This window comes from Homarus americanus, unplaced genomic scaffold (assembly GCF_018991925.1).
Source record: "Homarus americanus isolate GMGI-L3 unplaced genomic scaffold, GMGI_Hamer_2.0 scaffold45562, whole genome shotgun sequence".
NCBI classification, from domain to species: Eukaryota; Metazoa; Arthropoda; class Malacostraca; order Decapoda; family Nephropidae; genus Homarus; species Homarus americanus.
The window spans coordinates 2248971-2309412 of NW_024744839.1; the positions used below are offsets into that span (position 1 = coordinate 2248971).

The following is a 60442-nucleotide window of genomic DNA, read 5'->3' on the forward strand; positions in this document are numbered from 1 at the left end:
AAGAGAATAATAATTGTTACATATTAACAGATAAATTATGATATAGGTTTTTCTCTATAATGTCGACACAGACCACAGCCAGGTCACTGAGATAAAAACGCCGGAATTTCCAGAGAGAACGAAAAGCCTCAAGACGTGTTGTCACACACTACACACGTCACTAACGTTTGAGAAACCCGGCAACTGAGTGCCATTTACGAACAAACATTGCTTATCCACACACTTCCGGTGAAACAAACGGAGAAACAAATGAGTGTTAGGACGAGAGGAGAAGCAGAGTGTGGGAGAATAGCTAGGATGTGACGTACGCGGAGGAGAGGCTGTGAGATGGGGATCCTGAGGGAGTTCACCACAATCTGAGGCGTCCGTCCTGCTGTTTGTTTCACCTGCCGTCTTCCTCTAATTAATTGTATGGTTAATATCTTTTCTTTATTATTATCAGTAGCAGTAGTAGTATCATCATCATTTTCGTGACCATAACTTTCAACACCATAATAAAAATCACCGTTATGACCTACAACCACTGTATGTAATTATGTTTCTCCAAATATACATTCAGTGCCACAGAAAGGGCAAGGAAGTGAATGAAAATACGTTTGGCAACAGAAACGTATTGCAGTACGATCATTTGTACGGCAACGTAGTGCAGTAGCCGCACGAGCAACACATACCTGAGGGGATTACCCGAGTAAATTTGATAGCTGTGCCCCCATCAGTACTATAGATAGATAGATAGATAGATGTTCAGCAAAGACGCCATACTGGTACGAGTTAGCGTTTAATGGCCTGTTTACCATTGTTTATATGCTGGCAATGTTGTTGTAAATATTGAAGTTACGTGAGCTTGTACGACGACTTGCTAAATATATGCCTTGTTGGCCTGCTTACACCGCAGTCTCTCTCTAACCAACCATGCAGTGGTGTATTCAACGTTATCTACAAGGATGTAAAATTTCAGAATCTCTTCCAAACTTTCAACACTTGACATAACATACTGTACAGTATGTAGCAGTGGCGTCACCTACAGGGTTTGGGAGACTTAACGTATGAATGACTCATCAGAGGATGCCACCTACAGCACAAGGCCACACTGATATAAAGCCAGGAGGCGAAGTGATTCTCATTCAGTCTCAACTGAGCAGGAGATAAGTGCAGTGCATCTCACCAATACCACACAGTGTTGTGACGCTACACCACACAGTGTTGTGACGCTACACCACACAGTGTTGTGACGCTACACCACACAGTGTTGTGACGCTACACCACACAGTGTTGTGACGCTACACCATCCAGTGTTGTGACGCTACACCACACAGTGTTGTGACGCTACACCACACAGTATTGTGACGCTACACCACACAGTGTTGTGACGCTCCACTACCCAGTGCTGTGACGCTCCACTACCCAGTGTTGTGACGCTACACCACACAGTGTTGTGACGCTACACCACACAGTGTTGTGACGCTACACCACCCAGTGTTGTGACGCTACACCACACAGTGTTGTGACGCTACACCACACAGTGTTGTGACGCTACACCACACAGTGTTGTGACGCTACACCAAACAGCGTTGTGACGCTCCACCACATAGTGTTGTGACGCTCCACCACTTGTTCCTCTACACCTACGCCATATCTCCGTGAGTACTATTGAATCAAATTTATTGGGGGTGAATCTTGCATTTTTCGTAAGATATAGATTTAGATGAGAAGGATTTATTATTTGCAGTGTACAGGTGACACCTTATAGAGAGGTGTGTGTGTGTGTGTGTGTGTGTGTGTGACTTAATATAAATAACAGTAAGAAAATTTGATCAAAACGACAAACTGAAGAACATGTAACAACGAAGTGATGAACAGCCTTAAGGAAAACTAATATGGAAACTTCTTAAGGTGTTGAAAGTGGTGAGTGGTGGCAGGTATTTGGTGGTTGACACGTGGCTGTGTAATGTAACCGGGAAGGTGTGTAGTCAGGAAGTGTATGGATAGTTGATAGTTTAACATAAATGGTGCTGTTAGTGCCTTCATGGATCCCTGTTAGTGTGGACTGTTCAACCTTGCCTGTGCTCTCCACCTCTGGTCTGTGTCATTGTAGCCTTGAGTTATTGTTTTATACGTTAAAGAATATTCATAAATGTTGAATGTTTGGTCGAGGAGTGAAGGTGTACATAATTTTTGCTAAACATCACTCTGTAAACTCTTCACAGTGTGTCGTTTGTGACGCCCGACGTAGTATTACTTAGAAATTTTACAATGTTTTTTGTTGTTTTTTATTATCTACAGGAATCTACGAAGACTACACAGTTGGCGCCACTGTTCACAAACACACGTGTCCTCCAGAAGAAAGTCATTAAAGTCGCTAGCTATGGAACACAAGCGGTAAGTTGTGATGGCGTTGGTCTGGGTGGTATTCTGAACCGTCTTTTACTGCCATCATTTACTAAGCACCGGCGTCTTACTGACGGACACACAAACACTCACTCAAGAGTTCACAGGACTTCACTCTAACACTTCCCATTTCATAAATACCAACAGACACCATATTTAACCTAAATAAACCGTAAATTTTATGACAAAGCTACATTATACTCAGTACAGTGACTAGATGCAGACAGACATATAGTGCAGTATAGGATTTATATAGACAGACATATAGTGCAGTATAAGGATGGGGGACTTTGGTAAGTGTTATGTTGTACAGTGATTAAGGGTTTGTTTATTGTTAAAGAGGAAAGAACAACACCAACCATCCTTCACATGACTTTGTTCTTGTAGTGTTCACAAGTTATTCGTTAAGACATTTTTTTTTTTACATTTCGAAAGACATGAATGAAGGAAAGTCGAACCTTCTTTCACTTCAAATTCTACGCGAACTTTTTCCTACTTTTTTCTATCTCTATTGACTTTATTTTTAATGAACGTTCTTGAATACAAACTACGTGCCTATATTTTCATTAAACAAGTTGGCTCAAACGAAATTAAGAAACTAAAAACCGTAGGTAACGCTTTAGTCATTTAGTAGAACTCCAAAATATATAACAAAATATAGTCATGGTCTTGTATTGATAATTATCAGTAATTAAGAAGACCCATTTAACCGGAGCTGTTGTAAGCAAGGTGACAAACCACACACGCGGCCAGGAAGCGCTGTGTGTGTTGAACAAATGAGCTCCTCGGTGCCCGCAGCTTTAATCGTGTGAAAAAAACTTCGGGTATGACGTGACAAATGTTGTAAAAGTCAGTAATTGGGAAGAGTTTACCTGGTGAGACAAGAGTCAGTGGATGTCACCTGGACTTGTGTACTCTGCCCATACAATCGTGTATTACCTGTTCTAACCGGCTAGTATGACTCGAATAATTCAGACTTGGTGAACGAATGTCGGAAATAAATGTCAATCAGTTTGGAACTACAGTAACACACTTAACCCGTTGAGTGGCTGTTCATCTCACGTTAACCAGAATGAACGACCTGCAGTAAGTGCGAAACACCTCTTTAAAGGGTTAACTGTTTGGGTTAGTCTGTGCTAGCCTCGAAACAGGTCTCTTCGTCCATTTTACATACGGCGAGAGATTAATTACTGTATTTGTATGCCTAATTACTTTATTTTACTATTCGCTTGTACGGTCATATAATAGTAGTGTGTGGGTGGCAGCGAGCTTACCACTCACTGTCACCAGTTTGTTCCGAGTTGGATGTGAGAATACGTCGTGTTGTACTGAACCCATGGTGGATGGCCCTCACTTCACCTCAGTAAGTCATAACTAATAAAGCTGCCTTGCATATAAGAAAACAAAGTTATGCACTATGCCTTTGGGTGATTTACTTGTGTGCCGAGTTCATCACAGCATCTCTCTGTGTGGTATTTTGGCAACTCGATTACCTTCTGATGGATCCCATTGTAATTTTTCGGTCCCCTCTCTAACGAGGCGTTGGTCCCTGTGCCATAGGTGTTGATTTATTTACTAGAAATCAAATATTAGATACTCTATTTTTATTTCAGACGTCGTTGTTTGTCCTTGATGGCGCAGATGCTAATAAGATGGCAAAATGTGGCGTTGTCTTCGCGGCCAAGCAACCTCCTATATACCCTGGGAGTATGCACACTAATCTTTTCCGTGTAAGTGTATCACAAAGTATCATGCCATTCAAAAAATAAAATACTGGAAGCTGTAGAAATTATTGCTCGCGAGCTAGATGTCCTAGATAGGTGTTGCTTGAGATTCACTCCGTCAGGCACATGAACCAAGTTAAAAATGTCAGTAAGTGAAATTTCTTCTCCACTGCCAAAAAGCTGAATTGTTCGTCTTTGAAAATGAAGCTAACTTAGTTACGGATGCTGTAACACACTTCAGAACAATCTTAGCTGAAGTTATATAATCGTCATGAGAAAACCAAGGAGATTGCTGATGCCTTTGTGATTCTGAATAATTTAACACTTTCACTACGGGATATAATTTTTAATATTTTGTTTGGCTAACCTGAGACGATTTTATTCAGCACAGAGAGACCATCGTATACAATGGGTTAACAGAACTAATTCTATAGTACAGGGAACCATTTTGGTGTTTTGGGGAAACAGAAAGTCAATTGTGTTAATGTTAACAATGCCAAAGGCAGCTATCATGACATTTTGGGAAATAATCCGTGGAGTCAGTTGACCTCACATCACCACCTGGAGGAATAACAGGATATTGGACTTACCTTGCAACACCTCAGTGCGTGTCGCACTAAGATGCTGAGGTGTCGTTCAAATTACAGGTGCGGGTGTCTCTACTCACGAGCGGTCAGGCGAGTTTTCGGAAAGTCGGAAAGTTATGAACGACTTTCTGACCGGTGAAGCCTCGCGTTCACTGATGACAGATTCCAGCATCGCTACTTCTGCAGCTTTTAAGAATCCGGATACCGAGGACAAATGCGTGAATGACGTGGTTACTACACGCACTCACTTCAGTTTGACTTAACTGAAAATTACTGGTTGTGTTCAGTGTTCAGTCATCTTTTGTTCCAAACACTTCCATTCCAACATCCGCCAAACTTTCACGGGGTGGCTGTTATGCTCACAGTGGCGTAGTGAGCAAACCTTTTCATTCAGTCAGCAGGATAATCACTATTTTTTTTACGACCTACGCTGCCTAATGTTAGTACAGAAGGGAACAGGAGTACCGGAAGAAACTGAGCTGTTTGATGGAGTTGCACAGAAAAATATCCTAAAATTTGACTTGGTCCCGGGATCAAACCCGGAACACGGTTTTGAGAGCCATGTGTGTTACCGCTGCACTCATGGCTGACTGGTCAGCTATAAACTTATCACTGACCAAAGTCCAGGAAGTGAACCTCACCATCATGAACGTGCCATTGACAGAGGAAGGTCATAATACCTTTCAAAGAATTGCCATGACTAGATTTTGTTTGGGACGTGGGAGAAGAAAGCGTTTTTGTCCTTGAAGCTTTGCTTTACCTCAAATAATGTGCAGTGTTCCATAGCCATAAGCTGAGGAACAAATGGTGTACTTACTGTACCAAGCATAAGGTACTTACTATGCCTGTGGTTGTTTTTGTCTGTTGTCTTTAATCCGTGTCTGTGTTGGGTGTCAGCGGGTGTTATGTCAACATGATCCATCACTTATTAAGACTAAATCCAATTGATTGCTGAACATCAATTTACGCCTTTCAATGTTGTACTGTAATACCAAATGTAAAATGGGGGAAAACATTTAAGATATACGTGAGATAAAATTTAAATAATTTTAATATAAATTTTAGCAATAAGTTGAGTACCTTTGGTAATCATTATGGATACCTGGTGAAAGGTGCCCACCTGACCAGACTCTCCAGGTACCTGTGCTCGTGAACCAACAGGTCATTGTCATTCTATATAATTAGGTAGTTCAGCTGCACCCAATAGTAGCTTTATTACAAAACTCATGCATAAAGTAATTTTGTCCTGCAATTGACTAATATGATATTGTTTTATTTTCAGTGAAGCGAGTCCGCTCTCCTGGGATGAGCTCTCATCCGTCAGCCGGGAGGCGACAGGGGCGTACAAACGTGATTTCGGTAAGATTTTTTTCTAAATTTTTAAGTCATTCTGAAGCCGTACTTTATTTTCTTTGAGGAATTAATTAAAACATCTCCTTAATGAAAAAATAATAATTCAAGTAATGTAATAAAATATATCTGACAATGATTTAGAAAACTGTTTAAATAAAATGTTTTCGTAAGAAGAGAAGAATGTGTAATGTTTCTTTTAGAATATTCCATAAGTAGTCATATAGAACAAATTAAAATCATAATTATAGTATTTCACGCTAATATCTATTTTATTGAAAACAAATCGAGGATTAGGCGTTTGAAGATATTATTTTAGGAAAGCGAAACTTGACACGATACTGTGTGTTTGTGTGAACCCAAGGCCATAAGAATTAGTGTCATGCCACTGAATTTACGTGTACAGAATTTTTTTGGGAGATGCACATGTCTCAACAAACCTGAACTAACTGTGAACTAACAGGTTACCATCAACAGGTGGAGACTGTTCAAGACTATCGCTTGTGTCACGTGAAGAATGGGAAGCCCGCGAGCCTGTGCTCATCACCCCGTTAAACCTACCAATGAGAGGGGTGTTTGTCCACCACTCGGCCATGGCCTTCTGTGAGACGACAGAGGAATGTGTGGCCGAGTTGAAGATAATACAAGCTCTACATATGGACACTAATTGTAACTTTACTTAACTTATGTTGTTTCTAAATTTAATAATGAAATCTTTCAGTTAACACTATTGACAGTTCCAGCTCTTCTGGGAGTCGCTGTGTTAGCCTCAGTCTCCTTATATAGTATGTAAAAAAAAAGTAAAACAAATTCATTCATACAATTATTTTGTGTGTTGGTCATATAGATGGCAGCCTGATAGACAAATAAATTTTATTGGGAATGCTTTAATTTTTCTAAAAAAGAAGTGGTGGGGGGGTGTATTGGTCGTCAATGGTCAACCCACACCAGCTAAAATAAGTTTCCTTGCTGAGGAAATCCAGAGAAACAAAAAAAAAGTAAAAAGTAGACTTAAGGGTACCAGAGACCGCAACTATTGGATCATAAGGCTATGGGATTCAAGCTGTCCCTTCACAATTAGTATTTGGGGAGGAAGTAAACGAGTTTATAGTATTCCAAGATATAACTAATTAATCTTAGGAGTTTACTTCAGGGTTTCATAGGTGACCCCATAAATTTAGGGCGCATGCTGGCAAGCATGTGTGTAAAGAACTCGTTTGTAATGTTACTTTTACAAAAATGAGTATCATTACAACTTTAAATCTATGAACTAACCCTTAGAAATTTTCAAAAAAATATTGAGTTGAGGGGTTCAAAGTTGGCATGACTTAATTTTGCGTCCATATATAATATTAGTCTATAAACGTCTGCTTTACACACACACACACACACACAGTAACATTCCATTTGGGAACACCTAAAGTGACTCCTTAAAACTGCATTCAAATATAAAATTCAAATTTGGGTTGTCGACATAGGATGACAACAATCAGTCAATTGAGTTTGTAAAAGTTTCCAAAACAAGTGTGATATAATGGACGGAATCTCGTGAAGCAGAGTCAACACAGCACAACAACCTCACCAGTCTCATTGTTTTTCCAGGTTGGGATGATATCGGCTACAGCTTTCTGGTTGGTGAAAATGGTAAAGTGTACGAAGGCCGAGGCTGGGACAGACAAGGTGCTCACACCAAGTATTATAACCGAGCAAACTACGGCATCTGTGTGATGGGCAACTTCGAAGAAAGACTACCCAACGAAAAGGCACTCACGGCTCTGAAGGATATCATGGACTGCGGAGTGAAGGAGGTCAGTGTACGGTAGCTACGACCGCTATGCACCCCAGCTAACTTCGTCTCACCTAAACCACCTTAACCTAAACCTTAACTTGAATTAAAGTGGTTTATCTTTAGGTGAAATAACCTGGGGTGATCCCTGTACAGTCAATTAAAAAGTATCAACCACCCTGCCATGCATAACAATATGAAACATCAAGCGAAAACTGTAAATGCTTACCCGTGTTGGTTGTTACCGTTCATTTCTATTCCACCGACCATGGGGTGGTCGATACTTATTTTACTGACCTTACATATTTACAACTTTTCCTATACAGTGTACTGTACTGTATATCATTTGTTTTAGTATATTATGATTTTCTCCACATATTTACACTGTCAGCCACACTAGGTTGTACCCTGTTCTCTCCCCTCTATTTTACTTTCTCACATCTTTATCAATACAGTATGTACTCAAAATTATTTTACCTTTACTCACAGGGGAAACTAATAGAGGACTTTAAGATGTTCGGCCACAGAGATGCGAGAAATACCACTGCGTGTCCTGGACAGAAGCTGTATGAAAACCTACAGACATGGAGTATTTACGGGCATGACAAGAACATGCCCAAGTAAAGCCCAAGGTCTGAAGAATCTTGGTAAAGCTGAGCAACACCAGGCCTAATAATGTACATGCGGCCAAACATAAACCTTAAAAGTTTAAGAATGAAATCAATAGAAGTTGAAGCATGATACGTTTAAGTAAGACGTTTATTATGTTGGGAACCACGTGGTGACTTTTGTGTTGGCAGCCTTGTAATGACTTGTTGGTGGTCCTGTAATGACTTGTGTTAGTAGCCCTGTAATGTCTTGTGATGGCAGCCCTGTAATGACTTGTGTTGGCAGCCATGTGATGACTTGTATTGGCAGTCCTGTAATGACTTGTGTTGGCAGTCCTGTAATGACTTGTGTTGGCAGCCATGTGATGACTTGTGTTGGCAGCCATGTGATGACTTGTATTGGCAGTCCTGTAATGACTTGTGTTGGCAGCCCTGTATGACTCCACTCTGAGAATTTGTGACGGTTTTTTGACCAATCACACAATCATATAATGTGTGTGTGTGTGTGTTACACCACCGATAAATTCCATGTATGGATACAGTACAATACAGTATAAAGAAATAAACCTTGTTCAGGAGAACTTGTACAAGACTGTTGGAACATACTTATTTGATACAGGGTTGTATTGTATTACATTCCATTTTAAACTACATACAGTACCATTAAATGATACAGTATTATAATATAGATGGCTATACAGTATTATGATTAATATAAACAGTTGTTATGTGTTAATGTAACATATCAATCAAAAAAATATTTATTTATTTATTTATTCTTAGTGTAGTAAGTACAGCAATATAACTAAAAATGTGTTTGTCTTGTGTACATAGCGAGATTATGTTGTAAACTGCAAGAACTTTTTTTTTCTACTATTTATTGTAAATTTTGCAAGATTTTTTAGAAAATTTTTGTCATATTTTCTCTACTTCAAACATAACTCACTACATATTTTTCTTTTTTGTAAACCTCATGACAAACTAAACATAAGGGAAAATTTTTACATGCTAACATACTGTAAAACCTTAACAACAAATTGCCTCTCAGTTCACTATACAGTACTTGTTCGATGTTTACTGTTTATAAGCATGTTAGGATTATGTACAGTACAGTAGATCCTTTGCCATTTGCGAAGGATAGGTTCCAAGAAGTGGCGCAAATTGGCAAAATCGCGAATGACAACTTATACTACCTCTTTTAACTTATCTAATAATAAAACTTTCTTTGTCAAGGTCATCACTGATTTCTGCCTTTTACATTCCATTCCACTAGCATCACTAGCACTGGCACTAGGCAGTCTTTTAGGGGCCATTTCACACAGAAACACTAAAGTTTGGAGAGTGCAACAAGAGATGCTGTGCGGGGTGACTCGTTGTGCTGCGGGAAAAGGCTTGCAAACTAGCCACCATCTGCATAAACCGAATCGTTGAAATCACACACTCGTGAATGGCAAGGGTCTACTGTACTGTATTCAAATTGATGATAACTATGATATGTAGTTAAACATAAATTATCAATAAAAGTGATGTTTACAATCCTACTACAATGGTTTTATTAATTAATGAATGTATAAATGTACAGATACAGCCATAAATTGTACACGTCTACTATACAATACAGTAGTTTGTGAACTACAGCTACAGTGCATGGAGTTGTGACAGTTTCAGTTCAGAAGTTCAACAGATTACCATCACTGACTCACTGTAATAATATACATAATCTCTCTCTCCCTTTGCCTTTTTGTTTTCTAATTTTAGTTCAATAAGTTTTCCTTCTTTTGTCATCATAGTCACATTATCTTGATACCCACACCTGTGTTTGGCTCTGACCTTCTCTTAATCAACATGTCATTAGCTGATCTGGAATGATGTAACTGAGAAGGAACATTTTGATTTCATCCCTGGAGATTACCAGCTCATGAGGGACAAACTACAGAAAATTAATTGGGGCGCACACCATTAAAGAGGAATCAGACATAGATGAATCATTGCAAGACTTTATGGAAATCTTTGATATAACATTAGAGGAATGTATACCCCAGAAAACAAGGAGGTGGATGAATCACAAACCCAGGAAAGCCACAACAAAAACCTGTGTTAGAAATGCCAGACACAAAACATTATACAGATTATGTAGTACAGTACTTTACCTGTTTACAAAAGAGCCCTAAATGTGGCCAACCAGGAAATAAGATCAGCAAAATGGAAACACAGTGTGGTCATAAATGGATTACATTTAGGATGGAAAAAGGTCCTCAGTGAAGTACCACAAGGACTCACCCATCCTTGGACCCACCCTGCTTATGATCCAACATAAATGACATACAGTAGATGAAATTACAGTACAGTACTGTATACTGTATTGAGCTACATTGCCAAGTTTGCAGTTGAGAGAGATATTAGGAAGGTAACAAATCAAGACGATGTCACAGTCATGCAAAACGATCTGCACAAATTATTCAAATGGTTGTGATACTGGCAAATGCTTTTTAACATTACAATGCATAAGACTGCAGACAGACAGGCAAATTTGGCATACTGTACATGTAAGTTACAACAACCCTAATCAGAACTATTCTGTTAATAAACTTCCCTGGATACTGTTGATAAAAGGAAAGCTCTAGACATTGTGATAGAGTGGCCACTGATAGCAGCTCAACAAATGGAAGCATCAGTGAGAAGAAACAAAACAATCAAGATTTGGAAATTATAAAGTGTACCTTTGAATACATTAATGGGATAATACTCCTTCAGATTTATAAGTCTCTAGTACATTCCAGTCTGGATTACAGTCTACAGCCATGGAAACACTACCTCTAGAAAGACTTATATTCCTAGAAAAGGTGCAACACAATGAAAAAGATGATTCCAGACCTCTTATCTTGATCATCCAAGTAGACTGAAGGCCTTAGGAATAACAATTCTTTAGACATGACACAATAGGACAAATTTCATAGAGACAATCAAATTCTTGAAAGGGGTGGAATACTTGAACCCAGACCATTTTTCATGACGTCACGTACCACCAACACGAAGGAACATAACTTCAAGCTCGCCAAGATATCATTGGATGAATACTGTATTAGGAAATACTTCATACACAGAGTGGTAGACCTGTGGAACAGTCTACCAGCCCAAACTGTGGAATCACAAAGATTACAGGGATTCAAAATAGCCCTAGACAAGACTATCAAGAAAACTGGAGATATCTTGCACAAGCTACTGGCATTTTTCCCTTGACATGGCCACCTCTAGTCAAATTATATACAGTATGTAATACTCACATTATAAAGGCAATTAATTCCTTCAAGAAACACACAAGATTAAATGCATTTTTGAAATTTGATGTGAGAATCTTGTGGCAGTCCTGTTTGTCAATTCATTAATACAGTACTGTACAGTGTATAGTTTTTCACTATTTAAGCAAATATACAAAAACATTTGGAAACTTCTAATGATGTTAAATAATGATGAGCAGTTTATTATTATAAAAATGCTACCTTTGGATTGTTTAATATTTATCCTGAGTGATACAGTACAGCCAAAAATAGATACAAAAATCACACTACCATTACATACAGTCTTACTTCACCATGTACAGTACAGGGGGCCCCCAGATTTGCAGATATTTATTTCACAATCCTTTAATATTAGTGGATGACGCCCTGGATGTACCCAAGAATGTCTGCGGGTAGTTTTAAAGTTGCCGGCATTTTCACGGCTGAGACAGGGAGCCATTCGTTCTAGAGACAGGGCAAACACATAAAGGGAATATACATTTCTTTGTACACAAGTAAAAATTAAAAATATACCACTCCCTCCCCTCCCCCCCAAGTCCGCAAATGTTATTCACAGATTTGGCGATTCGTGGCCATTTTGAGAACCTTACCCCCACAAATTTGGAGGCCCTCTGTATTGCCAGGTAAAATTGGGTGTATGAGAGCCAGGGTGGGGTTGATGCATCTTTGGCTGACTGTACCCGAGTCACCCACTGATTCAAATGGAATCCAAGTTGACTTGAACCATCTGGGTGAGAAGTGTCAAAATAGAATACAGGATATATTATCAGGCATTTCACTAGTAGAGTGTATCCTGCTGTTAAACAATAGGCCCCTGGCTTATGGGCAGAATCACCAAGGGTGGTGTGGAACTCAGAGGCCAACTCAATGACCACTAAGTCACAAATGCTATAAAAAGCTAACTTTAACTGGAAGAGGTTAAATAAATAAAATATTAAAATACATTAAAAAATCTATTCAACTTCAACTTGTGCTATTACATAATAAAAGGCAGTGAGACAATTTATATGTTAGGTGGAACAAGTTTTCATTATAAACTCATGTTTCTGCAGATGATTGGTCTGAAATTTGGAAGTCCAAATGGTTTCCATTTGTTATCTACTAATACTTTCTCACAAAGCCACTTAAACACTACTGAGAAAAATAAGGTCTAGAAAAATATTATACCCACAGTTTTCTGAATAACATAACATGGGTACTGTACTGTACTCATCTTGGTGAAAACAGTCAACTACATTTTGTACGACTGATAGAAATATTAAAAAAGAACTTCCATCTGTTTACAGGCCCACAGTACAGTACAGTACTGTACAATACATAAAGCTCTAAATACAAAATAGATGCTGAAAATACAAAATATAAATGGTTTATACAGTACTACAGAGCACTCATAAAGTTATATCTTATTTCAAACCAGCACAGTACTACAATGTTGTTATCTTTGACTCCTAAATTATATTACATTTACTGCACTGTACTGTACTCACTTAGTACCTTATCTTATCTAGTAAGGCCCACTCATGTGTGGGCGTGTTCATGTGTGTCAGTAATATATATATATATATATATATATATATATACAGTATATATATATATATATATATATATATATATATATATATATATATATATATATATATATATATATATATATATATATATATATATATATATATATATATATATATATATATATATATTTCATGTAAATCACAATGAAAACGTGGATGTCATCATTATGACCTGACCTCATGTTTTTAGGTCACCCTGTATATTTAAGCTCTCTCTGTCCATGTAATCTAGTTGCCTCTGAAGATGTCTTGAATAAAGACAGCTAAGGTACTCCGTTGTTTCCATTTTCCGTGTGATTTTATCAAGTGATATATATATATATATATATATATATCCTATATATATATATATATATATATATATATATACATATATATATATATATATATATATATATATATATATATATATATATATATATATATATATATATATATATATATATATATATATATATATATATATATATACACACACACTGTTCATAGTGTTGTTTATATAACATGTACATAATCATGCTAAATAGTAATACAGTACAGTAGAGTACAGCTCCTCCCCGACTTACGACCTACTCGACTTACAACCTGCTTCAGGCGTACCAAAATTTGGTAAAATTACGTATTTTCAAGTCCCAAAGTCAGTACACAGACAACATTTTCATTTGTAATTCACTTTAAAATGGCTGGCAAGCTTAAGTGAGTGTTTTGTGGTGCTGAGAAGAAAAAGAGACACCCATTTTAGATTTTCTATGTATTATTTAAGCATTTCCGACTTACGACCATTTCGACTTACGACCTGGATTTGGGTCCCTAACCCCGTCGTAAGTCTGGGAGGAGCTGTACTTTACATGCAATATACAGTAACAGTAATTCCTCTACATTTCTTTATTCTTCCTTAAAAATTTTAACTTAGTTTCATGAGAAAATAAAAGAGATAATCATAATATAAACTACAGGTATAAGTGAATATACAGGTTCAGTGGGTAAAATTCAGGAACCCTCAGGACCCAAAACCAAACCAATTAAATTTTTTCTGGCCTTTGCACACCTAAATACTGTACTACTTATCTTGGACTTACACTCACAATAATGAAAGTATTGTACAATATTAAAAAGAGACAGGAAAAAAATTAATCAAATAATGTTTGAATTTTTCTTACAGTTCTTTATTTATGCAGTAAAGTATGATACATAAAATAAATTTACATAGCATACCTAGATGTTATCATCAAGTCTATAACTCACCTAAATAGCTGAGAAAACTAGTGAAAAAATCAATATGCATCTGATTTTCTTACTACATAGGATGCCTGGGTTGGTGTCAGCAGTGGAATGGCAAACATTGTTTATGCCACAGGCTTGACTGACACTGGGAGATGGCAGCACCTACTGGTTGCATGCAGTTATTTTTTGATGATTGCAGACTCAGGTTAAGCTTTGCAGTGAGCAGGAATGATGTTTTCCTCAACCTGAGCTGAGCACTACAGTCAAAAGTAAAAACTGGCAGAATTGGGCACTGATTGGAAATCAGCATCCATCATTCTCAATGGTTGAGTGTGCAGCTTAAAGTAAACAAGAGAGTGTTATGTCTTATATAATCTCCAGAACTCTTGTACTATTTTATAAATTTTATTTATTTTTTCTTATATTTAAAATTTCCAAGAAATATGAGCATTATGAAGAAATAGCTTTCTAAGAGGTATGTCTGGCCTTTGGATGACAGGAAAAGTTAAATACTGGCCATACAGTATATCCCTAGATTGTGGCAATGAGTTCTGCTACCTGGATGACGAGATAAGTGCAGGGGGTGGTGCCAAAGCTAACTCAATTGCAAGAATCAGAAGTGCCTGGAAGAAGTTTAGGGAGTTATTGCCTTTATTAATGGCGAGAGGACCTCTTCACTTGAATGGAAAGTTGTATGTAGTTGGCATAAAGTATGGTGTGGGTAAAGGAGCAAAACTTGGGCAGCAGACCTGAGAGAAATGAAATGAGTATGATGTGATGTTCTGTAATAGTAAATAATTTGAAATCCTGCTCAGAAAACAAAAGTATGATGAAGTTTTATGTAGAAGTAGGTCAATATGGTTTGGGTATGTGGAGAGAATGGAAGAGACTAACTGGGTCAAGAGATTCATGAGTTTGAATATGGAGGCCCAAAAATGACATGGGGACAGATTTTGAGAAATGACCTCAAAGATAAGCACCTCACAAGAGACTGCAAGAGACCTGGAGAGCTGCCATTAGGTAATCATGGCTAACCCACACAAAGATTGGAAAATGGCCATAAAACAATCATGATGATGATGATATGCTATACTGTACCTCTTAAGAATGTTTATATATTGTGGTGAAAATGTATGGTTTTCTCACATTCTCAGTTTCCTGACAATTGGATTTTAAACACTGAACCCATAGCATCCCTACTAAATCTTACCTCACATAACTTCACCTTAACTAACCTAATTTAGGTATACAGTACAGTAATTTGGTTAGGTTATGATAGTAAATGACATCTCTTATGAAAAAGAGCAAAAATGACCTCATATGAAATGATTTATATTCCTCACAGCAATAACAACAAAAAGTTAACTCAATTTAGCAACAATTCAGCTGTACATTATGGCTGAATCAAATGATTTTTCTTATTGAGACACACACACACACAGGTATGGGACTGTTTATCCGGCATCCTGATATCCGGAATGCTCCAAAAACCAGCTACGTTTTGGAACGAATTATTTATATGAGTACCTGTAGTATACCATATACCAAGTATACCAGTAATTCGCAGGCCAAGCAAGGATATTTCCAACAATTCTCCACCTGTGGATGTTTTTAACTCATATTTTCAGGTAGATATCCTGTACGTAATTTTTTTACTCACATGTACAGTACAGGTACCGGTACACAGAATCCTACAAAAGGAAAGTGCAAAAAGGAACAAAAGTTATAATTACCATAAGGTATAAAGTTTTAAGTACTGTATCTACCATGAAGCTGTGTGGCAAGTGTGAAGATATTGGAGGGTCCGTGGCACGGAGTATCACTGCTGGGGATGCTGCTGCATTGCGAAGATGACCGTCAGTGACATCTGGCATGCAGTTTGTACACTACCTTGTATAATTTTTGCTCTTTTTATGCTTTCAATATTGCTATTCTTTTGTTATTGATGTTTATACACCTACAATCATAAATTTTATTGTTTCAGTGTACAGTTGAAGCTACTTTTAAGAGCAAGCCTAGTGATTTGGACAGAGGCTTCACTGCCAGTTACAGAGGGTTTACTGTACATTTTAGACCAGGCACTCCAAATTATGGAATAAAGCCCTATCCAGCCCCCTAGGTCCCGAGCACGCTGGATAAATGGTCCCATACCTGTACATACCGAAAGTTGTAAGACCCCGAGAAAAAAATATGTACATATGGATGGGTTAGGTTTTCATTAAAAAAAATAAATAAATAAAAAAAAAAAGGATTTTTGTCAACTCTAGACAGGTTAACCGAAGAAATTTCACACACAGTATATAATCAAGCTTGCATCACCCTGGCATAACAATGACACACCCTCACCTCTTTGAACCTTCCCAGGTCACATCTCATACAAAAATCTACAGAATCAAGTATTTTACCTTTAGACAACAGAAAATTTTCTAATAAGTCAACATTTGTTAGAAGCCAACACACATGTGATGTTTAATCATACGCTGTGAGACTGAATCTAGAGGGTGTTCACACTGGACATGGAATGTCTTATATATCTTCCTAAAGTACAGTTTTAAAGGGTCTTCAAGACACTCTGAACACTAAAATGGTTTCTCTCCTATATTAACTCAAACGTATTCACAAGTAATGTTCTACAGACATACAGCTGATTAGTCTCCTGTATGACTTTTCATATGTCTTGCCAGAGAGGATTTATATGTGAATATTTTAAGACACAATGAACATTTGAATGGTTTCTCTCCTGTATGAACTTTCATATGATTTACCAGAACACATTTTTGAGAAAAGTCCTCAAGACACACTGAGCACTTGAATGGCTTTTCTCCTGTATGAACTCTAGTATGTTTTACAAGAGAGGACTTACGAGTAAAGTTTTTAAGACACACTGAGCAGTGGAATGGCTTCTCTCCTCTATGAACTTTCATATGTATTACCAGCGAGTATTTGTGTGTGAAGTTCTTAAAACACACTGAACATGTAAATGGCTTCTCTTTTGTGTGAGCTCTCATATGCTTAACCAAAGAGTATTTATGTATAAAGGTTTTGAAACACACTGTACACTCATATGGTTTCTCTCCTGTATGAACTCTCATATGTGTTACTAGAGAAGATTTATGGATAAAGTTCTTGAAACATTCTAAACATTTATATGGTTTCTCTCCTGTATGAACCCTCATATGAGTTACTAGTGAGGATTTGTGGATAAAGTTTTTAACACATACTGTACACTTATATGGCTTCTCTCTTGTATGAACTCTCATATTTGTCACAGAAGATGGCTTTTGCGTAAGATCTTTAGACATCCTAAACACTCTTATACTGTAATACCTTTCCAGTATGAACTCACATGTGTTTTGTTGATTATTTTGTTTAAAGCCTTTCAATCACCCTACATAATGTATAAACCTGCATCTTTTGTTTTATCAACTCATTGTTTAAACTCTTTGAACTATTTTAACCAAAGAAATTACTGTTGTTGTCAGTAAACATCTATCCTGACATTTCTGTGCACAAGTCTTAAGTGATGTTTAACAGAAAAACTGTTCTATCCGATGTAGCTATAGTCTCCTATCTCTTGTAATTTATTTGTTTCAAAATAGTAACTGAAAACAACAATTATGTTTCAGAATCTGTTAATAGTGAAATGTAAGCCCTACATAATTTAATACAAATGAACCCTGTACATATAGTAGCTCTGATGTCAGGGTGAACTTTATTGCAGTAGATGGTGATGGTGTCCACTCAGTAGTAATGGTGTGGTGTTGGGCCACTACTGCACTGCATATCACAGTGTATCATTAAAGGATTATCATCAATACAGTGGCTGCAGAAGGTGTATGTACAGTCTTTATATCTTGAATGTTTCATAAGATATGTTCACAATAAGATACTATATTTTTTTTTATTACAACTAGTGTTTACTTAACACATTCTCCTGCTGGTTACAAAATGTCAAGGTCCAAAACCTTGATAAATTATAAACACTTCAACAACCACACAAATTGCTTAAAAGCCTTATGATACATATACAAAAGCCACGAAAGTTTCATTTTCTACGTTAGATGCTCTTACATAATCCTGTACATAAACTTGGGTGGGACGAAAGATCTTGCGTATTGATGTACAGAGGTCCAGATTGATAGGTGGATGAACAAGTGCAGATCAATATGTTCCCCTGCATATACAATAGGAACACAAAAAACTTATATTGTTTGCAAAATTTGGTGTATGCAGACCATACTCTGTATGTCCAATCAACATACTGTTCTGGCTGTCTTCTGTTTGTGTATCAATGTGATGTTTGTCTCTCAACTTATATCTGTCAAGAGAAAAATCAATGCATTACTCAAACATTTCTGCATCTGATTACTTTAATATTTACTAAGAATAATGAAAACTTTTAGTAGTATTGGACCAATTACTACATTAAATTAATGATCCAGACCAGCAGAAATTCTGACACAACAACGACATTTGTTGCAAAATTTGAAAAATTCACCCTACTGCAAATCGCAGTTTTCATTTAAAACACAGCTTAATATAGAGATCATAAACATTCAGTGTTAACATCTGGACTGTACAGTGCAACCAGGTGGCTCATGTATTTCAGCAAACTAAAATATACAGTTGACACTAATAGAGTACTGTATACTGTATTGTATAGTCCTTTGGCAAGCTCATCTTCACCAGGTACGATTGGCTGGGTGATGGCCTGAGATTTAGAAGTGCCTATCAACAACCATCTTACATAGGAGATTGGTGACAGCGAGCTAATTAGAGACATGCTACGAGTCTGTGTGTAACTGCATGCGTTTGTAAGCCACCTGAGCTGCAATCTTAATACTACTGTATCAAAATAAGGTTTTAACATTTACAATACAACCTTGCAAATGCAGTATACAGGTGTATATCCCTTGAGTTACAGAAGCTCCAGTTAAAGAAATTTGCATTAGTAGAATCCAAAAGTATGGATTAAATTCTGAGACGTGAAGGAAAACTTTTAGTGAATGGAAAATCTTCGATTACAGTAGTTCCAGAGACATTTAAGATACCTAAACCTGAATACTCTTCAATACTGTACCCAGAAACCAAAGATTGTCTCTAAACTGATCATTGTTTAGACCAGTGGTTCATAAACTATGGATCGAATGGGTCACGAGAACATTATCAAAGCTGCAAACACTTCACTTCAATCCTCATTTTGCTACTGACCAGTACTGTACACCCACAGTGTTGCTTGTAACAACAGCGAGTGTGTTATAAATTTTGTTTAAAAACTATTGTGTAATTATGCACAGGGATCTGGGTTTTGTCACCTGTATTTCATCACCATATTTTCATGCTGTGCCAATTTTGTAATAATTTTCCTCTTTATTTCTTCTCCATTTTTCATTCCGTTTGTGTGCTTTTTGCGTCGAGAGCTGCTGAGTTACTCCTGGAATTTAATAGCTTATTGTATTTATTTGTTTGTTTTTCAGGATGGGGAAATGTACTTACAAAGATGCATTTTTTAAATCTTGGATTCAATCACATAACAAATTTTGACTTGAAAGATTCTCTGAGCCGAAATGGTTGCCCCTAGTGGCCACCTCACAGATTTATTTGGTGAAATTAACTGCCTGAATGCTTCCATGCAAGGCTAGAACCACACTCTCAGCACATTCACTGAGTAGCTTTCCTCACTTACCAAACTGAAGTTGTGGCAAAGCAAAATGGAGTAAGGAAAGATCGAGTCTTTCCCGTCCTGAAACAAACTGTTGGAAAACTGAGGAAAATGCCTCAGCATTGTTTGAAGACATTCATGGCAGTGTCCTGAAGCACTTGAACACTCTCAGAGAAGAATCGAACTCTATATTCATTCCTACTGATGATACCATGAAATACTGCTGGGTTTGAAATACTCTCGATATTAATGTATAAAATTTGTCAGATGACAGAGCACCCAGACAGCATGAACAAATGATAGAAATATAACATGATTTACCAACCCACAGCTTCAAGCAGTAGCCCCTCAGTACTTTATGGGTCACTCTCCTCAATGAAAAAACAATAGTTGCTGCCAAAGCTCCGAAAGGCCTCCTGCCATTCCTGCAAGGCAGGATTTTCAACATCCGTACCGTACTGACAAAGACAGATCTTCGAAACAGGTTCAGTGTGACCATGATCTGCGCTACAGCCTGTCTGCCACGACAACACACTTTAAGACCTGGCTAAGACAAAACAAGTCATCTCTCTTATTAGTTTAAGTTGTATTACATAAGCTTTAGTGTGAGTTCCATCACTGCATTATACAGTATTATATTGTTCTATCTGTGTATATACTAACAAACTTAGAGAAGAAACATTATATTTTGTATTATTGTGTTGATTTTATTATACCGTACTGTATATTGTAAGTCGCGTACATACCAATCTGGTTTTGGGTCACAAAGAATTTTTGTTAGAATTACTGGGTTAGACACAGTTACATATAACACCTTTTTTCTTCTTAATGTATATTGGTTTATGACATATGGAGACACATACAGTCACAAGTAATAGTCGCACAACACTCTCCTCCACCATACTTATCAAGCAATTTTAGGGGTAACTTCAAAGTTCTGCCCACTATGGAAGGATTCAATGTCGTTAATAGTGTTAAAGGGGTTGTATGTCATTAAATATACATGTCCTAAAATAATGGTCATATTCGTTAAAATGACAACAAAACACACAAGAAAACACTATTGTAGTAATAAAAAACGAGTCGGGCATAAAACAATCTTTACTGCAAAACCTGCCATAAAAGACATCCCTGTCAGGATTACCTACGTGTTTATATTTCCTTTTGTTGTATAAATGATCACACAACTATATCAACACCATATCTGATGTTTACACTGTACTTTATCTTTAGAATTATACCTAGAAAGAGAGATAATTGGAGCATTTTTTGCATAATGGTTACATACAGTAGATAAGTGTATGTAAAGTATTTTGATAAAAATTTTGCTTTATAATATAAAAGGGAAAATGCATATACACCACTACCTATCACTTTGAACAATAGCAAGGACATTTAGGTAAAATTTCACTCAAAACATAAAAAATCCTAGAAACTAACACAGTCCTTCCCCACCTTCAATATACAGCACTTAAGAGTGAATGGAGTATTGTAGGGATATACTTATTCTATTCTTGATGCATAAAGAATTACCCTCTAAGTACACCATTAAAGAGTACCTGCAATTGTGAGTCATAGGTATAAGACCAACAATCATAAAAATAACTCACTAGGATTCTGATGACCATTCCTACTGCTCTTCCTGGCTGACAGAATGTAAACAAACACGGTCGCCTACACTGGCAGTTCCTACTTCACGAGAACAAAAATATTCTAATGCTGTATTAAAAAAGAGTAATTTAAAAAACCTAATATCACACTGACAAATCAATAGAGCTGCCAAAGATAAGTATTTTCTCTTTAGCTTTATCAATCTATCCTACTGCACATATTTGAAGTGCGACGGTTTAACCTTGAGTAAACTTTTGCTGAACGAAGCCACCATAATGGAAACGACCGAGGAACAATCATTCACCCTCCAACAACATAATACAAGGCTAAATCAGGAATTAAACCCAGCACGGCAACCGAACAACAGAATGGAGGGGATGAAAAGGCGGTGCCAGATTTACCATGCATCAGGTAAAGCACAGTGCCTCCACAAAGTATCCTTTTAATTTATTGTTGTCATGAAACAAGTCATTGGCTTGCTTTCCCCGTCAGAGCGGTAAATAAATGTCTGCAACAAGATTATGATTCACATCCATGTCTGCCACTACAACGCATGAAGTAGTAAGTTGTCTATTATACAAATATTTCACACAATATGCATTTTGGGGTGAGATGATATTTTTATTAGATACGAAATATTTTTAAGAAATATATTTTATATCCATAGTGAACAAAACACGTATTAATTTGATAATTTAAACGGCCAATCTGACATTGAGCCTCTGGGCGGATTAACGAAGGTTCGTCCAATGAATATTCCTCTACTGAAGTTTGATAATTATACAGAATTTAGGTAAGCATAGTGTAAATCTTAATTAAGTGTATAAATATAACACCTGCTTTGAATTAAATAAAAGCAAACAATATTCTGGAATATACATTCAATATTAATTTCATCACTGAACGGTTGCAACGTTAAGGCAGAGGCTTGTAATTTCCGTCCTAGATAATGCAGTATATTTTTTGTTTTGTTTTATTGGTTTAGTGTAATTCAGAGGTTTAAGTTTATATTGACTTTCAGTTGCAAATAATATTAATCTTAGGACTCCGTAATCATTATCATGATAGTGTTGTGGTGTTCAGCTGTTGTAACCTGTGAGGACGATAAGTTGGCCCCGTGTGGGAGCATAATATTGCGTGATTATAATGCGTCACATTGTTTTCCTGGATTCCTGGTTATAACATGTGGTGATGGGAGCACAACACCGTCAGTAAGTACCGTTTATGATAGTGAAGGTGTGTCGACTACGAGACAAGTCACAACTAACCTAAGGCTTATCTTGGTGTAAGATATACAAGTGATTCATAAGTGCAGGAGAATGTACACTAGTATTTGGGAAATAGTTTACCTTTAAGTAAATTTATCAAGTAAACTTTGAGGAATGTTGGGTAAATTTATAGTAGTTCACACAACTCTGTTAGAAAGTCAAAACTGTTTTTCCAGTGTGTTTTGATTAGTTCTGACCTTGTTTTCTATCGGATATTTTTGTCGTTTTCCGACAAACATCATGGACAAGTGAATACAAAATACACCAAAAAACACTAGAGAAACATATAAACCTAACCTTTTTTGGGATGATCTGACCTAACCTGTCACCATATGATGGAATCACTTATTCCTTACCTTATTAGCCTGGTTCATGCCATCTATGTTGGTCTTGACGATATTTACACTCGTTCTTACACTTGGGACACTTTACTGAGGTCGGGAGAACGCCATGAGATCTAAAAAATGCTATAGCTTGGTCGTTTTTTTTTTTAAACGCGCAATCATCTCCATATAATTGAAGTGAAACCCATCGCAGACTTCCATGGTTGGAAATGAATTTGAATTTCGAAATATGAGACCCAAAATCACAATCGAATCTGATTGGGCAAAAAATACTGCAAATTAAACCACAATTTATTTTAATTGGTAGCAAAAAAAAAACACGCTTTTGATTGGCCACGTGACATGTACGGGAACGCATGCACATGACGATTTATGAAGGAAACACGCTGAGTGGGATGTGAGGGAGGCGATAATGGCTGAAGATTAATGGAATTAAATCAAGAAAGATTTGGCATACCTTATCTCTGTTATTATACGTTTCCGACGGTAATGTAATAGAAGAAAATTCTAGGAAAGTTGTGTGAACTACAGCAGTGCTAACCCTGTTGGTTGACACCAGCAATACTTGTATAACTAATGGCCACTCCAGTTTACTTACGAAGCAGCAAGTAGGCCATAGCCTATGTGATTCAGTACTTTTGATTAACTTGACAAAAGGCAATCACTGAACAATACCTGACATTAATTGGAACAGACCATTGAGTAGCTCTGTGGATGAACCACTGAGCAACCCAGTGGTTTCTTCCTGCTTATGGTAAATTGACAAACTTCAGTAACCGTTTTTTAACTCGCAGAAGCTCCAAAACTGGGGTCCAACTAATTTCCCAAATGTAGCCGCAATGAAGTCAAATAATGGTGCTACATGAATAAATCGGACCAATCACTTCTCGACTGGTATTTGGTGTCACAAAGTCACAAAAAATTGGTAAACTTAATTTAATCTGAGTTAATAGATCGAGTGCATGTACCTAACCTAACCTAACCTAACCTCAACTAGTATTTGGTGTCACGAAGTCACAAAAAATTGGTAAACTTAATTTAATCTGAGTTAATAGATCAAGTGCATTTACCTAACCTAACCTAACACAACACAACTCAGATTAAATTAAGTTTACCAATTTTTTGTGACTATGACACCAAATAATAATCGAGAAGTGATTCACAGCCCGATTTACGCTTGTACGACCATCATTTGACTTCATTGCTACATTTGGGTTGGACCAAAACTGTACTGTACTTGCATATATTTTTTTTTTTTTCCCCCACTTTATCTTGGACCCCACTTCTAAACTGGGCAGACAGGGGAGGGGGGCAGGGTTAAGGGGTTACAATGAACACTTATTTTCTCTGTGAAGAAAAATTTGTGTAAGTACAGTTTTTTTCCAAAATGTACCACTTATTTAAATGAATACATGTACACGTACTGTATACTGTACGGTATTTATATTTTATTTTAGCGTCGCAAGCTGGCAGGCTGCCTGGCAATGTCGTGAATGGGAGAGTTAAACTAGCAAGTGGCAAAGCCTGTACTCGGTGATCTTTGGTAGGAGTACAGGCAGGCAGTGTGGGTCAACACAATGGAAGCTCCAAAAGATTTTACTGGTAAGTTTCATAAAAAAAAATTTATATATTATCTCTGACATACCGGTAACTGTACTTCTATTATTTTCTTTTCAGTGTTCTTTGTTGCACTGTAAATATTATAACTTCTCCAGAGTTCTTGGAGGGTAGGAGCATTGGTTAAATTGCATATTACAGCAACCAAAGAATCTGAGAAAAAACTGTTACCTAACCTACGGTAATATAAGAAAATGATCATCGAAAAATAATTTTCTATCGATTGAGTGGAGTGAATTTCCGAATTTTGTGGTTGCTGTTTACTGCAATATTACCAGAGCATCATCTCCTTCAGTAATCCAAGCTGCCTGAGCTAAGGTTCGACAATGATCCATACATTTTTTGTGTGGGGAACACACCCTTGACATCAGGCTGAAAACAACCAATAAATGTGGGTACCCAGGTGCAATGTCTAACACACGGAATATTTTGAATGGAAGATGTAGAACCAGCCCTATAAATTAAACAAAGTTACCCGAACCTTGGGAGTGCACTTGCTAACATTAGACAGAGAAGCTTTCATTACACTTAGTGCTCTAGGGTTCTCAGAATGGTAAAGAAGAAATGGCTTGATTTTACAGTCCCCATCATCAGTCCCTCCAAGCAAAAGAGTTAGGCAGTCTTTCACAGTTATCTGGGCACTACAGTTTCTCTCCTGAATTATAGCAGGTAAATCTTAGAAAAATCACATGTTGCTTTTCCATTGGCACTAGCTAATTGCCCACTGACTTTACTGTGCACATTTGATCATCAAACATGATTTATCATAAAAAAGTGGTATATTCAACAGAAAAATACTGTTGAAATTTCCTTTATTTTTCTTTGTAATTTGGTCATGAAACTTGATGAAAGAACACTATATAACTTCTTTTACCTTAGAAGAAATCTGTCAGCACTCCTGATTAACCATAGTTAAATATTTAATAAGAATAGTTTTGCTGTTATTGATGTACATTTATTAAAATGTACTTGTCATCAGAATACTAAATAAAGTAAATTATTTTGTTTCAGACACAGATGAAGTCATCAAGACAGAGCCCAACACTAAACAGACCACAATGTCAAGTAGTGACAAAAAGTTCTCCTGTGGGGAATGTGGGAAACTGTTTACCTGGAAGAGCAATCTCAAGAAACATAAACTTAAGCACAGTGGCATCAAACAGTTTAAATGTGATGAGTGTGGGAAAAATTTCTCAAGGAAGAGTACGCTCAAGACACATTTACAAATGCACAGTGGTGTCAAAAAGTTTGAAAGTAATACAGAGGTCCCATTGTCAGGTAGAGAAAAACTCTTCAAATGTAAAGAATGTACAAAATCATTTTTCTGGAACAGTAATCTCCAGAGACACTTAAACGTGCACCGTGGTATCAAAAAGTTTCGATGTCATGAATGTGGGAAACATTTCTCACAGAAGGGTACACTTCATAATCATCTTCTTGTACACAGTGGTGTCAAAAAGTTTCAGTGTAATGCATGTGGGAAATGTTTTGCCCAGAGAGCTACTCTTCATAAACATTTGTTTACACACAGTGCTATAAAAAAATATGAATGTAATGAATGTGGGAAATATTTTTCATTAAAAAGTACTCTAAGGACTCATATGCTTGTGCACAGTAAAGACAGAAAGGGTGCTGGTAACAAACCTGTGAAAGATCTTGAAGAGAAGGGATCTGCCCAGAGTCATTTGTCTGTGCCCAGTGACATCAAGAAATTTGACTGTGATGTATGTGAGAACAAATTTTCAACAAAGAGAACTCTTCAGAATCATTTGCTTGTTCACACTGGTATCAAAAATTTCTTGTGTCACGAATGTGGAAAATTGTATTTACGTAAAGAAGATCTTCGGAAACACATAGTTGGGCACAGCAGAAATGAAAGGTTTAAGTGCAATGACTGTGGGAAGCAGTTTTCTCGTAAGACTACTCTGAAAGATCATTTACTTGTCCACACTGGTGTCAAAAAATTTGAATGTGACAAATGTGGCAAACATTTTGCTCTGAAGAGAAATCTTAGGTATCATCAGCTTGTGCACAATGATGTAAAAAAATATGGATGTGAGGAATGTGGAAAACGTTGTACAGATTTGAGTTCTCTCAAGAAACATTTGGTGGTTCACACTCGTATCAAAAAATATGGATGTGATATATGTGGGAAGCATTTTTCTCTGAGCAGCCATCTCAAGACACATCAGCTTGTGCACGGTGGTGTCAAAGAATTTGGATGTGATGAATGTGGAAAAATGTTTTTGCGTAAGTGGGATCTTAAGAAGCATTTACAGACTCATAAGAAAAATTAGATAACATTAGGAGACTGTTTTCTCATGAGGACAATGAAGTACAGCACAGCACTAATGTGATATACTACCTATGACAATTTTTTTTTTACATGTACAGTATACAATACATTTTAGTGAAATATAAAGATACTGTACCATTGAAGCAATTTATATCATTACATTTTAAGTCACAGTGAGTCGAGTATAATTTAGCTGTACATTACTTACATACATGGGCCAGGTAGGACAGGCAACAGAACACTTTATTTTTATGAAATTAACAACATGGATGTGATACTGATTTAACCAAAACTGACAGTACAGTACTGGTAACATAACACCATCAGACTCCTAATAAAGAGACTCATGTTTATTACCAGTGGTGGAACAGAATGGTACATTAATCTTGTCGCAACATAAGTACTGTACAGAGATGAAACAGTATATTGTATTAATGCTTTGTACAGTGATGGAACAGTATGGTATATTAAGTCTTGTACTGTAGCAACAAAATACAGTGGTGGTAACAAAGCACCAAGCCTTGTAGTAATAAGAGTACAGTGGTGGAACAAAATGTCAAACCTTGTAGTAATGATTACAGTGGAGGAGCCAAACATACCTTAAGCCTTTTAGTAACTAGTACATTGATGAAACAAGGTATAAAGCCTTGTAGAAAATAAGAGTACGCCACAACATACAATCCTTCATTGTGCAGGAGCTGATATTCACCCAGACTTCACTTATCCTTGCAATGTTGACTTGTGTCATAATGTTATGTTCATTTCTATATACAGTTCTGTAGCTGCACTTAACATTTTATATTTTTCCTGAAATAAATATATCTTTTTACATCATAGAATATTTAATGTAAACTACATACTGTACAATAGACAGCAGCTTGGTTTAACTCACATTATTTTTCATGACTAATGGATCATTGTGAGTGACCTGTGATATCCACACCATGAAGTTTAACATCTCGTTAGTGCAGATGGGTTATATGCTGTGGGGTATGGTTAATATTTCCATTTAATTTTAATATTATACCTGTATATGATATTACTGTAGTCTATACACGATTACAAATAATTTAATGTATTTAACATGCAATTAATGCATTGAATCTACAAAAAATATGATAGTAATCAAACTAAATAATTTATTCTTGTTACAAGTAAGATATCAAATGTAACATAATAGAGTTGATGTAATGAGGGTACAGTACTCCTCTTATATTTTCACTCAATTTTTATTGGTAAATCCTTTTTCCTTATCTTCACTATTTACTCATCTGTATCTACAGTACTTCCTCGTCCTCACTATTTACAGACTCGGCAGCATGTTCCAAGCAGATTGATTTGAAGCATTTATGACAGATATTAATTTTCTTGTCTTACATTTCAACCAGAGGCACAATGAGCATCTTTAGAGAGAACCTTGACAAGGGCATTTTTGCGGTAATCCCTCAAATATTTTCTCAAACTCATGTTTATATTTTGAATCAACTGAGTTCAGAGTGCTTCTTGTAAATCAACTGAGTGCAAAGTGCTTCTTGTAAGCAAAAACTTATCTGTCTTTGTGTGCCTATTCAATATTGCATACTGTACTGCTAAACTAAATGCCTTCTTTATAGGACATGACATATTATGGGATGAATTTTACAAATCTCTTCCTCTTCAGTGTCAAAACATTACCTGTATTTCATAGTTCAATCGTTCAGTCACCAAACATTGTGCTGTGGTGTAAACAGGTTTTCATGGCTGTATATACTGTAATAATGTATTGACTATTGAGTCATGTTATCATTTACATAGATTATAAGTTTGTTATTACATTCCCATATTAGGATACGTACTGTATAAGATTTTCTCAGAGGCATTATACGTACATGAAGGTAACCATACAGTACAGTACTTGGATATATTTACATACAAAGTAGTTTAAGATTGTAATGCTTTACTCCAGTATAAAGGTCAAATTATACTGTTTTAATCCTGTACTTAATCAGTTAAAACACCATTGTACACAATGATGAAAGTTCTGTATAGTTTGTATAAAATAAAATGGTTTTACAAGGAAATGATTTTAATTTTAGAGCCAGAAACTTAGTAGCACAAGCTGGGTGACAACAGATACTTGAATGTTTTTTGTAACAGTATGTTGATAAACTCACAAGAGTGTTATGATAGTATGCAGAGATGGATTCAAGTCATGTGTTTGGTGCAATCAACTGGGAACTTAATAAGTTGGAGCATTAGAATAGTAGAATGAACTTTTGAACTGGTTAATATCATCAGTAAAGGTATGTTCTGTAGGAGAGAATGGAAATGTCATTACTGGAGCAAGAACTGAGCTTTAAGACACTTGACAGGATCATAGTACCATCCACAACCACCTGCACAGATACAGTACTGTATAGCTTTTGGAGAGACAAAGGGAGTTCAAGAGATAAAAATTTAGGGAAATCAGAAGACAAGTTTGATAATAATTGATAAGTAGGCAATTAGCCAACAAAGCCATTAGATGCTTATTTCTGGTGGGGTTCATTCATTTTAAATGCCAAGAGCCTCTCGCCCGTACTATTAGACAACACCTTCCCTTGAAGAGGGTCGTCGTGTTTCAACCCAAGTTTTAAACTAAATGAGTCCTGAGGGACACCGCAGTACAGTACTTAACGGGGTGGTGTGGCGGTAAAATTAACTAATTCCAATAAAATTAATTTATAAAATTGGAATTAGTTAATTTTACCGCCACACCACCCCGTTAAGTACTGTACTGCTGTGTCCCCCAGGAATCATTTAGTCTAAAACTCGGGTTGAAACACGACGACCTTCTTCATGGGAAGAAGTTGTTTAATGATACGGGCGCAAGTGTGTTCTCAGGCAGTCACCCTAAGTGCAGTACTAAACAGGACCAATGTTGCTTAATTTCACTGATCAAAAAGCAATGTATTCATTATGGTTTAGCCATTGACTGATGTTAAACCCCATTAAAAGCTTCAAAGCCAAATTCCAAAAGAGATATGGTAGGCCTCGCCATTTCCTCTAATATGTAATGGAAGCCACACATCCACAACATTGTTAAAGCTGCCTCCCAAAAGCTGGGAATGCTGTACAGATGCCACAGCTACTTCACTCCTGAGCAGTTGCTTTAAGTTTATAAGGGATTCATTCGTCCTAACTTGGAGTACAGTACTGCTCTCATATCTAGGTTGGTTCTTCTTCTGTCCAACTTTTAGATAGGGTGGAATTAAAGGTATTTCGTCTTATTAACTCTCCTCCTTTTGTTGATAATCTCTCTTCCCTTTCTCTTCACCACAATGTTGCTTTACTCTCTCTCTTCTACAGGTACTTTAACGGGCAATGTTCGGTGGATTTGGCGTCCTGTGTACCGCCGGCAAGGCCGTGGGTTCATTACACTCGTCTTACCCGCGGTGCCCACCGTTTCTCTGTGGATGTCGGTCACACTAGAAAAAAACGTTATAGTACATCCTTCTTTCCCCACACAGTCAAACTGTCGAATGTTCTGCCTTCTTCTGTGTTTCCATACTCATACAATCTGCCTCACTTCAAAAAGCTGGTTTTCTGGCATCTTCGTGGTGTAGATTAATAATCCTTTTCTTTTCTATTTTTAATTTCTTTTTACTCTTATTTTTTTCGCCCCCTAGGCTCGTTGTGGGTCGATGACCTGTGCCCGGGTGGGCTATTCCCCAAAGAAGGAAAAAAAATGGATAACATATTGGTGAGAGAAAAAAAACGTATTACCGCTGTACCATCAACACCCCTTGTCAATATCTAGAAATATTTGCCACTCGTGGATTCAAAGAGAAGAGATTGAGTTTTCGATTGGATGAAAGGTTTCTGTAACTTTGTAATTGGTAAGTTGATCTTAGTCACGTTTAGTATTATACAGTACTGCATGTGTATGAGTTATGTAGATGGTACAGTACGTACTGCTTTTATTACAGAGACAGAGAAGAGGGATATTACAAAAACTTATTGAAAGATTACTGGAAAATGGTTAAGAATAGGTTTCGAGTTAATGGAGAAAACGAAAGCAATGACTGTTTCCAAATCGTAGGTACGTATATCCTTACAACAGAACCTATAGTACTTAACAAAGAACTTAAACAAGTGGAGAATGTTGAGTGTTTGGCAAGTACAATTAGTACTCTTTTTATATTTAGATACAATAGACGACTGAAGACTCCCTCTCTCTTGTGTCCTTTCTCTCTCTACCATGTCTTTCATTCTTTATTTCTTTCATTTTCGCAACAAGATTAATTTAATTAAACATGAAGTGGTTTTACAAAACAATTACTCTGAGTATTGCATGTAAGATGTTTAAGCCGGTTTACCGTTTTAGCGTGTGTGTGTATGTGGGGACGTGTTCAGAAGTCATGAACATAATAGATCCAGGCGCAGCAGAGTCGATGGCCGTCGTAATTACTCATAATGACATCAGCAGACATCATTAACCTTTACTAATTGCCGATGTACCAATGAAGGCCGCCGTCTACCATATCAGAGCGGTAATTAAATATAATTTGGCATCGTCCAACTCGTTACATTACGCGTTATAGCCTCGTTAGTGACATAAATGAATCAGCGTAGTGTTATTATACCCACGACGCGACGCCGGGGTTATGTAAGGCGGCCTGTATAGTCTGTGTGTGTGTGTGTGTGTAAGTACTGTCTCTATGTAATTACGTCCTCCACTATGAGTCTGGGATTTAAAGTTACAAAGGTCATATTCATTGTGTCAACTCTTAGGTCAAAGGTCACTCACAACTTTAACAAAGGCTCCCGTAACCCAGCATGAGTTGGTACTTAACACAGGTGTAGTTCAAGTCGTGTGTATAATTGAAGATCTTTTTTTTGTGGGGTAAACTGTCAGCCGGGTTTACACACACACACACGCACACACACACACACACGCACACACACACACACACGCGAGCCTCCAGGATAAAGGGTCGGAAAGTAGATGAACACTCAGTGATTACTTTGTTTGTCTTCTGCTTGCTTGTCCAGGCGACACTATATTAAACACCATAGCATAGAAAAAATAGTGCGAGAGAGAGAGAATGGTGGTGCAGGTGGTGGTGGTGAGAGTGTGGTGATGGTGGTGGTGAGAGTGTGGTGATGGTGGTGGTGAGAGTGGTGATGGTGGTGGTGAGAGTGGTGATGGTGGTGGTGAGAGTGGTGATGGTGGTGGTGAGAGTGGTGATGGTGGTGGTGGTGAGAGTGTGGTGATGGTGGTGGTGAGGCATCAAGCAACAACACATTGGTATTCAGTCATTTTATCAAGTCAGCAGCCAGACTCATTTCCCGGGTTCAGCCTCTGATCATTTTAACATAATCACATGCTACAACAACACGACCTCGGCACCAAACTTCCACCTTTTTCCTTTTTTTTCCTGAAACAGAAATTCAGGCATGGCAAATTATATTAGCTCCATTAATAGTGATTCTGGAAGCTTCCCTGATAATGATTGCTGAAGCTTCCCTGATAGTGACTGGTGAAGCTTCCCTGATAGTGATTGCTGAAGCTTCCCTGATAGTGACTGGTGAAGCTTCCCTGAGAGTGATTGCTGGAGTTTCCCTGATAATGATTGCTGAAGCTTCCCTGATAGTAGAAAGTTCATTATTATTTTGTGAACATTATCTATCTACACAAAGCTGGAAATGATGGCCACAGGTGAAGGTTACTCCAGTTACTCCGAAAACAGATCAAATTTGAGAGAGAGAGAGAGAGAGAGAGAGAGAGAGAGAGAGAGAGAGAGAGAGAGACGGGTACTGGAACTCGGCTCTCCCAGGTACTGTAAATATTGTTGAAAGTCTTCCTCTCTTTCTCTCTCTCAAACTTTTTTCGTACTCAATCTGTGTGTGTGATCACTACGCAGAATCAATCAGTGTTTACAGACCACTAATAACTTTTCACAAGGGAAATATTTTACGTGATAAGGAATGAATCTGTCGAGTGTAAATAATGTGATATTTTATTCCCTGAGTGACATTATTAATTAACTTTGAGTCTGGCCGTGATGATATTTTATATTTCTGATGATGACCAATGATGTTTTTTTACAAGATGACAGTGGCAGTGACGGTGGCAGTGACAATGACAGTGACGGTGACAGTGACGGTGACGGTGAAAGTGACGATGACAGTGACGGTGGCAGTGACGGTGAAAGTGACGATGACAGTGACGGTGACAGTGACGGTGAAAGTGACGATGACAGTGATAATGACAGTGACGGTGACAGTGACGATGACAGTGACGGTGAAAGTGACGATGAGTGAAGATGACAGTGACGGTGAAAGTGACGATGACAGTGACGAAGTGGTTAGGCTATCGCAACCATCAGAATAATCTATGAAAAAAAACACAACAAAGATCATAAAACACAAGTACATATCAATATTAAAACAGGAAAATATTAAACCAAATATAATCAAAATGCCATTATGATCACAAACACTAATAAGACTACACAATGAAGCTTAATTCTCTAGGGACGTATGGAGGGCTTTGTGTACGCTCTGGTGGGTATGAAGATGTACTACTATTTAATAACATGATAACAATGCGTACATAATGTTAAGCGTTCTAAAAAGCTTAACCGCACAGTGAGATTTGAAACAACATCATCCAAGCTTTTTTTAATTACTTACAGGTGTGTGTGTGTGTGTGTGTGTGTGTGTGTGTGTGTGTGTGTGTGTGCTGGCTCCAAGGTGGAATGAGTAACAAATAAGTGTAAAATAACACATCATCATCAGTGGATTTAAAAACGCTACATAAGTCACCTACTTAATGGTCGTTCATAAAGGAAGGGTTTTGAAATGCTCTGGGCAGTCAGTCGTTTAGTCATTTAACATAGAATAATACTATTGCAGGCAGGGAATACTGTACTCCACCTCTGTGAATTAATGCACTGTATACGTGTTACCATCAGAGAGTAACGTATCGCTCTGCATCACCGTAACAGCCACAAGAGTTGTTATCGATGTTATGATTTGATTCATTATTTATTCATGGATAGATTTTTGTTTCTTTAGCTTTAACAATTGTGTTTTACTTTTGTTTCTCCTTCTTCTTTAAGTTTATGTTATTTGTCTAAGTGTATTTATATTGCAAGTGTGTCATTAGTGTTTATGTTTTGGGAATGGTCACCTAAAAGGCAATCTCTCTCTCTCTCTCTCTCTCACACTCTCTCCACCAACAACAACAACAACAACACCTCTCCTACGTCAGCTCCGTTGTAAGATTTATACAGATTAAAAAACATCAATCTTTCTAAAACCTCTTTTGCAACACGGGTAAAACACAGCCGTCAAACATGAGGTCATTTCACAAGTTGCTTATCTAATTCTAATTCAAATGCAGATGAAGCAGGTCTCCAAAACTGTATTGAAGCAGATAGAATTTCAATGAATACATTAATATTAAGTAGGTGAGAGGCAGTGTGAGAGGTATAGTGTGTTGTGTGAGAGGTATAGTGTGTTGTGTGAGAGGTATAGTGTGTTGTGTGAGAGGTATAGTGTGCTGTGTGAGAGGTATAGTGTGTTGTGTGAGAGGCATAGTGTGTTGTGTGAGAGGTATAGTGTGTTGTGTGAGAGGTATAGTGTGCTGTGTGAGAGGTATAGTGTGTTGTGTGAGAGTATGTGTGTTGTGTGAGAGGTATAGTGTGCTGTGTGAGAGGTATAGTGTGTGTGTGGGGTATAGTGTGTGTGTGTGAGAGGTATAGTGTGTTGTGTGGGAGGTATAGTGTGTTGTGTGGAGAGGTATAGTGTGTTGTGTGAGAGGGTATAGTGTGTTGTGAGAGGTATAGTGTGTTGTGTGAGAGGTTGTGTGAGAGGTATAGTGTGTTGTGTGAGAGGTATAGTGTGTTGTGTGGGGTAGTGGCTGTGTGGAGAGGTATAGTGTGTGTGTGGGAGACATGGTGTGGAGGATAGTGTGTTGTGTGAGAGGTATAGTGTGTTGTGGGAGTATAGGTGTGTGTGAGGAGAGTGTGTTGTGTGAGAGGTATAGTGTGTGTGGGGTATAGTGTGTGTTGTGTGGGGAGGTATAGTGTGTTTGTGAGAGGGTATAGTGTGTTGTGTGAGAGGTATAGTGTGTTGTGTGAGAGGTATAGTGTGTTGTGTGAGAGGTATAGTGTGTTGTGTGGAGGTATAGTGTGTTGTGTGGGGGGATAGGGGTGTGGAGAAGTATAGTGTGTTGTGAGAGGCAGTGTGAGGTATAGTGTGTTGTGTGAGAGGCAGTGTGGAGGTATAGTGTGTTGACTGGTGAGGATACACTGAGCTGTTTTTTGTTATCCTGTACTTTTTGTTCCTGATATTGTATTTTTTAATATAATCTACAACTGGCAGTTCTCTGAGACCTTCCTTCCCTCCCCCCCCCCATCCTTCTCCCTCCTCCTTCCCTCTTTCCCCTTCCTCCTCCTCCCCTTCCCTACCCTCCCATCCTTCTCTCCCTCCCTCCATACCCATTAATACCATTATATATAACATACTGTCCAGCCCATTGAGTATAACCCTCTATTACACCACTCCCTTAGACGATGGTGTTCTACTGCACCTTCCACCCCCCCATCAGGAGACACTGTGGTCCTACCCATTACCCATAACTAATACTCCCCTATTCCTATGACATACTTCCCTCCCCCATCTCCCTCCTCCACCCATTTACCCATACATTATCTACCCTTCCTCCCTCCCCCTCTTCTCGCCCCCCCCCCCTCCTCCCCATGATCGCTACCCCTGATAACTATGTTGCAGTAAATACGTGATGTAGTGGTTTAGTGAGTGGAATAAGAGGTTGTTAGCAGGTTTAAGAGAGCCAGGTGATTGGCTGGTGTTAAAGTAATTATAACTTGTCTTACGTCTTACATTAAACTTAAGTTGAAATAAAAACTTTGTAACTGACGATATGCTGAGGAGGAATATTAACACGGATGACGTTACTTAAGATGGATGACGTTACTTAAGATGGATGACGTTACTTAAGATGGATGACGTTACTTAAGATGGATGACGTTACCTAAGATGGATAACGTTACCTAAGATGGATGACGTTACTGAATATGTATGATATAACTTAAGATGGATGATGTTACTTACAGTAGCAGAAAACATACCTCTTTGGGTCATTAAATGGGGCTACAGTAAAAGGTAAGAGAGAGACAGCTGCTAACGATTATACTACTGTCCGTCATGGTACAGTACTTGACCTCACTCACAGGGACGCGATCGCTCACCTGCCGGTACTCCAGGCCACAAACTACGACACCTACACACAGGAGAGTTTGGTGGAGTGAAGTACTAGGTGGTCAAAGACTCCCGGTGGTGCTGGTCCATAACACACTACGGCAGAACATTCCATAATAGTGAGTAGCTCCTGAAGGTGTCCTGCTGGCATGACACAGCCTAATAAATCACAGGAAGAACTTATACCGGGTCAGAGGTGCTGTGTTGAGGCCACTTATGTGTCATATTTAAGCCGAAGGACGTGATTAAGGGATTCAAGTGAGAGACAATCCTTCATAGTTAACGACTAATGGTCGACAAGATGACAAGGAAGGAGACTGTATAGTGTTGCTCCGTGAGGAAACATTGTGCCTTGGGGAGGTGAGGGTGTAGGTGCTGGAGGCAAGAGGTAAGTCAACGGTGGGATGTGTTAGAGTGAGCAAACCATGGCGTGTAGCCCGGTACACACACACAGGTACAGGTACACACACAGGTACAGGTACAGGAAGATATATCAACATGTAGTGGTATATGGTAATATTGGCCTGCAGTAAAGAGATAGTCATCAATATTCATAATGTTTGCACAAGATAAAGAAAAATACAGTTTTCCTTTACTGATGAATATTTGCTGGTAATTTGCATTTACACTTTTTTAGGAACAGAAAATTGATACTTGGGAATGCAATTACAGGAAAATTATCAATTGTAAGTTAATAGTTTTGATAATAATAAAAGTAATAATAATAATAATAATAATAATAATAATAATAATAATAATGATAATAATAATAATAATAAAATAACTAATAAGAATAAAATTAAATGAAAATTGTATGCAATTAATTCAAAAGTAATAAAAGGGCAAAGATAAAAGAGTTCTCCGACAGACACGGTCAGACAACATGCAAAAATGCAATTGAGGAGCCACACTGCCCTGATGCACGTCGACAATTGTCCTCAAATTATAGGTCGTAAATAAGTACTTTGATGAACTAAACCAGAGTAACAACAAGACCAGCGTCCATGTTATCACTCAAGAGGAAATTTGTCGTCAATCCCTAACTCACCAGGACAAGGAGAAAAATACCGAGGAGAAAAATATCGAGAAAAAATACTGAGTAAAAATATTAAAGAGAAAAATATTAAGGAAAACAAAATCAGAGAATTGAATATATCTGAGAAAATAAGTTACACCCACACCAAATATTGTTGAAATCTGTTTGTGTGTGTTTTGTTACTGCAGTTCCCAGAATTAGGACTCACGCACGAACAGACAGGCGGACATCATTCCAGGTGGGTTTCTACTACTACTACTACTACCTGCCCGGCGAGGGATGATAACATGTAACTTGTGTAAACTAGAGAGAGAGCCTCCAGGGTAACACTACCTCACTCCCCGAGATTAAATTCGCATGACAGATCACATCATTTCGTGAGACGCTAATACGTGTGGCACAACAGTCAGGTGGGCAGGCACTATAGACAGGCGAACGTTCGTCTGACTTAGCTTTCATGAGAGTGACATTACCGGGCGGCGAAGAACGACAGGCGCTGGTGGCTGCCGTCTTGGTCCTGTAGAACATATCATTGTTCTCTCCATTTATTTCATCACCAGTAATTACTCACGTCAGCTGGGTATATGGCAGGCAGCACTACATGTCAACACCATAACAAAAATCTAAGAGTTACAATGTTAATTCTTCAACACACATCGACCAGAACAGCCCCTACAGCTGCTATATATCGGAGCCAGAGGGTCAAAGTTCAATATGAGTGGGAGGCGTGAGTCACCATCTAGGTGCTCGGCCTCATGTCTTCACAAACAATAATCTCATAATGATATTCATGTAACTGTCGGAGCAACATGACACATGGCTTCGTATTAACGTCGCTTATTTCTAATTTAGTTGTTTACTTTCGCTAAATTACTCTCCATGATTATGTTTTATGGACGTGTTTATCCACCTACCTACCTGCCTGGGGCTTCACCACCACCAGGTATCTCGTCTTCCTTCACCTCAACCTCAACCTGGCAAAAATTTTATGATCTACACACACACACACATACATCTCTCTCTCTCTCTCTCTCTCTCTCTCTCTCTCTCTCTCTCTCTCTCTCTCTCTCTACCTTAATCTGTCCGGTTCTCTCTTTCCTTCCCTTCTCTCTCTTCTTGTCCCTCCCTCCTCCTTTACCACTATCTCTCTCTCCCTATCTTTCTTCTTGCTTCTCTCTCTTTCTCTTCCTGCCCTCTTCCCCCTTCCCACCATCTCTCTCTTTCTTCCCCTGTCTTTTTCCCCTCTCTACCTCCCTTCTCATTCTCCCTCTCTTTCTTTCCTTACCATCTGCCCCCTTCCCAATCTCTCTCTCTCTCTCTCCCCACATATCTCCACTATACTTAAATTGGACCAAATTACAACGCTCAGATGAAGGGTCCACCTTCCTCTTAGCATCATCATGACTTTAAATAATCCCCCGGAGAAATTCACTTGAGATACTTAATAGCTCCAGGGATACTTAATAGCTCCTGAGTTACTTAATAGCTCCAGGGATACTTGATAGTTCCCGAGATACTTAATAGCTCCTGAGTTACTTAATAGCTCCAGGGATACTTGATAGCTCCTGGGATACTTAATAGCTCGATACCTAATAGCTCCTAAGTTAATAGCTCCTGGGATACTTAATAGCTCATGAGTTACTTAATAACCCTTAGTTACTTAATAGCTCCTGAGTTACTTATTAACTCCTGAGATACTTAATAGCTCTTGAGATACTGAATAGCTCCTGGGAAAGTAACTCCTCGGATACTTAATAGCTCCTGATTATTCTCCTCGTTTCAATTATCTTATTTTCCTTGAATATTTGGATAATTTGATAACTCAGTAACTTCATAAGGTCGCTGTTTTGATTGGTTGTTGTTTTAATTGGTTGTTGTTTGATTGGCTGGTGTTTTGATTGGTCGTTGTTTTGATTGTTGTGTTTTGATTGGTCGTTGTTTTGATTGGTCGTTGTTTTGATTGTCTGGTGTTTTGATTGGTCGTTGTTTTGATTGTCTGGTGTTTTGATTGGTCGTTGTTTTGATTGGTTGTCTCAGGGAAGCCAAGTTAACAGTGGCAGATAAACACCCTGTACAGTATAGCTTTTAAATCAGTGTTGTTGCCTCTCACTATTACCACACTAGGAGATACTGGTGCTGAAACTACCCGTGAAATTGTATGGGATTAACTAAATAACATACACGTATTTACCTCGATCGAGACGAATTAAACCTTGGCTAATATTTACGTTAAGTTAATGTTGACGTTTGGTTAATGTTGACGTTTGGTTAATGTTGACGTTTGGTTAATGTCGACGTTTGGTTAATGTTGACGTTTGGTTAATGTTGACGTTTGGTTAATGTTGACGTCTGGTTAATGTTGACGTTTGGTTAATGTTTACGTTTGGTTAATGTTGACGTTTGGTTAATGTTGACGTTTGGTTAATGTTGACGTTTGGTTAATGTTGACGTTTGGGTAATGTTTACGTTAGGTTAATGTTTACGTTAGGTTAATGTTTACGTTAAGGGCATTAATTAGTAACGAAATCAGTATTAACATTATGCTACGTTCATTAATTAATAAGTCAGGAGATAAGGGGGATGGTCAGATGTACAGTACAATGTTGATGTGTTTCCTGTACAGTGGACGTCATTACTAGACGGTCATACACCCTCAAGCACACGTTCTCACAGCAGCCAATGGTGATTTCATACATGTTATTTTTGTATCAGTTTATGTTTCCCGCTTTGAGTTACACACACACTTGATTGGTTTTGCTGATGTTGCAATATGAGGCGTTTTGCTGATGTTGCAATATGAGGCGTTTTGCATAAGACGATTGAGTGCTGGGGGTGACATCCACAGTTTATATTGAGGAGACACAGATGGACCAAATACACGCTCACCCACTAATGTATAGTAACAGCTGATGAAGGTATTAGTATAGTGATGGTAGGTGGATGTGTCACTGGTATACATTCATCTCGAGTGTGTATCGTAAGTATTTCATAAACTAATTATTTTCCCAAGAAGACTCGAACACCAACAACGTCTTGACCTGATTAGTTCCCCGAAATTTGGCACCAGACAAACTTACGACCGAGCCATAAATTTCACGCCAACTTGTTCATGAATTTTAGCGTAAGACAAACGACTTCATCCGTCATATTGTAACCCAGGATGAAGCTTTTGTGTACCACATTGATCCTGAGTTAAAGGAACTAATGAAAACGTGGAAGAACCCAAGCTATAGGACCTAACCTGACCAAGTGATACAACCTACAGTAAAAGAAGGTAAACTCAGGTGTATCCAGCAGAAAGATGTTAGCATGACGAACAGTGTAGAGAGAGGCGCCACCATGAATGACGAAAAGGTATCAACTTGGAGAATAAATCAGTGCCCACAGTTTGTGATATACTGTACGTACTGTATACCGGCAGTGGTGAGGTAATTGATCAATGGCCAGTGGCACCCCTTCCCCCACTACCCTGAGGAGGTAGCCAGTGGCACTTGTGTCAACTAGACCACTGGGGCGAGGTGTTGTGTCATGGTGGGTGGTAACTTCTCTGTGTTGTGAGCCTCAACGCTGTAGTTGGTGCCAGAAGCCATACTGTAGGTAAAGGTGTTATCTCGGTCCATACTGTATATATAGTTAACTACATCAATCTACTGTACATTCTTGAGGTATACCTATATGTTGGGCACTGTGACCTTTTGATCCTAAAACAAAACAAAACAGCTGTAACAGTTGTCAGGGATTGAACATGGTATCCCTCGTGCCCTCAGGTATACATCCTACAGACAAGTATACTTCAAAAGCAACTTTATTCGTGCTCGAAATTTCAATTTGATAACGTCCCACCATGAGAGACGAGCCGGGCGGGTGAAGGGCCTCTGATGCCTGCTGTCACTCACAATAATTTGGGTTTTATTATTGTTGAGATGACCTGAAGCAGCAACAAGTGAGGCCTCGATATTGAGCTGAATATATTGGTCCCTAGTTCTCTACTCCTGTGTTTAGGCTCCTTTATTACCAGTCACTTGGATACAATATATATATATATATATATATATATATATATATATATATATATATATATATATATATATATATGTGTGTGTGTGTGTGTGTGTGTAAGTAAAGCTAGCGACAGATGATTCATTAACAAATAAAAATACATATATACATACATGTAAACACACACACACACACACACACACACACACACACACACACACACACATGTGCACGTATTCATGAGTATAATTGTAAATTGCCACAAGGAAATCTAATTAAAAAAATAAATAAATGGTTTTCTCTACGACTGCACAGACGCATAAAACATTTAAATTAATTTTGATAACATTAATGGTTCATTAACTTGTGTAGATGATGGATATAATCTTAACGACCATACAAAGACACAACCAAATAATATATTCGGTGACTGTCATCATCTGTGTTAGGTTAAGAGGCAAGTTATTTACAATTACGAGTTGTTCTAGGCGTCTCACAGTGTTGTGCCGCGTCGTGGTAGAGGAAGGTGTGTTGTGTACAGGGTCCCGTCTGCCGCTAGTGTACATAACGAACGAATAATATAATCTATATCCTTTATAATTTACACCTTTGTTTTAATTTATTACTGAGACTCATACTAATACCAGAATAACCTTCAGACTTATTTATTCACGCCCACATATATACCGGGAAAAGTCCAAACGTCAAAACCTTCTTGTTGATAATGTATAAGAGTGTCCGTCGCATCCCTCACCACTACTGCCCCTCGTCCTGCCTGCCACTCAACCAACACCTTCCTCGAGTTTAAACCATTATTGTCAGATGCACAACTTTCACTCCCTCTCTCTCTCACTCCCTCTCTCTCACCCCTCTCTCTCACTTCTCTCTCTCACTCCTCTCACTCCCTCCCTCTCTCCTCCCCTCTCTCTCACCCCCTTCTCTCACTCCCTCTCTCACTCCCTCTCTCTCACCCCCTCTCTCTCACCCCTTCTCTCTCTCACTCTCTCTCTCCTCTCTCTCACCCCTTCTCTCTCACTTCCACTCACCCTCTCACTCTCCCCTCTCTCTCTCCACTCCCCTCTCCTCCCTCTCTCTCAACTCTCTTCTCTCCCCACTCTCACACTCCCTCCCTCTCCCCCACCCTCTCTCCCACCCCTTCTCTCTCCTCACTTCCACCTCTTCCTCTCTCACCCCCTCTCTCCCCCACCTCACCCTCTCCTCACCCCTCTCCTCACTCTCTTCCTCTTCCTCTCTCTCTCTCCCCTCTCCTCTCACCCCTTCTCTCCCCTCCCCTCTCCCACCTCTCTCTCACTTCTCTCTCCACTCCCACCCTCTCTCTCACCCCCCTCTCTCCCCCTCTTCCTCTCTCTCACCCCTCTCTCCCCACCCTCTCACCCTCTCTCTCCCACCCCTCTCTCACCCTCTCTCACCCCTCTCTCTCCCCACTCCCCACTCACCTCTCCCCTCACCCTCTCTCCTCACTCCCCACTCTCACCCTCTCACCCTTCTCTCTCACCTCTCTCACCCCCCCCCTCTCCCCCTTCCCTCTCCCCACCCCTCCCTCACCCCCCCTCTCTCTCCCTCACTCCCCCCTTCCTCTCTCCTCCTCTCTCTCCCCACCCCTCCTCTTCCTCTCTCTCTCACCCCTTCTCTCTCCCCTCCCCTCTCTCACCTCTCCTCTCACCCCTTCTCTCTCTCACCCCTCTCCCCTCCCTCTCTCCTCACCCCTCTCTCTCTCCTCCTCTCTCCCCACTCCTCTCTCCCCTCTCTCACCCCTCTCTCTCTCTCCTTCCCACTCTCACCCTTCTCTCTCTCTTCCTCTCTCTCTCACCCCACTCCTCCCTCTCTCTCACCCCTTCTCTTCCTCTCCTCTCTCATTCCACCTCACTCCCTCTCACCCCTCTCTCTCACTCCCTCTCTCTCACTCCCTCTCTCTTCCTCTCTCTTCACTTCTCTTCTCTCTCTCACTCTCTTCCTCTCTCTCATTCTCTCTCTCCTACTCCCACTCTCACCTCTCTCTCTCTCATCCCCACCTCACTCCCACTTCCTCCACCCCCTCTCTCTCAACCCTTCTCTCTCACTTCACTCCTCCTCCTCCTTCCTCTCCACCCCTCTCTCTCTCCTTCCTCCTCTCTCTCCTCACCCTCTCTCTCTCTCACCCCCTTCCCTCTCTCACCCCTTCTCTCCCTCACCCCTCTCTCACCCTCCTCTCCCCAACTCCCTCTCTCCCACCCCTCCCCTTCCCCACCCCTCTCTCCTCCCCTCCTCACCCCCTCCCCTCCCCCCATCCCTCTCTCTCTCTCTCTCTCACCCCCTCTCTCTCCTCTCATCCCCTCACCCCCTCTCTCTCTCTCCCCCTCCTCTCCCTCACCCCCCCTCTCCTCCTCACTCCCTCTCTCTCTCCCACCCTCTCTCTCTCTCACCCCTCTCTCTCTCCCTCTCACTCATCTCCCCCACCCCCTCCTCACACCCCTCCTCTCACCTCTCTCACCTCTCACTTCCCTTCTCTCACTCCTCTCCCTCTCTCTCTCTCACCTTCTCTCTCTCACTTTCCCCCCACTCCCTCTCTCACTTTCTCTCTCACCCCTTCTCTCTCTCTTCCTCTCTCTCTCACCCCTTCTCTCCCTCTATATGTATATAAACGAAAGCCGAAGAGGTAGAAAGATTGATCAATTTGTTGATATACTGTATATTGTGTCTTATGTCTCTAACTGCATTTCTGTAATCCCTTCCAGCGTCGCAAGAGGGAACAGACGATTACTCTCCGTCTACCTGTGTGTGTGTCTGTCTGTGTAGCAGTCTGTCTGTGTGTCTGTCTACCTGTGTGTTAAACTACCTGTGTGTCTGTCAACCCGTGTGTCCATCTACCTGTCTGTCAGTCTACCTGTGTGCCCGTCTACCTGCCTGTCAGTCTACCTGTGTGCCCGTCTACCTGCCTGTCAGTCTACCTGTGTGCCCGTCTACCTGCCTGTCAGTCTACCTGTAAGTCCGCCTACCTGTGTGTCCGTCTACCTGCCTGTCTACCTGTAAGTCCGCCTACCTGTGTGCCTGTCTACCTGTAAGTCCGCCTACCTGTGTGCCTGTCTACCTGTAAGTCCGCCTACCTGTGTGCCCGTCTACCTGTAAGTCCGCCTACCTGTGTGTCCGTCTGTCATTCATTTCCCATCTTGTCGTTCCAGATACAGTAACCCAAAACCTAACCTAACCTAACCTAACCCGGCATTCTACTGGACACACTAAGTGGTTGACACACTCTGGTGGTGAGAGTCCTGGATCTATCAATAAACTCTGGAAGGATTAAGGATATGAACCGACAAGGATTAGAGGCGGCCAACATAATTCGTAATACCTGGTGCTCACAGTGAAGCAAACTACATTATAAAGACTGGGATAATTGACCTAATCTAACCTAACTTAACCATGATAAATCTGGTAATAGTGTCAGACAAATGTACAGCGGGAGAGAGTGATCTTGTGTACTGTCACTCTTTGTCATAACGAAGCCAACAAAGGACCTTCATGTAAATAAACCTGTAATGACTTTTGGGCGTGGTCATCTAAATCTTTGATGGAATCGACTTGTTGTTTACCGTTGTTTGTATACAGTATACCGCACTGTCCATATGTGCACTCTCATGTCTGAATCAATATTAACTTGTATGATGAATTACTAAATCTCTCTCTCTCTCTCTCTCTCTCTCTCTCTCTCTCTCTCTCCAGTTGCTAATAACACAAGAGAACAGACCAGGTAAGTGAAGGACAGTACTATACACCAACACTGGTAAAGACAGCGGGCAGCAGAAGCACTCAGCCTCGCCAGGCGCGGCGCGGTGTTCCCTCCATCCCATAATGAAAAGAAAGCACCTGACTCCAGCAGGTGGGTCACACTTCAGTAACACAATTAGAGAACATAAGCCGTTCTCAACAGTCGCCAGCCCTGTGCCGGCAGTGGCGTTCTTCTGTGGCATTAACGTAAGTGGCACAGGCTCTCCCGTGGTGCTCTTGTTGACTCATCATAAGGATCAACCAATCAAAAACGTTTTAGGAGATGAGATCATTCCGCTGATAGGTTAGAGCCTTTCCGCCAATGACGTCCTGCGCTGGAGTAATGTATCGACCAATCAAGTCGTTTCTCCGCAATGTTGGTAAGTGCACTGAGGTAAAAATTGCTTCATTCTTTTCTAGAATTGACTAAAAACTTATTTGTGAATACAAACACACACACATGTGAATATTTTCGTCCTACGACTGCTGTGTCTATATATATATATATATATATATATATATATATATATATATATATATATATATATATATATATATATATACACGAGTATATTCGTTTATTAATTTTCAGGTGTGTTAGGAGGGAGTTGTTGACACTGGGTAGGTCAGGGTTGAGGCAGGAGGAAGAGCCTCACTACACCACCACCTGGTCCCGGCAAAAGTTAACTATAGGGGGGGCGGGGGATATCCTGGGTCGTGCTATGTTTTCTAAGGGTCAGTACGGGTGACTCAGGTCACTCTGGCACTGAACATTCTCCCTGTGTCGGCCTCTGGTGCTCTGGCTGAGTTTTTTAAACGCACTGGATTATAATGAGGCCCCACAGATGGCGACCATCATCACATGTGTGATATTTCACAGTTGTAATGAACACTTTTCAGGTTTGAAATAAATAAATAAATAAATAAATACATGGATATGATCACCGAGCCTGATGTAATAAATAAAACATCGATACATAAATAAGAATGAAAGCGTGGATATAATGACTCATAATCATTTGTATTATGAAGAAAAATCATCCTAAAAACAAAGCTTTTGTCAAAATAAATGCGGATCCCCTGAAGCTTCGCCATTCAGCTTATCCCACATGAAGCTTAAACACCTTGACGCCGCTACCTGAGGGGAGCTAATCTTCAGGTGCTGGTCTTAACTACATCACTGACATGCTGTGTGAAGGAGAGGATATATAGAGAGAGAGAGAGAGAAAGGAGGGGGTGGTGGAGAGAAAGAGAGAGAGAGAGTTGATGAGGGTGGTGGGTGTCAGTAGCAGTATAGCTGTGGTGAGGTGCGGACGTGTGGTGATGGGGTCTGGCCCGTGTCACAGCTCCGTGTTAACGCGACTCAATAACAAATGTAACACAGGTATAAGAACACTTAATGAAACAGATGATGAAGAAACTCGATAGGAAACAAGTAAACGAAACATTGAGAATTATATGAAACAGGTGCTGAAAATAAATGAAAGAGTGCAACGATAAATAGATGAAACAGACGAGAAGAAACAAACTGAAACAGAAGACTAATGAAAAGAAAAATAGAAACTAATTATTGGGTATTATAATATTTATTGATCGTAAGAGTGACGTCAGTAATCAAACTACCTGAAACAAAAGTAAAACAAATAAACAAATAATCAAGAGTTGTTAGAAAATTACAGACACTTATTTGGATATATTAAGCCTTCTATTGTATAAGTGTGTGTGTGTGTGTGTGTGTGTGTGTGTGTGTGTGTGTGTGTGTGTGTGTGTGTGTGAGTGTGTGTGTGTGTGTGTGTGTGTGTGTGTGTGTGTGTGTGTGTGTGTGTGTGTGTGTGTGTGTGTGTGTGTGTGTGTGTGTGCGTGTGTGTGTGTGTGTGTGTGTGTGTACTGCAGAGTTCATTAGCACAACTTAGTCATTTTGTAGAGTGATATTGATGAGGGAAGGCACAAGGAAGGTGGTGTATATGAACAAGTACTTCTGGTGTCACAGTAAACAGTCATAAACTTATCCCATATAGGTAGACTGTCACGTTAGTAATATTCTTGATGTCAGATGCCGTTATTATTAGTGATAGTAAAGCTAGAGACAGAAGATGTAATCGCTGAACCATTGTACGAAGATTTTAACGCTGTACTGTACTATAATTTATAACCAAAGTTTAACGAAAAGAACAAAGAACAATAATACCATAACAACAACAACACTGATCTTATATAACAAACTTTCCTAAATATAAGTGTCGACAGCAACATAATTATCAAGGTTGACTTATACTCTTCTGTCCTCCACTTACACTACCGCCATATACCCTAACAGACACACAGCCACCGCCCTACAGTGTCCACGTGAACAAAATAACACAGGAACTATCGGCTGTGTTGAGAGAGAACGCCGGGTGCGCTCTGAAGAACACCATCAATAATGGATACGTTCACTCCAGCAGTCAATACAAATGAGCTGTTACTGAGGGAAATAAATACTGCAACCCTTTGTCGACAAGTGTTATAATTTTTGTCATGAATAATACAACATCAGACACGTAATCTGTTAGTCATTAATCACAAAACGCTAATGCACTTAATTCTCTTGCAACTATGAAATATGTTTATAAAAGCGTGTGTATTATTCAGTCGTCCAACTAATGGCCAACAATTTTAACAGTTGTAATTTATTGGAGCACAGTATAAAATGATGTATTATTTCCTTGTGTAATACTGTACTATCGATACACCTATACTGTGTTCTGCCAAGCAATAAATACCAAGTACTTTGTTAACCTAATCTAACCTAACCTAACCTAACCTAACCAACACACACACACCAGGAACTCAAGACTGGGAGGAGGGGGTGTCGGGGTGAGGGAGTGTCGGGGTGAGGGTGTGTCGGGGTGAGGGAGTGTCGGGTGAGGGAGAGGAGTATGGGGTGGGGGGTGTGTGTCTCATGATTATTAATGGTTGATGAACTAGTGTAATTACCAATGGTGTTAAGCCCTTAAAGACCTTTATAGTTACTGAAGCTCAACAATACACAGTGAACGAGGTCATTTCCAGCCATAAATAATCCCTGAACATGGATCCGAATTATCAACGGTTACAGAATTATCAGCAGTGGAAGTTATAGGAGTAATTTCCGAGTGCTTAGAATGTTTTATTGTGAGCTACAGAGTTTAATTGCATAGTTTACAATGAATGTTCAAAATGGCCGTCTTCAGTTACACATTCTAGCTCTTCGTAACATTCAATGATTAACTTTACCATGAATGTTAAGGTTGATTTGTAAACGTTCTTCAGCATTCATAATTCGACGAAGCAGTTTGTTTCTTGTGTTCGTTTTATGCTCCTATACGGCCTGCAGAGCGCTTTAAGGCCCTCACTTCCCATTTACAGTCCAGCTGGGTAGTCTGGGTATGTCCTGGGATCGAAACTGAGAACCTTAGAACAGTAAGCGAGAGTTGAATCCACTCGTCCACCGCACCATTATGATATTTACACGTACAGTACAAGAGATAATGTAGGAACTACAAACTGCGCACACACACACACACACACACACACACACACACACACACACACACACACACACACACACACACACACACAGTAAATAGAGGTACTTGCAAAATAGCTATAATTCCAATATTTTTCTTTAGTTTTCGAAAATTTAAATAGATCTGTTTATAGGGACAATCATACAGACAACCATCATACAAAACGTGCAGCATCAGTAACTAAACCCAACTAATCTAGCCATTAAGGTGGAGCATTAAAAACAAAAAGTTATTCTTATTGGGCAAAAACATAATTTGCGTTTCAGGCTTAATAGGATGACTGTGTGTGTTTCACGGGACATTAACGAGGGCAGTTTGTGTATGAAGGGTGATTAAAAGTTGTTGTGTGTCCGAGTAATGGCTGACCTGTGTTCTGTCTCTGTCAAATGGTCAGGGTCTTAAAGCAATTAGTAGGGCGTCGTCTACCATGAAGAAAGATGACGGCAGGAATGGCGTTTCTCCACATTATTTAATTTATTTTTCTTTTGTTACGTAAATAATAATGAGACAAATAAAGACCTATTAATAATTCCAAAGGTAATTTCAGTAAGGCGGTGAGTTATGTTCCACCAAAGATCACTGATGACTAACATACTCTGAGTCATTACTGTCCCCACGGCAACAAACAGTGAACACAAGGCAACTGGATACAGAAAGAGGTGAATGAACAAGTTATAACTCAGTGACGACGGACGTGTATGTGATACGGTGAAAGAGGACGTGAGACTCAAGGACCACGCTAGAGTGTCAACCACCTGACGGGGGAACACCTCAACATGGACACACTCCTCTACCTCGCTCTCCTGCTGCTGACCCCACACGGTAAGTCAAAACGACACACACACACACACACACACACACACACACACACACACACACACACAACACACACACACACACACAGGTTAAGACAGCACAACATCAGGAAGATAAAGGCGCCTTCTAAGAAATTCGAAAACCTTAAAATTGCACCGATTTATCCCGCTTGGCAGCCCTCCATTATATATTTCAGTACCGCTCCAAAATGTATAAGATCCACGAAATGAAATATTCTAGTTTTACATTACATTATTTTTTACCTGGAGGTGTCGCCGTGTAGCTGTACAGACCCTTAGATAAACAAGTGGATAGTTTGACCCTTATCACCTAAATCCTTCCATCATTAGGTCATGGCAGGGTGATAATGATGACCTCAGAACCCCTTAAATACGGAACCCTCAAATCTAATGGTAACTTTAAATGGTGTTAGTAAATAGTGAAACAATGAATGCAGTAATACAAGGCAATATACTGTACTATATGACATCTTCGTGGGGTCACCTGAAGATTAGCCACCCTAGCACTATTTGGGGGATGAGGTTACGTTACGTTAGGTCAGTAGATAATTATAGTAGTGTGTTCCTTGTTACTTGTAGATTACAGTATGATTCCTTGTTACCTGCGACCTGTTGTTACAGAGTTACTATCATCCCCTAGTACAATAAGCGAGTGTCTAAATAAATACATAAGTGTTTTACAGACACGTATATTAATCACAATTAATTATTAACCATTTAAATACATTAATAATTCACCACAGGTATATTTTGTCTCATATATTCAATTATGTAGATTTTTTAGCCAGGCTCCCAGATATGCTAAACACGCGTCATGGTGTAGAATTATTTAGAGCCTTAATGGTTAAATCCTTCCTCTACAAAAAAAAGTCAGATATTATCCAGGTTCATTTGAGTTCCACTTTAATGTTCACAATTCCTTCATGGCGGTGAACATAACATTATGAAAACCCTTCACTGAAAAACTGTACAAGAATCCATGTTTATCTGAGTTACAGCCCTCACTGTTTTTATTTATTTATTTATTTTAAATATTGTTGGTTACATGTAGAACCGGGCCGCCAGTCCTAATAGGTTAGGTTAGGTTAGGACACAGAAGAACTTGGACAGCTTTAATAATCCATTCTTTTTTTCATCTTCGGAATTAACGAGAAAATATCCTTATTATCCAAACAATTATCAAGATACAATTATTTTAGATAATCTACTTACCGGCTGGAGAGAAGGCCTCACTAACACAGCTTAACACACTCTCCTGCCTTCCCCTCTCCCTATATATTATACACGGGGGAGAGGTAGCTAAGGTAACCAACACTGCACAGTATATATACCAAGTGTAGAGGCGTTCCAGTTTAATTATTTTTTCCTCAGTGTCAAAGATAATGAGTTTTTAATTACTTAGCAAAAAAAAAAAGCAATTAATCTGGAAAGTTATTTAGAAACAAGCGATGAGCAGTGTTTGGTATGATCTCTCTCTCTCTCATAGGTTTTTCACTCTAGTAATTAAACTTAAAACATATACAGTATAAATTCGATCTAAATATATTATAATTAATATAATAATAATAATAATAATAATACATATGAACACAATAACTCCCTCTACCTGTTGACTTATTTGCTGACTCGAGTGACTTATACCTGCCTGTACCTGTAGGGATTGGCCTAATGAGCACGTAATTAATTATGAATACTGTTCCTCTTTCCGTTCTCCAGTAACGTGGCCGAAATACATACATACATACATACATACATACATACATACATACATACATACATTACCTGGGAGAGTTAGATTAGATTAGGTTATATTTCATGTTAGGTTAGGTTAGGTTAGGTTAGGTTAGCATTAGGGTGAATAATAAGGTGAAATAAACTGAGGGGGGCTAATCTTCATGTCCTCTAATAAATATCAACGTATCAGGTGTTTTCGTGTCTTGTAGTAATATATCAAAGTGTTTCAACAACCAAGGTATTTAAACACATTAGACAACAGCTTTTACTAATTAGGAAAAAGATTTGACTTCGTTTATCTCACTGTAAACACGAGAAGGATTACGAGCTACGAGGATTAAACCCATTAGGAACGACTACTACTACTACTACTACTACTACTACTACTATATCATCTACAGGTCTGTCCAACGGCTACAGTGACCACTACAACAACTACTACTACAACAACAACAACAACTTCGAGGACCACAACTATTATTTTGACTACGATAAGAGTGAGGAAGGAGACCTGCCTATCTTCCTGTCTCAACCTCAGTCCTTCACGGTAGAGGCGGGCCAGTCTGTCACCATCCCTTGTGACGTGGAGAATGTAGGTAAGAGAGAGAGAGAGAGAGAGGCCTCAACAACAACACACTGGGCTGGTTGGTCAAGCAATATCCACTTACAGAACCCGGACTGTCAACACTCGTCCAGACCCAACAATACTGTGACCTTTACCCAGCCCTAGGGGACAGTGACCTTGCCAGGGACGATGGCTGCCCCTTGAGGACAACCCCCCTTGAGGACGATGACAAGCCTTGGGACGTGAGCCCCCTTGAGGGACGTGATTGAGGACGGTGGCTTAGAGGACGATGACAACCCTGGGGACGATGAAGTAACACCGTAGGACGATTTTGTGTGCTGTGTGTGTGTGTGTGTGTGTGTGTAAACATTGCTTCATGTGGACCTGGATTCTCTCAGTGACCAGCAAGCTGATCTTCAAGAAGCTTCCAGCCAGCGGTGGGAGGGAGAAGCTGTTGGCTGTTGGTAATGAAAGAGTCACCAGAGACCGTCGCTTCAGTGTGGACGGCTCGCGCCTCACCATCTCCCACGCCCGCCCCCGCGACGCTGGCACCTTCCTCTGTATGTTCGAGATGGACCCGCCCATCCAGCTCACACACACCCTCGACGTACAGTTCGCGCCCACCATCAGAGCCCTGGCACCCCCAGAGCAGCAGGTGGCCAAGGACACCACCGTGATCCTGCAGTGTAAGGCACAGGGCAACCCAGAGCCCATCATCACCTGGTCCCGTCAGGAAGGTCCTCTCCCCTCAGGCCTCCCTACTGAACAGGCAAGTGACATACCATTGGTCTCGTACACACACACACACACACACACACACACACACACACACACACACACACACACACACACACACACACACACACACACACACACACACACACACACACACACACAGTCTTCATTTCATTTTTTTCCCTAATGAGGGACAGATGCCATAATGGAGGTCAGGCCTTTTATAGGAAAATACAGAAAAGATCCAATAATCAGAGTTTTATACTGGAAAAGACTTAGACTTTAAAGAGGGGCAGGTAGGTCTTAGCTACTGGTAAGCCGTGAGAAGGTAAACAATTCCCGAGATTGGCAATATATATCGTGGCAAAGCTTTTCCCGCTATGACAGGAACCATCAGCCAAAACAACTCTCCATTTACTTGCCTTCACTGACAGCTGTAATACTCCCTGGACAGCCCACTCCCTCGCTCATACCAGTACAGTACAGTCTGCCTCTCCCTGGACCACCATATGATCCTCCTCACTCCTGTCTTCACCAAGTCAGCAACGCACCTTGTACATATATTTTTGTTAGGTAATTTTTAATTTTTTTTATAAACTCATTTCTTGAACATTATACAGTACATCTTTTACATTATTTTACTTCATTTATATAGACGATAGAATGTGTCATATCTTCTCTGCCGTTTATATGTTTCCACCAATTAATTACCGTACATGGCTATAAGAGACCTGCCAAGCGAGGAGTTGTATTAAAGTATATCAACTGTATGCTTTCTTTAGAGAATATTTATGGGTTTATCTTAGTAAAGTGTTTCATCACCACACAGCTGAGCCATCATATGTGTCCCCCGACCAACAACACGGTCTAGCATCACGCACTGGAGGAAGCTGCCCTCAAAGTACTATATCACTCCTCAGTATTTTAATGTTTTGAACACATATTAGAAAACACTGAGACACACTATTTTACCACAGGGCAAGAGTCTGACACTGAAGGGTGTTGACCATCACGTGGAGGGAACTTATCTCTGTACAGCTCACAACGGCATCGGACAGCCCGCCTCAGCCGCCATGACCATCATCGTGGAGTACCCGCCGGAGATCACCACGGAGAAGGTCAGTTAAATCTCACAGTTTACACACAAGTCTTCATCTGATTAATAGTTTGATGCCTATTGTCAGCTCAACGTTATCTTGAATGGCCCCCATTAGGACGGGTCCCAGTTCTAAGAGTTAGGACAAACCGGACGGTGTTAGGACTTGGGCCAATTATTGTTGGGCCTCTTAGGACTGGGGCCTATTAGTATTGAGGCCTCTTAGAGCTGGGGCCTATAGTACTGGGGTCTCTCAAAAGTGGGGCCCATCAGACCAGTGACCACGTACTTCCACAGGCCGTCGTGAGGACTGGTAAAGGAGACAACGTAGAGTTAGTGTGCCAGGTACGTGGACGACCTTCCCCTGACGTGACGTGGACGAGGGATGGAGTGCCAGTCCCGGACGCCAACATGGACACCCGCCTACATCTACCAAGACACCACAACAGCTCCAACAACATCCACATGAGCCTCAGCCGCGCCGCCCACCGCCACGCCCTCACTATCAACAATGTGTCAGAGAAGGATTTCGGGGCGTATGTTTGTACCGCCTGGAACACCCACGGTCAGAGGCACGCCCTTATACATATGACAGGTGTGTGTTTAACCATGACCTAACCTGTCACTCTCCCCACCAGGCCTCCCATGACAAATTTTACATTGTTATCTCCCCAACAGGCCTCCCCGAAACGCCTAAGGTGACGAGTAGCCCCAGCGGGGGGGAGAGGACCAGGTACTCCTTCACCTGGCAGACAGAGAGCTACTACCCCATCACTGAGTTTCTCATTAAGTACCGCAAGACACACTTGGGCGCCTGGCACGTGAGTGACTGTGTCTCTGGTCCTTCCATCTCTCCCTCAGTCTATGTGTTACTCTGAGTGTGTGACCACCACCAACCGAGGCACTTGCACTAGAGGTCATCCTCACAGGGAATAGGAGAACTGTAAGTGTGTGTGACCTGTGAGGGACAGTAGTGAACATCTCCAGCTTACATTATAACGTGGCTCACAAGGGTACAATGGGCACTTTCTATTAATATTTTATGAACAAAAATCTGTTCTCTTGCCTAAGCTCACCTTAAAGGCTAACCCATTGGACATTTAAATTTATTAAAGGATTTTACTGCAGCTGTCTGCCAGCTATAAGCTTCAGCTTGCTAGCAATCCTGATCCCTTAATATGTATATTACGTGAAAACTTGAGCCAGACTCAAGTAAGGCTCAGGATGAAATATAACTGACAAAGACTTTCTTTAGGGGGGAGGGAGGGAGAATAGCTAAGTCTTCCACTGGTCGAGCTTCTTAAACTATTAATTAACTGGATTCCCAATTTATTGTTGTTTAATAATATATAACAGAACCAATTCTCTGTATCCACGTGTCGGCCATTGGCTCATGTTTCCTAGTGTTCATGAAAATGTGTTTCTTCAGTGCCAGACGTAACCCACCACAGGTCTCCTCTAGTTGACAGCCACAAGGCGTTGGTCAAGCAGTGTAGAAAGTTTCTCCCTTGTATAATCATTTGCACCCATAAGTGTTAATTAGCTCACACAGGCTAATAGCAGCGTTCTCATCCCCGGACAGGCCACCAACCGCACCATAGTGATGGCTGGGTCATGGGAGAACGTGTCCAGGAAGGTGGCGACAAAGACCGTGAAAAAGGGTTCACCATATTTCATGACGTTCACCATAACGGGGCTGGAGGTGGCGACGGACTACGTGGCCGTCATCAGGGTCAGGAACAAGTATGGCTGGTCGGCTGAGTCTCCACACTTCGCCTTCTCCACCAAGAGAGGTAAATACAGTACAGTACAGTACACTTGAGTCTGAATAACATAAAGTACAGCAAACCTGATTTATCTATCTATTTCGTTTCAGCCATGGCGGTGTTGTCGTCGGAGAGCGGAGCGAGGTCACACTTCCCTGGTTCCTACACCTCAGTCGTCGTCACCTCCCTCACACTCTTCCTAATTCATATCTAGAGCACAACACCTTTATTAAGAGCTTATCATGATGGCAGGTCAAATGGGCCCCAATTCTACAGTAATAGGCTGTAGTTAGCCAAGCCTCAACACAACCTAACTTGGTGGGTCATGTGGTTGAGTACACAAACTTTCCACACGACCGCACCTGATAGTCCCGGACCAGGAACCTAATCTAACCTAAAACCTAACCTTACCTAACCAGATGGAGACGTCAGTAATTCACATTGACAATTACGATGATTAACAAAGCCAGGTAAAATTGCTTCATCGTGATTACAGGTAATATGTGCCAGCATAGTTTGATAGTCTTAGAAGATTCTCGTTTAAAGAATGTTTCTCTACGAGGAAACATAAACATGGAAACGTGTGTTACAGCGTGTCTGTATTTTTCAAGCCTATTATGATTATCTTTCTGAATGGGCCTATATATTTACCTCATCTGTTTCAATATAAGCAAGAGTTATTGTCTTCACCACCCAACATCCACCCAACTATCGTCGTTGTCTTCGTCAGCAGGTTCAGTTCCCCGTTTAACTCAGTAGCTTTAAACATACAGTACGTGTGTTTGTCCTCCCTCACGGTGCTCTTGTGTTTATCAAAGCTTCGTCATATTGTCCAGGCTGTCTTCACTAGTCATGGGTAAACATTCCCCTGTTCGCCCCATGTTATAAACAAGCCTTTGAAATATTGCGTCATACTTGAACTCGTCCATAGTGTTATATAAGAAAGTAATCATTTAACTTATTATCTTTGTGACAATAGAGAGGAACAAGTGTCCATGCTGAGCCCTTAGCAATGTTGGGATGTTCTTTTAATATTACATTTGATGGTCAAATAGGTTCGAGTTGTAATAGGCCCCAGTCTTACCACAATCTTATCAACAGGTTTAGGAGCATGCTGTAATGGGCTCCGGTCACCGGGGCCCATTACACCATGGTAAGGTTAAGTTAGGTTAAATTATGGCAAAATAAGATTGGTGCCAATTAGGACTGGGCCTCATCTGACCTGCAACCATCCCAGTTAGGTAACGAAGATGTGACGCAAACAAATGTGGACAGTGAATGTGTATTTGTGGCTTCGGAAGCAGTTTACCTTCCATGTTGTCAGTGAAAAATGTTTATTAATCATATATTATGCACAAGTTGTAGCTGTTGAAAGTGTACTGTAGGTGTGTTCACATCTTAATGTCATCTCCAATTGTCAACAAAACTCTGAAATGTCTGTTTGTATTAAATTCATAATTGATCTTTCACGTTTGTATTGAATGGGTCAAGGGATAGAGAAACAAAAGAGAGAATGATGTAGGAGAATGTAGATAGTTTTAGTAGAAGACCAGAGAGTGTGAAGAAATATTTACACGACCTGCCTCACACCCTCTTCCTATACAGTGTTCACGGTGAAGCCTTGTTATTAATTCACTCTGTGTGTGTGTGTGTGTGTGTGTGTGTGTGTGTGTGTGTGTGCGCGCGTGTTACACTAAATAGGGATAATTGTCAATTAGTATTAACTTTTATGTAATTATCTTTTTTGTAACCTTGTGACTGTTACGTGGAGCTTTTCAGTAAGACTATTAATATATAACAGTTATCACGGCTCTCAATGTGTTGTATATGGGTGTTGTGTGGTGCTGAGAATGGCTGCTACATCAAACGGACCCCAGTCCTAATAGGCCCTAAATGAACATAATAATCACTAGAATTTGAAATCATTACGGCTGGGGTCAATTAGAACTGGAACTCCATCATAATGGTTGTGTTACAGTATAATGCATTGACCACATATGACCTTGTTCAGTTCATATGTCTGTCTGTCTGTCTGTCTGTCTGTCTGTCTGTCTGTCTGTCTGTCTGTCTATGTAATATGAATAAACGTTCTTTGAAAGTGATGTTTTGTTTGATTCATCTTTATGTCACGGTGATGGTGTTGTCATGTTACTGGCCTGAGTCATCACGGTACAGGAAGACACCAGCAATATTCTCACCAATACATGACGTCACTATGAAGAAGATTATACAGAGGAAGAGACAACAGGTAATAGACGACACCGACAGCCTATAGTAGACGGAATAACAGCACAACGGTAAATTGGACAGCAATTATCACCACAGTCAATAATGAACCATCTCGTGCAACTAACTATGAATGAGAATACTTTATGCTGCGATTCACCATTTAATCTCCTAAAATGAGAATATGTTAACATAATTTAATATTTTCCTCGTTAATTTGCTTTCATATCAATTACCGGGTTAAAGGGATTTGTGTTAGCATTACCTGTACCCAAAGGTAATTGTTGCTTATAACCAGACCTGCATTATTAAGTAGTTGATTTGGGAGTCAACAGCACTTAACAATTCTGTGTGTGTGTGTGTGTGTGTGTGTGTGTGTACAGGAGACGTTAATAGTGAATTTACTCACAATTCTTCTCTTCTTCCTCTCTTTCATCTCATTCTAATCATCTTTCACAAAGCTTCCCTCCTCCTCCTACACCCACACCCACATCCATCCTCCTCCTACACCCACACCCACATCCATCCTCCTCCTTCACCCACATCCCTCCTCCTTCACCCACACCAGCATCCCTCTTCCTCCTTCACCCACATCCCTCTTCCTCCTTCACCCACATTCATCCTCCTCCTTCACCCACACCAGCATCCCTCTTCCTCCTTCACCCACATCCATCATCCTCCTTCACCCACACCAGCATCCATCCTCCTCCTCCATCACCCACACCCATCCCATCACACCCACACCCAGCATCCATCCTCCTCCCTTCACCACACCAGCATCCATCCTCCTCCTTCACCCCACACCAGCATCCATCTTCCTCCTTCTTATCCATCTCCTCCTTCACCCATCCATCCTCCTCCTTCACCCACACCAGCATCCATCCTCCTCCTTCACCCACACCAGCATCCATCCTCCTTCACCCACACCAGCATCCATCCTCCTCCTTCACACACCAGCATCCATCCTCCTTCACCCACACCAGCATCCCTCTTCCTCCTTCACCCACATCCCTCTTCCTCCTTCACCCACATTCATCCTCCTCCTTCACCCACACCAGCATCCCTCTTCCTCCTTCACCCACATCCATCATCCTCCTTCACCCACACCAGCATCCATCCTCCTCCTTCACCCACACCAGCATCCATCTTCCTCCTCATCTTGAAGGAGGTCTTTCACTCCTCTGCTTCTCTGAAATTTCATCTCAAACTTGTATGAACTCGAGACGCAGCTGTGATCACCAGCCAGACACGAGTTAACAGAGATTTATTGGGCCCAACTTATATCCCCGAACCCGGACTACGAACCGGACCTGAACTTTTCTTGCTATAGCCCCGGGTTATGTTATGTTATGTTACGTTTAGGTTTAGGTTAGGTTAGGTTAGGGTTAGGTTTAGGTTAGGTTAGGTTAGGGTTAGGTTTAGGTTAGGTTAGGTTAGGGTCAGGTTTAGGTTAGGTTAGGTTAAGGTTCCGCGTTCTGGCTCGGAGGAAGTTAGTAGGTCGTAGATATACTTGACCGTCCGAGACCTCAACAGCTATTGTTTGAGGTGAGTTATGTTGGTTCAGAAACACACAGTAACGGACCTCACAGGAGAAATGATCTCTCTCTCTCTCTCTCTCTCTCTCTCTCTCTCTCTCTCTCTCTCTCTGCCGAGCGTTCAAGGTCACCTATTTCCTGAAAGGAAGAAGATAAACACACAGATAGGTAGATAGATAGATAGATAGATAGATAGATAGATAGACAGATAGATAGATAGATAGATAGATAAATAGATAGACAGATAGACAGACAGCAGCACATCACGTCAGAGCTTAAAGGGGAGGCGAAGGTCCTTATGACAGATCAGACGCACCTGTAAATAACGCCGGGACCTAATAGCCTATACTTCGTGTACATTATATCTTTTCCTTGGTTAGGTTAAGTCGGGGCCCGGTAGAACATAGGGGGACCAATAGACCAACCACCATTATATGACGTCATTCATAGTGCAGACGGGTAGTGGTTCCGACGGGAAATTTTCATCAGTCAGTCAGTCAATCAATCAAGTCAGTCAGTCAGTCAGTCAGTCAATCAATTAGTCAAGTCAGTCAGTTAAGTCTTCAAGTTCTCTCAGCAATCAAACGTATCCACTTGCCACATAAAAAGTACCATAAGTGTTGTTATCTGTATGTCAGTGTTCACCTCTACTGACGTCACAGAAGGAGGCCCTGTGACTGGGCTCCTGTACAGTACTGGTATGGTCAGGTGGTGTAAGGAATGTTTACCTTTTAACTTAAAGTGGATGATTCTCTCTCACATAACCCACAATATTTCAGCTGGATAAAGAAACACAAAATATTATAAAATGAAAGAAAAAAATGAAAAAAAAATGTGAGAGTTTTATCGGCGTTGTATAACCTAACCTAACCTAACCTAACCTAATATACACAAAAATTAATATAAAATGAACAAAAAAATTATTTCGACAAAGTTTTATCTGCACGTCACTCGTTGAGATCATCGTTGAGTAATAGTAATGACCGGGAGATACTCATTCAAAAGAGGTGAGGTGAA

At 39.9% G+C, this 60442-nt stretch overlaps 4 protein-coding genes across 10 annotated transcripts; 3 read left to right on the forward strand and 1 right to left on the reverse strand.

The window, feature by feature from the left end:
• The first annotated feature begins 682 nt into the window (after window positions 1-682).
• On the forward strand, window positions 683-9984 carry LOC121878218 (peptidoglycan-recognition protein SC2-like). Of its 2 annotated transcripts, XM_042384302.1 has the most exons (7): window positions 683-1640; window positions 2284-2379; window positions 4002-4118; window positions 5982-6058; window positions 6527-6718; window positions 7652-7857; window positions 8325-9984. In XM_042384302.1, exons 2-7 carry the CDS (start codon window positions 2366-2368, stop codon window positions 8457-8459), a joined length of 741 nt encoding a protein of 246 aa, XP_042240236.1. In that variant the 5' UTR covers window positions 683-1640; window positions 2284-2365; the 3' UTR covers window positions 8460-9984. The 2 variants fall into 2 exon arrangements, with proteins under 2 accessions (XP_042240236.1, XP_042240237.1); XM_042384303.1 differs by lacking the exon at window positions 4002-4118 and having other exon boundaries at window positions 685-1640.
• A 4473-nt stretch (window positions 9985-14457) lies between these two features.
• On the reverse strand, window positions 14458-21964 carry LOC121878224 (gastrula zinc finger protein XlCGF57.1-like). The gene is made up of 2 exons (XM_042384314.1): window positions 21810-21964; window positions 14458-18855 (listed from the first exon to the last, which is right to left on the reverse strand). The coding sequence occupies exon 2, from the start codon at window positions 17837-17839 to the stop codon at window positions 17186-17188; it is 654 nt and encodes a 217-aa protein (XP_042240248.1). The 5' UTR covers window positions 17840-18855; window positions 21810-21964; the 3' UTR covers window positions 14458-17185.
• Window positions 21965-22044: 80 nt separating this feature from the next.
• Window positions 22045-29395, forward strand: LOC121878221 (gastrula zinc finger protein XlCGF57.1-like). Of its 6 annotated transcripts, none has more exons than XM_042384308.1 (3): window positions 22045-22221; window positions 24880-25024; window positions 26051-29395. In XM_042384308.1, exons 2-3 carry the CDS (start codon window positions 25000-25002, stop codon window positions 27334-27336), a joined length of 1311 nt encoding a protein of 436 aa, XP_042240242.1. In that variant the 5' UTR covers window positions 22045-22221; window positions 24880-24999; the 3' UTR covers window positions 27337-29395. The 6 variants fall into 6 exon arrangements, with proteins under 6 accessions (XP_042240242.1, XP_042240244.1, XP_042240240.1 ...); XM_042384310.1 differs by lacking the exon at window positions 22045-22221 and adding an exon at window positions 22244-22371; XM_042384306.1 differs by lacking the exon at window positions 22045-22221 and adding an exon at window positions 22499-22603.
• Window positions 29396-46675: 17280 nt separating this feature from the next.
• On the forward strand, window positions 46676-57766 carry LOC121878091 (protein amalgam-like). Its single transcript, XM_042384083.1, has 9 exons — window positions 46676-46768; window positions 49470-49754; window positions 51904-52098; window positions 52466-52836; window positions 53780-53920; window positions 54196-54493; window positions 54577-54719; window positions 55481-55691; window positions 55775-57766. The coding sequence occupies exons 2-9, from the start codon at window positions 49709-49711 to the stop codon at window positions 55876-55878; spliced, it is 1509 nt and encodes a 502-aa protein (XP_042240017.1). The 5' UTR covers window positions 46676-46768; window positions 49470-49708; the 3' UTR covers window positions 55879-57766.
• The last annotated feature ends 2676 nt before the right edge of the window (window positions 57767-60442 follow it).

Excerpts from the sequence above, each read along its gene's own strand:
- LOC121878224 (XM_042384314.1), bottom strand. The coding sequence starts at position 17,839 with ATGTCTAAAGATCTTACGCAAAAGCCATCTTCTGTGACAAATATGAGA.
- LOC121878091 (XM_042384083.1), top strand. The coding sequence starts at position 49,709 with ATGGACACACTCCTCTACCTCGCTCTCCTGCTGCTGACCCCACACG. Across the intron at positions 53,921-54,195 it reads CGGAGATCACCACGGAGAAG|GCCGTCGTGAGGACTGGTAA; the intron begins GTCAGTTAAATC and ends GTACTTCCACAG. Across the intron at positions 54,494-54,576 it reads CGCCCTTATACATATGACAG|GCCTCCCCGAAACGCCTAAG; the intron begins GTGTGTGTTTAA and ends TCTCCCCAACAG.
- LOC121878218 (XM_042384302.1), top strand. Across the intron at positions 6,059-6,526 it reads GGCGTACAAACGTGATTTCG|GTGGAGACTGTTCAAGACTA; the intron begins GTAAGATTTTTT and ends TACCATCAACAG. Across the intron at positions 7,858-8,324 it reads TGGACTGCGGAGTGAAGGAG|GGGAAACTAATAGAGGACTT; the intron begins GTCAGTGTACGG and ends CTTTACTCACAG.
- LOC121878221 (XM_042384308.1), top strand. The coding sequence starts at position 25,000 with ATGGAAGCTCCAAAAGATTTTACTG. Across the intron at positions 25,025-26,050 it reads AGCTCCAAAAGATTTTACTG|ACACAGATGAAGTCATCAAG; the intron begins GTAAGTTTCATA and ends ATTTTGTTTCAG.